This window comes from Cyrtonyx montezumae, unplaced genomic scaffold, assembly GCF_038088225.1.
Source record: "Cyrtonyx montezumae isolate F1298 unplaced genomic scaffold, pur_monq_1.0 scaffold_32, whole genome shotgun sequence".
In the NCBI taxonomy this organism is placed as follows: domain Eukaryota; kingdom Metazoa; phylum Chordata; class Aves; order Galliformes; family Odontophoridae; genus Cyrtonyx; species Cyrtonyx montezumae.
The window spans coordinates 4,509,596-4,581,208 of record NW_027072037.1 but is presented as its reverse complement, the minus strand read 5'-3'; the positions used below and the strand labels follow the sequence as shown (position 1 = coordinate 4,581,208).

Here is a 71,613-nt window from a genome sequence, read left to right as displayed (position 1 = left end):
TGGAATCATAGAATTATTAATGTTGGGAAAGACTACTGTGATCACCTAGTCCAACAGTCAACACAACACAGGAGAGGAAAGCTTCTTTTGTCGCTCACTCATCCCTGTATCTGGGCTTCATTTCTGCAAGAGATACTCCCCATCCTTGTTCTTCTCCTCAGTGCTCTTACCAACTGGCTTTATTTGAGAGATGATCTTAGCTGACACAGCATGGGCAGTGGCATCACTGCTTGTCCATTCTGGTTGTAAAACCATAACACTGGTGCTTAGTGTTGCTCCTTGAGCACATCATCACTGCATGGGAGCAATGCAGGTGAGACCTTCCCCAGACCAGTATCAGCCCCCTCAAAGTGACCTTTGGGTACTTGCTCCTGGCACTAAAGAAGAAAGGAAGAATTTTCCCATCTACACACTCAAAAGATAAAGAAATTCTTGCCCCACCAAACCCAGCAATGCTAGAAGTATCACGTTTCTCTTGCAGGTGCCATCCACAAACAATCTCATTCTGCTGTCACTACAGCAAGAGCAGAGGAGATGCAGCTTTCCAGGGACAGGCTGCACTGTGGGGTAGAGATCTGCCCTTAAAGAGACATTTCCCTCAGCTTTCCCTTGTGTTCAGTGGTTTGCAAGAGTGAGTGCAACGACATATGCTGTTGAAGGTTTTATTCTGCTCCAAGTATGTTCTGCAAATCCTTTAGTATCACCAAACAGGATGCCACCAACCTGTCCAGAGCTCAACATGCCTATTTACTATGTGTCTTTACTGCACGAATACCCCATCCAACTCACTCTAACCATAACTCTTACCCTAACCCACTCTAACCCTTAAGATAATCCTAACCCTAACCATACATCCTTCAAAAAACTCCAGCTCCTTTAACAAGCAATTCAATGCACAGACTCTCTTTAAAATCCACCATGGGAAGATGTCAGGAGCTGCGGGCTCAGGCAGCAGAGCAGATGTGCTGTGGGGGAACAAGAGGGGGACAGAGGGGCAGCTCCAGGAGGGTGGCAGCTGCAAGACAGACAGCATCACCGCATCCCAGCACGGGGAGCGGGAGCCCCTTCCAGCGTGCCCACGCTGCCGCCGTTCACACACATCCTCATTAATAACAGCCAGACGAGGTGATGGATAGCACTCGAGGATGAATCGTGGCCAAACCGCCCGGCAAAAGCTGTGGTTAGCCAAAAACTGGGCAGGCTTCTCAACTCTGTCCTGCCAGGTTTGCAAATGTAAGGGATTTCTGTTTGCTTGCTGAGATGAAGTTGCTCATCAGTGCAGGGTGAGGATGGGCACTGAAGAGTGAAGCAGAGGGTGCTGTGTGCAGCTTGTATGAAGCACTGTATGAAGCACTTGCATGCATATAAATATCCCTTAACTGGGAAAATAAAGGGATTTAAACTAAGATGATATTGAAGTTTTCAGGTCTGTGCACTCTGCTTTGGTTTAGCTGGCTGGGCAGAGAAGAAAACCACGCACACACACACACACAGAGAAAGAAAAAAACAGAAACAAAAACAAAAACAAAAAAACCCACCAAAATACACAAACTGGAAGATCATAAAGTCATAGAATGACTTAGGTTGGAAGGGTTCTTAAAGATCTTGGAGCTCCCACCTCCTGTTGTGGGCAGATGAAGGAGTAAACAGAAAATAAAACCTGTGTTATAAGCTTAAAGGCTCACTCGGTCTCACCCAGGGCTGCCATACTGTGGCTGAGCATCAGCCTGGGATGTGTGGTCCAGGGATTTTGGAAGCTCCAAGAGTTTCATGCAGGAACTGAACGTGACACCAACATCAGATCAACTTGAAAAGATCCACTGAAACATTTTCGTTTCCATGAAACAATTCTGAGAAAACATGCAGTAATTTCTTATGTGAGATTACCCTTGGACTCAAGTAAAAATGGTCATGCTAGGAATAAATATATACCAGCCAGTGCATCAAAGCTCCCCTAAAATAGAAATCTGTGCAGGAAACACAACTCCAGTGGTGTGAATGAGCCTCACCCCTCTGCAGTGCTGTGCTGAACACCTGGCTTTAATTTCAATGCTAAGATGTTTTCTACATCTGAGCAGCAGCAGGGGGGCAAAATCCCCTCCCTCTCCCTGCTGGCCGCACTTCTTTTGATGCGGCCCAGGAGACAGTTGGCTTTCTGGACTACAAGGGCACATTTCTGACTCATGCTCAGTTGCCATCCACCAGTGTCCCTGTAGGGTGAATACCCTGAAAGAATAGTACCCACATAAAATAATGAATGTGGACAATATATTTTTTATGGCTTATTCAGATGGTATAAAAACAACCAGTAAATTAGGAAGGGCTTGCTTGGAACTCCACAGGGGAGGGATCTCTAACAAGAGATCCTTCCTTCCCCGCTGGTGGTCAGCCCTTACATGGTGTCTGGGAGAGGTGGACCCAGACTCCACCCCTTCTGGTCACACAGGTGCATTGCCTTCACCTGTACTGCTGGGGCTGACTCAGTGCTCGCTTCAGGTGACCAATCAGTGGTCCAGGCCATGACTCAACAATTCCCATACAGTCCTCAAGTCCTTTTTGGTGGGGCTGTGCTCCATCCTTACACCCCCCAGCTTGTGCTAACAGTGGGCATTGCAGTGGCCCAGATGTAAAACTTTGCACTTGACTTTTGAACCTCATGAGGTTCACCTGGGCCCACTGCTCAGCCTGTCTCATCCCTCTGGATGGCATCCTGTTCGTCAACCACACCACGCAGTGGGTTCACCCATCAGAAACATTTTTTTTTCCCAAAGTCTCAGCAGTTGTCAGCCACTGCTGGGCACTGCTATCCCTGCTGTGAGCTGGACCTTGAAGAATCACACAGGGTTCTGTTTCATGGGAATGTAGGTTAAAAAACACTGAGATCCATATTCAGTTCCTCCATCTGCATCTGATTTCTGAACCTTCAGAGTCATATTTCCAAGCTTTTCCCACAGAGAGCAAAGCAATGAATTTTCTTTAAATATACATTGCACAAAGCAAGTAAGATGATAATCCTCCAAAATTTCAAGACTCTGTGAGATGGGGATTACAAAGAAAGAGAAATGCTGCCCTCCCACCAGCGCCTGGCAGCTCAGACCACACCACCCCATCTGACGAAATGAGGACTCCATGCCATGCAGCTCCCACTCCTACCACCCCATCTAGGGGATAAGTACGATACTGGGTTTGAATGCTGTCCCTAAATCCAAATGCCAGCTTCAAATACCTGCTTTATCCCTTTAGATCAATTCCCTTCTTCCTCCAAACTGACTGTTTTGTGGACCTTCACATCTAAAGCCACCCCCTCGTTGGCAGCATCCTGCACAGAGCGATCTAAAATTAGCAGGGTGGATTGAACGTCATGCAGCTTCCCTCTGCTTTCGAGTGCTCAGCCTCCTGCTATATTTAAACCAAAGACAATCTGACAGAAATAGGCACCGCAGCTATTTTTATCTTGCAGACTACACAATGCATGTCCAAGTTACAACCGGCAGGAATAAATACATCCCAAAGAGGGTCAAAAGCCACTGTAAGTACTGAGCAGTAATGAAACCACTCTGCTCTCTGAATGCCATCAAAACAGCCTTATCTAGTCCCTAATTCCTTCCTTTGAGGCTCATCACACAAAAAGCCTTATAGAAAGCAGATGAACTTGCATGTTGTGCTTTGCACACATTCGCACTCCCCAGGTTTTGTATTTTAGCTTCAATTAAGGAGTGCACTAGAAATATCAAGGCATCTTGAACACAGTGCTGTCACACATGGATGAGATACAAGGCATGAACCAAAGGGCTTTAACTTTCAAGTGACTTTCAGCAGAAACTCTGAGGCTGAAACAGAGAGTGGTGTTCCTGGCACATGTAGGATGGATGTTGTGTCTTCTGCTAACCCTGGGGGTGCTGACATCACAGGACATGGTCATCTGTTGCAGGGATGGACACAGACCCTGTGTGAGAGGCTGCAGAGTACCAACTGCCTGCTCAGGACATCACCCCTCATAGCCTGCCCTTCTTAGAATCCTAGCACCTCTCCATTCCTCTTTCTCAATCCTTGCAAGACGTCAGTGTCATACTATTATCAGATTCAACACTGGCTGTCAGGAGGGCTTATTGGAGCACTGACTGGGTTGGGCCAGACAGTGCCCTGGATGGTGGGTCTCAGACAGCTCCACTGCCTTACCATGTGGATTTGCTGCAAGAGGCCAGGCAGCAAGGAGGTCTTCTCCTCCAGATACCAGTCTATCTCCTTTATCTTTCCAGACCTATCCTGTAGATAAAACCAGGGTAGAGCCACGGTGGCTTCCAGACTTGCTACTCTTTTACATCAGGTAATCAGATCTTTGGGCTTTCACCTCCCAGACTATGAAGCCTCAAATTTCCACTCCACTCCTGGGCCTTGCTGCAGGGTCTGGGGACAAGCAAAGGCAAGTAGGCAAGCATCCCTTAGACCCAGAGGAGTTCGGTCAGTCTGCTCATCTTCAGTATCTGCTGCCATAGGGATGCCCAACATATCCCACCTGGCCTCTACTTCCTTCTGTGGGCAGGTCTGGATCTCTCTGCAGGTATGGTCTGTCTGGGACATCATCAATGCTCAGGGATGAGAGAAGTTCTTGGTGGGGTTGGGAGCTCAGACAGCTAGTACACTCCTTTGTAGACATTTATGTTTGGGTGTTTTCACCTCTAAGTTGAACTCAGGACTAGGTAATGGGTCAGAAAACAGTAATTTTAAAAAGTTATTGCTTCCAACTCAGTGTCAAAGAGCTCTGTCCTGCTCAACAGAGCTGCACAATGTGTTGTCTTGTCCTTTCAACACAGCTGAGGGGGGAAGAAATCACACTAGGAGTGGTTTATTTTCCTGTCCTGAGCATTCAGTCACTGGTGGTGATTATCTGAGATGGAGGTCCCAGCAGACCTGAGGGGACGTGGAGCATAGAAACACAGAATCATTAAGGTTGGAAAGATCACTAAGACCTCAACCCACCACCATCATATGACTAAATAATATCACTAAGTGCAACATCTACCCTTTTTCCAGGGACAGTGACTCCATCACCTCTCTGAGCAGCCTGTTCCAATGCCTCACTATCCCTTCGGAGAAATACAGTCCTGAGAATTCAGGTCCAGAGGGGATCGTCTACACCCAGTGCAAAGTAAGCTGCCTTTCATCCACAGGGACAGTCATAGGGGAGATGGCTTGATAACTCCTATAAACTAAACCTCAAGAGACTGCTGTGGGTCCTAAAAGTTCTCCCAAGCTTAGCAGTCATGTCTTGCAAGACCTGGAGTAGCTCCACAGCCAGCACCTTGATGCTACACCACCATACTGGCTAGAGCTGTCCAGCATGGCTTGGACCTACCTCTGGTCTGGGGTCTGCTACTTGCACAGATGTTTGTCCCTTTTCCAGCCTTGGGGACCAGCCCCATGCCTGTGCAGGCAGGGACAAGGAGACAGGCACACCTGGCAGCAGCTGAGAGCTATGTCACACAGCTGGCACACCAAGCACAGCTCTGAGCTTGGGAAAGCAGAGCCCTGGGTTCAGGGAGTAGCCCTGGCTTCTCCCTTGGCTCTCATTTATTACTCGTACAGGCACAGAGGGGCTTTTTTAATGCAGCAAATCATTAAAGAGCAGGGAAAGGGCACAGCAGAAAGGGTGAGGCGTTATAAAAATGGCCTTGTGTGGGGACAGCTCTGAGAAAGGATGCTCCCCTTGCACCAGCACCAGCGATCACAGGCACAGGTGAGAATGGCTGCAAGGTCTTTTTCACCCTCTCAGAGACTTAGCAAAGTCACTGCCCTGAGAAGAGCCTGCTGGGCTGGCTTTTAAAGCATCCACCTCAGGGATCAGGGTCCACAACTGCCAGCAAGTGTCATTACCCTCTTTCTTCCTCCTTGTGAGCTTTATTTTATATTTTATATTTCTCTGAGTGAAAGCTTCCCTAACTAGTCATTAACCTCAGCCACAGGATACAACCATTAAACATTATTGTGGCTGTAACATGGTACATTGCTTGTCTCGCAGTTGAAAGTATTTCCCCCAGCAAGGCAGAAAGAAGAGAACAGCATTAAGGTCAGGATTCTCCTGCTCATCTCTAAATCAGCATCTGGCACCACAGACCTATTGGAAGGAGCGTGTTTGCACAGAGGGAACATATTATGTGAAGAGTGCATTGTTCTTTGTTAAGTATACGGGCAGGGAAACCAGAGGGAACAGCATGGAGCTGTCAGGGGAGAGTCAGGTGGGGATGGGGGAAAGGCTCTGCCCCAAAGAGCTGTAGGTATGGAATGGGCTGCCCAGGGCAGCACGCACTGCCCTGAGTGCTGGAGCTCACAGGGTGTTGTGACACCACTTTCAGACACAGAGTTGGGTTTGGGAGCCAGAGGTTGGACTTGATGATCCTTATGGGTCCCCTCCAACTCATGATATTTTGATTCTATCATGCCACGCTCTGTGCAAGCTGCTGCAGCAGTCACTTACCTGGGAAATGCTGTCCTACACTATCTGGGGAGCCTCCCTGAGAGGAAGACAAACCTCCCAAGTGCAAGAGATCATTCAGCACATGACCTGAAATGAATTCTCTGCAGAAGAACCCCCAGGCTGACGGGGAGCTGTTGCAACGGGTCATGCCCGTTTTCATCTTTCAGAAGACCTAATGAGACATGACTGATCTAAAAGGAGCTGACAAAAGCTGGAGACCACTTCTCCATCTGGGGATATGCCACCAGGCAAGGGGGGAAAGGCTGCCTTTCCACACACTGGGGCTGTCTCATCCAAAAGCTCCCTTGTGCCAGCACAGGGGTCCTAGAGCCACAGCACCCAGCTCACAGGCTTGGTACAAGCTCCCCTTCCACCTCACTGATTCCAAGAGCACATCCTAAATTGAAAGCGGCACAAGATGAATAGTTCCCCCTGAATAACCAGGCTGGCCTCCCAGCGCAGGCTGAGCATATCTCAGCATTCGTTCGTTGTTCTGCATCGATGTCCGGCAGGGAAGCACAGCCCCGCGGTTGACAGGTTTTAATGAAGACTTTTGATGTTCAAAGGAAGCGATGGCTGTTTGGTAAGGTCGGCTGAGTTAGAAGAAAGGGGCAGGCTGAAGCCAGCCGGGCTAAGTTTATTACGCTAGTGGGGCTCCATCTGGAGCACTTAACTGATGTCTGAAGGGAGCCATGCAGGTGGGAGGTGGGCGTCTATGGGGGTTGGTGTCATGCTAAATGCCTGAGTCACCATCCTCATTGCTCACCTGGTGCTGAGCCATCACCAACAGGGCAAAGCCTGAAGTCTGCACTCAGCTTCACGGCTAAACTCACACTCATTTCACAGCAGAAATGGAAATGTTGGGAGTTAGTCATAAAGGCACTTAAATAAAACAACTATTTCAGAGGATAAACCTGAGAAATGCTTCATTCACCATTCCTTATTCCAGGCTCATTCTCACGGTGAGGGATTCATTTGCTCTTACATGGCCACAATTTCTTTCAGTGGGAAAGAGGAGACACAGGCCTGGTTGTTTTATTTTTTTTCCAGGAGACAAGAAGCTTTCCCTGGAAATGGGAGAGCAGAGGACGAATTCCCTTAAACAGTAGTGGAGTTTGCCTTTGCTCCTTTGTGCATGGAAAGTAAATCCATTTAGATGTTTGATGAGAGAACTGTAGAAACAGCCAACTGAATGTCTATGGAATTTGTCATATTCATGTCTACCACAGTTATTCATCAAAAGCAACAAAAGAAAGTCAACAAAATACAAAATAGTATTTTTGGTCCAGATCTGACAGGGACATCTTTTAAATTTCTCTCCTGCCACAGTGTGTTTCTGCTTGCAATTGCATCCTCTTATCCTTTCTAAGTGTTGTGTTGTTTTTTTTCTTGTGATATAAAAGCAGCTGGTCAAGGCTATGAGGAGAGGGTTTAAAACCAGCTCTAGACTCTGCACACCAGCAACAAGGGTTCTTCTCAGATGCAGCAACATTTGCAAACAGAAGAGGTGTCTCATCAGAAGTTGAGACTTATGGGAAGCAGCTGAGGGAGCTGGGGTTGTTCAGTGTGGAGGAGGCTCAAGGGAGGCATCATAGCTCTCTCCAACTCCCTGAGAGTAGGTTGTGGCGAGGTGGGGGTTGGCCTCTGCTCCCACGTAACAGCGAAAGGACAGGAGGTGATGGCCTCAAGTTGCCCAAGGGGAGATTCAGGTTGGTATTGGAAAATATTTCTTCTCCAAACGAGTGACTGGGCACTGGCACAGGCTGCCCAGGGAGATGGTGGAGCCATCGTCCCTGGAGGTGTTCAAGAACTGTGGGGATGTGGCACTGAAGGATGTAATCAGTGGGCATGGTGGGGATGGGTTGGGGTTGGACTTGGGGATCTCAGTGGTCTTTTCCAACCTTAATGATTCCACAGTTATATTTCTAAGTTGTGGGCATGGCTAGACAAGGAGAGGAACAAAGCTCCACTTCTTTGTTCAATGGCCTTCAGGGAACCCTCCCAGGTTAGAGGCACAAATGCTCTGGAGAAGTTTCAGCTGGAGCTGAGACACGTGATCCTTATTTGCTTGTTCAGGGACGGTGCGTTTGGCTCGTGGTTTGTAGCACTTTGTGTTTGAGCCCTGCAAACTGGTCCCACAGGACCTGCCCTCCTCCCTGCACACTGCTTCACACGTGCTGGTGGCCAAATGATTCATGTCATGAGAGGGGAAACGCAAGAGCGGAGAATAAATGAATCACCCTCCACCGCAGGTCATTTAATTCATTCTCCCTTCAGGGGGCAAGCATTTTTGCACAGTCTAATTAGATAGTTCATCCTAATGGCAGCTACACAATTTTTTTTCCTCTTCTTTGTATCTTTCAGCAAAAAAGCACAAAACCTGATGTATGCATAAAGGACCAGAGATACCCTGCAATAAGGCCTGTGTACCAGGGACCACTTTCCCCTGTGATGGGACAGGACAGTCGTAAAACCCCACAACACATTCACTACATGAGCAGTGAATCTGCACTGCAGTGCTCTTTCTGTCCACTGCCTCCCCTGCCCTAGTTCCCAGACTTAAGGGTATAATTATAGAATACCAGCAACTGAAGCTGTTTTATAAAACATGATCTTTTTTCCATGGGAAAAAAAATCTGATTAAAATAAATAAAAAAGTTTTTTTTCTTGGCAATGTAATTCTGTTGTCTTTTGGGGGGTGGTTTTTTTGACAAAATGAGAACAGAAAATGTTCCATCTCCCCCTTCTCCTGCCCACCTGCTTTTGGAAGAAAGTAGGGGAGAAAAAGAAGGGGAAAACCCTGTGTTTTTAAGATGGTTTTCAAAAGTAATACAACTTTTCTACCCAAGCTGACATTTTCTAAGGAAATTCTCATTTCACCTGTAAAAGTCCCTCTGAGCTCAGGAAAGTACAACTGCTTGTCAGAACAAAAAGAAAAGAGCTGGAAAGGTTCAGTGTTTACAGTTTTGACCACAAGAACAGTGTTTGATAAAGCATTGGAGGAATCTAGATAGGGTCAGGGTCCTCCTGGCCCTTTGCACATCAGTCTGAGAGGTCACAGAACCATCAGAGTCCATCCAGAATCATCCATGGTATATTTGGGTAGAAATGGACTCTTGATATACCTTCACAGCAGGTTCAATACTGCAAGAGAGATTGGTCCCCTTGGACACATGTTTTTTCACTGCCCATCAATGCAGTCATCCCACCACACACACACTGACCAAAGAAACCCATGAACTGCAGTGCCTGGTACATTCCCTGAGAACTACACCCTTCCCTTTCCGTCTGAAGACCAAGCCCTTTTGTTGGTATCATCTCTCATGTAGGCAATCTCAGTACACTGATGAGCTACATTTACTTTTCTACATAAAGCAACAAATTTATTGCACGTGGCAATGAAGAATATAGAGAACTAGAAGCTAAATCTTATATGCATGAGCCATGCTCTTGCATCACAGATCAGTCTTCCCCCATAACTGCAGCTGATAAACAGATGACATGCCTATGCCTAACCCCCCCCCCCCAAACCAAAATCCTGCTGGGAAGCCCCACTGCCTCCATTTCATTCAGAAGATGAGGGCTATGCAGAGAAAACAAGGCTTCTTGCAAATGTTCCACCCAGCAGCTCCCACACTTGGAGCACAATCTCACTTGCAGAGGCCTCATCCATCTGCAAGTCCTGCCCTGCCGATGATGGATTATTTTCATTAACATTCCCCTGCTTTGGCTACCACCACAGCCGTTCTGCCAGTGATGCAGCATGAGTACTAGCAAGGGGTTGGATGACAAGCAATGGAAAATTTTTGGCCAGGCCATGTAAAAGTATGTTTGAATCGTAGAATTATAGAATTCTTCTAGCTTGAACAAACTACTAAGATCATCTAGTCCAACCATCAACCCATTACCACCATAATGGCAGTTTGGGGTTGAACAGCACTGTCCTGCGTCCCCATTTCGTTGTGTAGGGATGTGACTACCCTAGAGCAACGGTAAATAATTGCTATGCATCACCTTCAGCTCCCACAGATGCGTAGCCTTCAACATCTTTTTACTCAATCCTCACAAACTACACCATTCCTACAGTGGCCATCTTCCCTTCCCAAAAGGAGCAATCTGACAGAAGACAAAACCTCATTTTCCTTGGCTCCACAGAAATTTCTCAAGAGCTGCAGTAGCTGTTGTGACTGATGGATGGAGAACAGCTCCCTCACACCACAGGGATGTGTTTGCAAATCCCCTGTGCAAGATTAAGACTCTGCTATCCAGACACGCCTTGTATTTGTAATGTCTTTCTACCCTACATGGAGGATATGCTACTGTCCATGGGTCACTCAGCATTTTGCAGCATTTGCATCACCATTTCATCATAGTCCAAATAATCTTCTTAGAAAATCCATTAAGTAAAAATATTGTATCAAAACATACATTTTCCTCAAGGGACTGCCAAAGAAAGCTTGTATTTATGCAAGAAAAGTTTTTGGCTGAAACATCTGTTAGTCAAAATAATCTTATCAAGAAAGCCCAGGGAAGATAGTTAAGTATTTAGCAAACGAGGCAGAACTCCTGAGCTCCACAATCACATCAGAGACTGCATAACCCAAAAGCAGCCTGTTTTACAATACTTTCTTAAATTACTTAGCACCACTCTCTGACATTCAACACCTGACTGTCAGTCCTCCACTTAATGAGAGGTATGTCTCTCTTAAAGGACCGATTATCTCAAGTAGGTATCAAAGGGCTCTGCTGACACTGGAGCTGACACCAGACCATAGAATCAATATCATCATGAAAGATCGGCAAGATCACCAATTTCAACCCCAGTCCACCCCCACCATGCCCACTGACCATGTCTCCCAGAGCCACATCTCCACAGGTATGGAACATCCTCAGGGATGGTGACTCCCCCACCTCCCTGGGCAGCCTGTGCTGATGCATTAGCACTCTTCCAAAAAAGAATTTTTTCCTAATCTCCATCCTGAATGTTCACTTCTTGATAGACTCAGTACAGGCTCAGCAAGCTTCTCCATGCCAGTATGAGTACATGAGGTTAAAGACACAGTCCCCACAATGGTCCTCTCATGGCTTCATCTTCATTTGTCCCCACGCTCCAGGAATCTTAACATAACAGCAGGAATTCCCTAGTTTTGAGCAAATCCCATACATGTAGGGGGAAGGTGCAACATCTGTGCAACATCTGTCTGAAGGTGCCTGATGCAAGGATAATTATCCCCTGCTGATGCCACTGGCTTTGCAGTTTCCCAACACAGAGCAGTAACAGAACATGAAAGGTTGAAGTTATTCCCTGGGAAACTCTGGGTCCCATTTTATTTTGGAAACTTAAAAAATGTGGCATCAGTTCATGTGAACACCCAGATTTTTTCCATTTCTCTGTTGCAGTGCGCCTTGGCAGCACAGCAAAGAGCCCCCTTGGAAAAGCAAAAGAGGAGAGAGTGGAGCAGAGAAATGGATAGCAACAGGGCAGAAGGGTCTGATATATTTCCATGATCCAGAAAACTTTCTTTTTCCTTATGACCTTGTTTGGAAACTGGAAGCTGCTGTTTAGTGAATGCTGTCAGACAGAGGTGCTAGCAGAAGATGGATGAGCTACGGTGCTGCTCTGCAGAAGGCACCTGGAGGCAGCACGATGTCAAGAGCAGCACTGGTGGGAAAAAAAGCAGCAGAAACAAAGAATTATAGAATCGCCCAGGTTGGAAAAGATCTTCAAGATTGAGTCCAATCACAGCCTAATCATATTACCCTAACCCTAACAAACTTCTGCTAAATCATGGCCCTGAGCACCACATCCAGATACTCAGGTATGATGACTCAACCATCTCCCTGGGGAGCCTATTCCGGTGATTAACAACTCTTTCTGTAAAGAAGTTTTTCCTGATATCCAACTTAAACCTCCCCTGGTGCAACTTGAGGCCATTTCCTCTTGTCCTGTCACCTGTCACCAGTGAGACCAACCCCACCCTCAATGCAATCACCTTTCAGGTATTTGAACAGAGCAATAAGGTCTCCCCTCAGCCTCCTCTTCCCCAGGCTAAACAGCCCCAACTCCTTCAGCCTCTCCTTGTAGGACATATTCTCCAAGCCCTTCACCAGCCTTGTTGCCCTTCTTTGGACCTGCTCCAGCACCTCTATGTTCTTTCTGCACTGAGATGCCCAAAACTGAGCACAGTTTTCAAGGTGGGGCCTCACAGTGCCAACTACAGGGGGAGGATTACTTCCCTAGTCCACACCACACCATTCCTGAGACAAACTAGGATGCCATTGGCCTTCTTGGCCACCTGTGCACAATGCTGGCTCATTTCAGCTGACGGTCCACCAATACACCAAGATTTCTTTCTGTCAGGCAGTTTTCCAACCACTCCTCCTCAAGACAGTAGGGTTGCCTGGGGTCGTCATGACCTCAGAAAGCTGAGGTTGGTCCAAAATGTTAGTAAGCATCAGGATGCAAGTAATGGATTGTCCACCACAGCTACACATTCAAGGAAGTCAGCATTGCTCTGGAGTGTCTTTAGGCTGGGCTAACACAGAAGGACTGTGAGCGGCATAGGACTTGCCTTTGTTGCCTTAGGAGTTTGGTTCCCCTGTGAGGCGTGGATGGGTCATGACTGCAGCCCAAGTCAAGCATTTGGGCTGCTCACCAGTCTGAAGAGAAGTCTAACCCTAAACCTAACCCGACATCTCCCAGCAGGATTTCACCACCTTGCCTCCTGCCAGTACCCCAGACACCAGCACTGACAAGACAAGACTGCAATACAAGGATGCTGAAAGGTTTACTTTGGTTTGTACAGTGCAGCATGAATTGAGAATTTGCTTTGATTTCCCCCCCCCCCTCCCAATGCCAAGGAGCCTTTCCCTCTGCACCATAAGAGAGAAGGGATTCGGATGCAGTCCTGCCATGTGCTTTGATGCAAAGCACAGACTGCTTTATTGCTGCCTATGGACACTCCTGAGACATCCCATCCTGCAACGCTCAGCTCTGTGATGATGCTCTTTTTCACATCCTTTGGTTCTACAGGACATCAGTTCAGAGCTAACCTAGCCCTGCCTTGAGGTCTTTTGAAACCCACAACATAGTTTCCTCATATCTTCTGACTGACTTCTCACTAAGCCAAGAGCAGGGCTCCCAACACAGGGCTTCAGTTTAGGGTAGTCCTGTGTGGAGCTGGACTTGATCCCTGTGTGTCCCTTCCAACCCAGGATATTCTATTCTATGTTTCTGTGATGCAGACCTATAAACAGAGCTCTCTGTCCTCCTCTCCAAGCCCTGGTGGCCTCAGTCATGCTGACTGCTGGGACTGGTCCTGCCCCATGCAGCCCTTGAAGATCCCCCAGGCACCATCTTGGAGAGGATAAAGCAGCACCAAGCAGCATGATGACAATTTAATTGTATGGACCATTGTGAATGGGTGCAGAGCTAGTGCTGGCTTACACTGGTGTTTTGAATGCTGCCTTGATAATTTTGGGATCCCTGTTGACAGCTATCCTCCCATGACAAAGAAGTCTTGAGGGGGGCAAAGCAGAGCCAGAATGAAGCATGGGAGTCCCACCTTGTCACCAGGACTTTTCAGGGTCAAAGCTCATGCGTTTTGATGTTGATTTCCATCTGTTTTCTCTGGGAATTCACAAGGGCCAGGCAAACCCTGGGCAGATGTTTCCAGGAAAAAAACAGATGAAGGAAGTCCAAACACAGACCTGGATGCAACCCATTTGCATAGCTAGCAATGACATGAATTGCAGCATAGCAAAGAATCAGGGACCTTGATGTGTCTCTTCGATCAGATGCAGACAGTAGCCTGTCTGGTTACAGAGAGCACTTTCTTTGATTAAAAGCTAATAAATATTCATTCCTCTCCTCCCCTGCCATTCCTCCCAAATCCCCAGAGACTAAACTTAGACAAGCAAAACTGGTTCATTTGTGATGTATTCTGGTGCTTTGCTCCAAAACACTTGGAAACACTCCAGGTAACAACACGGGGCTGTGATGGTTGTGGATCATCAAGAAAAGAGCCAATACTTTGCATTCACTTAAAACAAGAATCAGGTCATACAGGACATGCTCATTATTAATGGTCAGTGCAGGGAAGTAAAGTATGAAGTGTACACAGATCCTTATCCCTAGCTAATTCTTCAATAAATTGGCAAAGATACATCACTGCCTGCAGACTGGGAGACAGAGAGAAATTAGGTGTGGAGGACAGCTTAGTTTCCCAGGAATACAGATGTACCATCAGTTGATGAAAACTGCAGCGAGGAGCAAAGGAAAGCAGATATATCAGTGGTGAAGGCTGCCTCCTTTTAAGGCAAGGAAAACTAAACTCTCACCAGGAGAGAACAGGTTTGAACAGATGGAGAGACCACAGCCAGTGTAATAGCATAGGGACTGCTGAGACCATTCTCACGAAACATCACTGTCCCCTAAGAGAAGATCAGAGGAGTCAAGGACATGTTCTGCAAAGAAATTTTACTGGAGAAAATCAGTCCTAGTGCCTGTGATTTTGGAGAAATATGGAAGAGATGCACTAATGTGATGTCACAACACAAGCCAAAAACTCAACCTTACAGTCAAAGTCCCTCTGAGGGCATCAGACCACAGATCCTTCCCATCTCTGGATGTGAACCTCTTCCACATCTATCTCTACAGCTACAACAACCCTGTGTTTTCCCACCTTTTGGCTTTAAATCTGAGCACAATGGAATTATTTCTTGCAGAAGAACAATCTTCATTCTGAACTGATAGGGGGATCAGAGGTAGTCTATCCATCCCAAGAGTAGCAATAGCAATAGCAATAGCAATAGTAATAGTAATAGTAATAGTAATAGTAAAGGCATTAGCAATAATAATAGTAATGATAAAAAGAATGAGAACAAGAATTAAAATAGGAATATTATTATCATAATTCAAGTTGTATATTATGAAAAATTTCTTCTTTGAAGGAGTGGTGAAGTATTGCTGCCCAGGGAGGTGGTAGACTCACATTCAAGAACCAAGAAGATGTGGCACTGAGGGACGTGGGTAGGGTGGGTTGGGATTGGACTTGATCTTAGTGGTCTTTCCAACCTCAGTGATTCTGTATTTCTAATTCAATAATAATAATAATAGTTCCTTATTACTATTTCAGCCACATCCAAGCACGTATATGTCAGGAACGTGGTGCTGGGGCTTGAGACTGGGGCTGTGCAAAGGGCCAGGAGCAGCAGTGTGTTATCCATGTCTCACATCCCACCAGCCCCAGTGCTCTGTGGGGTCACCACTGACAGGATCAAGAGTTCTCAGCAGCCAGAACTGAAATCTTCATCCCGTGATCTCCACTCTGTGTAAGCACAAAGGAGCTTGTGTCTGCTGCCTGGCCCCATAAAAACCAAGCATTTCTATCTCTCCTCAGATGTTAAAGCCTTAAGTTTGAGACTGACGGCAGAAACAAGTAGAAGATGAAGCATTGCATTTTTTCAGCTTTTCTAATGGCATCTTCCAGCTTTGCAGAGGCTGTTGGGTAAACAAGGAGCAAGCAACTTCATGGCAGCACTTCAGCTGGCAGGAGCACCATGCAGCCCATGTTGCAGGCCAGACTCTCTGCTGAGCTGAGATTTGCTTGGCACGGTGGCACAGCTGGTCCCGAGGGAGCCTGCAGCTACTCTCTGATCCTCCAACAGGGTTAAAGCCAACCCCACAGCATTAGCAGCTGTCCTACTATGGGGTATGTCTGGACAGGGCACTCTAGCCAAGCTTCATCCCAGTGGATCAATCTGCCTACCCCAGGTAATCACACTTACTCCATTCAGGACTCTCTGTGTTGAGGTAGAAGAAAGCCTGCTAACAACTTCAAAAGAAAACCCTAAAAAGGCTCCTATAGGGCTGCCAAAACGGTACAGTTAAACTCATGCTTGATTTCATCTTCATGGTCCTCCAGCCATGGAAGCTCAGCAGGAGATAATGAGGAAAATACTTGAGTAAATCTGGCTGGGAAAAGTACAGTTTTAGATGCAGTATCTCCTAAATAACATCTTTTTTTCTTTTTGTAGTTTCTATGTGTACATATACAGGTGTGTATGTACATAAACATCTTACAACACATTCCAGTCTGTTGGGCAGGTCCGATTTCTTCACATGATTAATTTGCACAGCTCTCCTTAGCAGAAAATATTATTCTACAGCACAGGGGAAAAAAATGTAGCTTTTCATGAGGAAAAATTAATCTTGGATCTAGAGACTTTGCTGAAAAATTCCTTAATGCTCCCAGATGAATTTTTGCATTTATTTGTTGTTTCGCAAGAGCCCAGCAATGGTCCTTTTGTGTTTTGTGTTCAGAATGGGTAGGCTTCACAAATAGCGTGGTTTAATGCACTGTCTTTAATTAAATTGTTCAGGATTTATATCAGGTATCAGAATCCAGCCCACAGCAGCTGTATGTAAACACATTCTTAAAAATATTGTGTGGAAAGTGACCTTCTCCCCCTAATGCCCAAGTAATGAAGAAATGAGGACTTTGCTACCAGAAGACCCCCTTGGAGCACATTTTCAGAGACATTAAGTCAAGGAGTCACTCCAGCACAGCCTCCAAAGGGAAGACAGATCATTAAAAATGACATTTCTGTGCCATGTGATGAATGGTGATTGAGCTGACAGTTCTCATCAAGACTGAGGATTTATCCCACCAGAGCACTAATATCAAGGGAAGCAATCCCTTTTATTTAGAGTTCAGACCAGCTCCCAAACATGAGAATATACTGCAAGTGCTTGGTTTCCAGTGTGTTCTAAGCTCTGTCACAATACCTCCTCAAAATCCTTCTACAAAGGCACATCTTGGCTTAACTCCTTTGTGTCTCTTTTCACTGCTCCAGGAGCAAGTGTGTTACAGTCAGTCACATATCCCAAAAAATCAACATCATCAGTTTTACAGCCTGGGAACCATGAATAACATCCCTTTGAACCTGAACCAGTGCTATTCTTGAAGGTGGGTCAGGACATCCTTCCCAAAATCTCTACGTGCCTAATGCTAGTCCTGATGTATCCAGAATCACAGAATCATAGAATATCCCAAGCTGGAAGGGACTCGTAAGGATAATCAAGTCCAACTCCTGGCTCCACACAGGACCACCAAAAAAAATCAGACCTTATGTCTGAGAGCGCTGTCTCAACGATTCTCAAACTCCAGCAGCTCTGAAGAGATGACTGCATCTGGACATCCCACAATGTCCCAATCTATCACTCTGTTGTATGATTCCATGATTCTACCCCACACCTAACCAGAGTAGTGCAAGATAAGGCTCTGAGATCTGGAGGTGCTTGTCCTGTTTCAGAGACCTATTTTGGAGCACCAAACACAACACAGTAGCTGGTTCTTGTGTTTCACCATAGATAGGGCCCACCAAGCTTGATTTCATCCCATCAGTCCTGATTTGTGAGCACAATGCCAGTCAGCATCTGGCTGAAAAACAGCACAGAGCTGCTGTTAGACACTCCAGACACTAAATCCTCAGATGCTCTTGTCATTTGTCATACACAGGGCTGTCTCATCTACCCAAAGAGGAAAATATGTAAAAGCTTTTATAAGAGAGAAGTGGAAAGCCAGCTGTTATAAATCAGAACTGCCTGCTAAAAAGCCTGAACCTGATGCAACCAAATTATTTAAAAAACTCTTAGCAAGTTATTTGACTTCTGCTTCTCTTCCATTGCAGCCAGAGGTCCCGGATCCCATCACATTTGATGGCATGCAGAGCAGGTCTGCACTGTCCAAGGAAATCTCTCTATAGTCAGTAAATTGCAGACCCCCTCAGAGCCTCCTGGGGCACTTAACTCAGACAAAGAGAAGTGGTGTATTTAAGAGTTCTGCATTTTCTAAATTGCAAGGCAGCAGGGAAAAGAAATGCCTATAGCCACCAAGGCTCTTGGTTACTCTGAAAGGGAAAGCTTTCCCCCTTTGCACAATCTCTGAAATATGGCATGTGGCCTAATTATATAATTACACAATAGATCGGAATTGCTTCAAAGGAACTGTTGTGTTCCATCAGGTACATAATAAGTTTATAGTATCAACTAATTATGCTGTTATATAAGGGCCCAGAATGACTTTTAAAACCAACAGTCAGATCTCCCAGGCTATCAAACACATATTGTTTTGTTTGGAGATTTTTTTTTAATACCTCATTATGAAGACAACCTGTGCTTCCCTCAGCCTTTCTAGGGGGGATATAAATGTTAATACTATGCAGAAAATGCTGGATCTAATACTGAGTTGGTCTACATCGTCTCTACTAACCTCAGTGGATTATTTTAAATGTTGGCAAAATACACGTAGTCAGTGGCTCAGTCCATATTAACTGAGACAGTGGGGACACAAAGACATTCAAATGGCTGTACTTTAAGTAGCTACTGCTGACAGCCATCCATTTCAGGTCTTGCTGGTTTGAGCTCCACATTCAAACTCACTCGTGGGACAGCACAGGAGCACATAGTGATGAGTGCCCAGGGAGGTGTTGGAGTGACCATCCCTGGAGGCATTCAAGAGTCATGGAGATGTGGCACTGAGGGACATGGTTAGTGGGCACGATGTGGGTGGTTTGGGATTGGACTATGTGATATCGGGCATCTTTTGCAACCTTAATGATCTATGATTCTATGATTGTAAGGGGACACGTAGTTCATTACAGCAGCTCTGTTATATCCAGATGTGCCTTTACCTCCTCTATACACAAAAGATACAGTAATGAAGGTGAGTTTTGCCAAGCTGATCCTCTAACCCACAGCATGCAACATGCACATGCTTTTTCTATCTATTCAGCCTTCTGACAGTAGCAAGAATTCCCCAGTTGCAATTGAAGGTCCCTGGAACTACAACTTTGTAAACTTTAAAGGCTCAGCTCAGCCTTTCAGGAAGATATTTCTAATTTTATCCAGGCCATTCATCCACCCATAATTTGCAATGAACAAAAAAAAAAAAAAAAGAAAAGAAAAGAAAAGAAACTGTTGCAGGGTTATTATTAACTATTGGCCAAGAGAGAATGAACTCCAAGCTTGGCTGACTCCGTCTTCACTGGAGAGCAAGTGCACACAGTCAGAAGACACATTGCTGTTTTGCTTCCCAACCATTTCTACTTCTCTAAGGATGTCTGATAGCCAAAGCAACAGGAGAGCCTTTAGTTCACAAGTGTAGCTGCATTGTCCAAGCTGCAGCCAAGCCAGCTGTGCTCTGAGACCTCTGACCACCTGCCGGACTTAGCTTTGTGCCCTTTCCACCTGCTCAAAACTGCAGGATTTCTCAGTGACAAATTCTTGCTTTGCTAAAATTAATGGCCGAAGTCCTGATCTCCGTCAGACGTGGAGATGGACACAGCAAGATGTGTTTCACCATTAAGGGTAACTGTGGCTTTCAGTGCCATGGTTTAGTGGGTATGGTGGTGATGTGCTGGTTGATTGTTGGACTTCATGATCTTCATGGTCTTTTCCAACCTTAATGACTCTATGATTCCTCGATCAGCTGGTGGAGTTTGCATTCCTGCATTTCTAACGCTATGACATCATGCAACAGAGAGACACAGTCAAATTATCCCCTCAAGCATCTGGGATGAACCTGGTACTTGGTACAAGGCCAAGAAAACAATCTGTTAGCCTGGCCCAGCACGGGAACCCAGGACAGAGATGTGCATGCCCTAAACTGAAAACCTACAGCCCTCCAGCCATACCCAGCTACACAATGACCATCAGTCAGACTGCCAATGGGGCGTGGTTGTAAGAACTGATTAATGACAAATCTTCATCTTTGAGAAGTCTTCATAATACAACAGGTAAACAAACAAATAAAGAAGGAAGTGGCAAGAAATAGGCTTTCTCAGTGGGACCAAAACCCCAAGGACTTAAATAGAAGTTACCATTTTGCCTGTCATTGAAGCATTTTCCATTTGCTCAGTACTACTTTTTCCCAAATTTAGCTAGGGAAAAGCATTGTTGCCAACCCAGCAGGTACCTCATTGCTCCACCTGCTTGTGCTTGCATTGAGAAAAGATCTATTTTTGTAACTCCAAACAGCCCTTCATTTTGGACAAAAAAGAATCAGTTTGCACTCAACATCTACCCAAAGACCTTATCCCAGAATCTCCCACCAATTCCCAGCCAAAAGAGAGAGGAGAAGGGAGACAAACCAGGTCCCAGAAAAATATTTCCCACACAAGTGAGTGTGTAAATCTGCAAGGCACAGGGACTTCCATGGTAACTCTGAGTATAAACAGCACCAAACAGCTTGAAGTAGCTGCTTTCCTTGCAAGGCTGATGAACAAAGTATCTCTGTAGCATGGCCAAGGCAGCAAGCTCCAGCCAAATGTAAATAGCCCGCAGGGCTTTTTGGCACTTTGCACTCTGTTTTGCATACAGCTGGTAATGTTTTAAAGGCCAGACCCAGCCAAGGGTAATGCTTCCAAGAACAGAGCAGGAAACACTTCGTGTACAGAAGAGGGTCTCAGGAGAAATCAGTGAAATCTTGAGACCTTTAGTGCTTCTTTCTCCATCCCCAAATCAGAATGCTTCATTCTTACACTAAGAATTTCCGGCGACCCAGGTAGGCTGCTGAGATGTTAGCAGCCTGTTTTGGACTCAAAGCACACTCAAAGAAAGGTATGAACTTGGAACCTGCTAATATATAAACAGTTCCTGTGTGTGAGTCCTGCTGAGCACATCCGTTACGTATTTCAGTGGAGAATTTGCTGAAGCCATCAAACGTGTGCAGCACATCAGAGATGACATCAGACAAGGATCAGAATTGTATCAGAGCACTTAGTGATACCCTTTGGATCCTCCACAACTGTTACACCAAGGAAATACTGCGATACTTCTGAATGTCAGGATATTGTTCAACTTCAGAGTAGACTTCAGTAGGGGTCTTGTGTTGTGTTGGAGGGAGACAGTCTCTATCTCAAACACCACTAAACCCATTCCCTCCAAGAGTTTGGTCTCGCTGATGGGCCAGGATTTGCCTCTTGATAGGAAGATGAGAGACTGGGAATCCTCTGTTTTCTTCAGCTAACTGTCTTAGCACTAGCATTTAGGATTAAAAAAAAAAAAAGGCAAAATCTGGCTCTCTAGCATCCTCTCCCACCCTTGACTGGTGGAATTGAAGGCTTGGGGAAGGGAAGCCAACAGGCTGAGCAGAGCAGAGCAGAGTCATACTGAGCACACAAGGCTGAGGCAGGCAGTCACATAAGATTAGCCTTGTGGTAGAGACGTTACTTTTTATTATCTTGTGTGTAAAATCGCAGTATACCAGCATGGGCATTTTGCCCACCTGGTCCACTCCCTTCAACTTCATTGTCTGTGTTTGGATGTGTTTGTACATCAGGACCATCGTGTCCTCAAGGGAGATAGTCCTTCTGCTAGCTGTCCCACTCACTTGATTATTCAGGGCTGAAAGACGGGCTCTGGCTGAGTTAGCAGCAGCAGTGGAAGCTGGCAGCAAAGGGGAATATGTGTCAATAACTCAGGAAAGGGGAGCAAAGGTGATGTGGAGAAGAGTTATCACTGCACCCTCATGAAGTGAAATAAAACACTCTGCTTATCACAATTTAGTGTCCCTTATTTTGCATCTTGCAAACATCCATCTTTTTGCAGGTAATTCATTGCAGAATGTGAAAAGCTAAATTGTTTCCCCCCAGACAGGGCTGCAGAGGACTGCTGGGACAGAGCAGGGACTGCATGTTGCTGTCTGACATCACAAGGGGCTGCACCCTCCTGTCTTTTTATTGTTTCTGCATACCATGGGCCAGCCAGAGAGCAGAGAAATGAGGAGAAAGTAGAGTCAGGATCTTTAGTGAAAACTATGTATTTGACCTTTCCAGCTAGGGATCCAGCCTGAATCTCACTGTTCACTTTAAAGGCAACTGAATCCATTTCTCTCTGCTCAAGGCTTCATCTTTTTTTCCTCTGACCGGATGCTTGTGTGTTGGACGTTACATGAAATGCCAAAATTCTGCTGTGGCCAGATACGGAGGAATCAAACTATCTTTGGCCAAGGATACGTGATGATACAGGTTGCAACTTAATTGGCTTTACAGGATCGTAGTTTTAGCCTTGTTTCTGAAAAGTCGGTGCAGATTACAAGGATATCTACAAGGATATATTTAATGGCTTTAAGCTGCACCAGGGGAGGTTCAGGTTGGATTTTAAGAAAAATTCCTTCTCTGAAAGTGTGACAGTGCATTGGAACATACTGCCCAGGGAGGTGGTGAAGTCACTGTCCCTGGAGGTATTCAAGGAGGGGGTGGATGTCACACAGGGGGACAAGTTCTAGAGTGGTCACAGGCATGGGATGACAGCTGGACTAGATAATCTTAGCATTCCTTCCATCATTACTGATTTTATAATTCTGTGATCCTAAAAAGGTAAAGAAAGTTCTTTCTTACGCTGAAAAGAAAAATACTGTTCTGTCTTAGTCCTAGCAAGTGATGTACACATGCCAATGTATCTACTTATGTTCTTGTGCAGAGTAACTCCTGAACCTGTTAGCTAGCCACAGGGGAGGATATTTCATAGACAGTTATATTAAATGAGCAAAGACATAGGAGGAATTAATTTCTTGGAATCAGTTTGCCCATAATAACTTTGGAACCCAAAGGAGTTGTTTCCTACACTCAAACATCATCACTAGCAAGCCCAGGGAACATGAGAAGAGGTGATAGGTTTATTCAGGGCAAGTGGAAGCTCTTAATGCAGGCAATTATAAACACAAAATATAAAATTAAAAAAAGAAACCATGAGATACTAATCCACAAGAAAAGCAGGGGTTTGTTTTTACCTTCTTGTCATATGTAGTCACATGTTCAAGTTGACTCAGCTTACACAGCCACCCTACATGAAGAGTTAGTTACCTGCTGTGTACAAAGCTTCCCCAGCACTGCACCACTCATTGCATCAAGATCTTCGTAGTCAGCTCTCTGAGCAGGATGTGTCCCAAAATGCTGAGAGAAGTAGGGCTTAAGTCCACCAAGAGCCTCCAGATGGTTTGAACCTGGAGGAAGCCAATGGATAGGTAGGCTTGGCCTTCAGCAAAGCCAAAAAAGACTTTCTTCTAGAAGTCTCCACGGAGATGGAATGAGGTCTCTGCTGCCCAGCTATGATATCATAAGCTAGCCCTTCCCACTCCAGGGGAAAGAGGCAGGATGGCCTTGCAAGACAAGCGAGCACAAATGGCTAACAAAGCAAGATAAATATGCGACATAAATATGTGATGGTGCAGGAGGCGGTACCATAAACTTATTTTATTGCCACTTGTCTGCAAAGGCCAGCATAACTCACTCCCTTCGCCTCGCTCTGTCATTCGTGAATAATGAGATTGCCCAAGCACATGCCAATAAAATTCTCCTCATGCCCTGCACCAGGATGTGTCAACACTATCTCGGGTAAGAAAATAAAGAGATGGGGATTTTTAATGGCAATCGAGTTTCTGCTCTCCACACCCTGAATATCTGATGTAGTGTTTACTGATTACCAATACAATCTGATATTTCATGTTAGTTCCTCCAGAGCTGCTCTCTGATTTAGCCCCTGTCCTACAGCGTGAGATGAACACAGCTGCCCACAGTTCCTGCAGGCAGAGAAGGTAACCCTTAGTGCCCTTACAGCATGCATCAGCTTCTCACCTGCCCCACAGGGCTGTGAACTTGGGCGCTTTCTTCCTCATCCCCTGCCTTGAACATCTACATTTGTCTAACTATTCAGTCCATGTAGCAGGTGAAACAGGGAATGTGGCAAAGGGAGCCAAAGCCCTTTTTTTGAGCTTCTTTTTGTAGTTCATGGGAGTAGTTTTCTACAGACCTGTGCATAACACATCAGTAGGATGTGGTTGCACATTGGGTGATACACAGTTCTGGTCCCCAGGACTGATCTTTATTCCTCCTGTTTCAGATTGGCACTTCTGTGTCACCATGGTCACAGGGGAAAAGGAGAGCAGATGGTTCTTGTTGCCTTCCCATTACTGGGTGACACAGCAGCAGTTCCCCAGGTTGTGCAGCCTACATCAACCAATACCACTGCAACGCTGCTCCATCTGGGCTGAGCTAGAAGCCATAAATCAAGGTGTCCACTGCAAGTCATAAGGGGATAAAGCATCCACAGTAAAATTTCTCTGACAAGTAGTCACAGCTGAGATACCACTTGATGGATGGCAGCAGAATCCCCATTGTAAGTCGATGGTTTCTCTGTAGCTATGAGCAGGCTGAACTCTGTTGTGATTGTCATGGCTTTAAGACCTCTGCTTCTTCATCAGGCACTTCAGAGGATGTACCCAGTCCAATCCCTACACCACACTTCAGGAGCAGCTCAGGTCGCTTCCTCTTTCAGCTGCCTCCAGCTAAGAACAGCAGACTTAGTCAGAGCCCCCAGTATAAGAAGAACAGAGACTTGTTGGAGTAGGTTCAAAGGAGGCTCACGAGGATACTCAGAGTGCTGGAGCATGTTTCATATGAAGAAAGGCTGAGAGAGCTGGGGTTGTTCAGCCTGGAGAAGGCTACAAAGAGGCCTTACAGTGGCATTCCAGTACCTAACAGGGTCTACAGGAAAGCTGGGGAGGGACTCTTTGTCAGGGAGTGCGGGGTTAGGACAAAGAGGAATGGTTTTAAACTAAAAGATGGTGGATGTAGACTAGATACTAGGAAGACGTTCTTCACAGTGAGGGGAGTGAGACACTGGCACAGGCTGCCCGGAGAGCTGTGGGTGCCCTGACCCTGGTGGTGGTCAAGGCCAGGTTGGATAGGCAGCTTGATCTGGTGAGACATGTCCCAGCCCACAGCAGGGGTTGGAACTGGATGGGTTTTGATGTCTGTGACAACCCTAACCATTCTATGATTCCAGTATTCTACAACTAAGTCACCAAGCACAGAGGCATCAACTTCAGACACTTTGGTCTTCTTCAGCTCCCACTCCATATAGGTAGAAAAATCTAGGTCATTGCCTCATCTACCTGAGTTGATTTTTCCCTTGCAAGATTCCACAATCTGTGCCAGCAGAAAAGAGGTCTCAAAGCAGTTTAATCACTCTGGATTGGTACGTAACAAATTATGAGAAATATTACAAAGTGATTATACATAGACCATGCATCTATACCGAACTGCAGCCAATACCAACACTGTGTCACTTCCCCATCTCTCAGGACCAGCTGGTTCCCAGGGGTAGGCTCAACAGATACAGGAGAAAACCCATGCCCCTGTTAAAACCAAATATTCTAAAGGTTATTTTCAGAATGGTGGGAATGTCCTCAATCTCCTGGGAAAATCCCCAGCCAAATCAAGATGTACAATCACCCTTTGATAAATATTCATCCTCATTTATGAGGTGATCATAAATGTTGCAGCAGGAGCTGTAACAGAGAAAATAGTACCAGATATGCCTTGGGAAAAAATGATCACAGCTTTCTGAAAATGAGCACAGCTTTCTGAATTTCTTTTCCTGGAAGTACCAGGAATTTCCTTGAGATACTAGGTACATCTCAAGAAGATCCTGGTACTATACATATCAGTCCTAAGAATTATTTGGGCCATAAGAACTGAGATTCTCATGGGCACTTTCCCAGAACTGAAAAATTGTACCTCATGTCCTAAATCACTTGTTGTATCTCAAAATTAAAATGTACGTGCATAAATATACCAAACTGGAACAGATGCACGGCTGATTTTACTTTTATTTTCTGTTCCCTGCCTCAAAATTTTTTAAATAAAGTATAAATTGTGGTTTTAGTGAAAGGGAATGGTTGGGATTTTGGCAAAGGTTCTTGCTTTTGAGATTCTGCTAGTTCTGTACTGAGTAGGATTTGCTGGCTGATCCCACTGACGGTTCTCTCTGGCAAAAGGGAACAGTACATCACAGGGACCATTGCTCAAGGCACATAGTCTGCTTGGCTATCTCAGCCCACAGGGGGTGAGAAAGAGCAAAAAGCAACCCTTCAAAAACTGCCACAGCTCCAGATGTTGTCAGGTTTATGCACCAATAGTGAGACTTGATAAGCCATAAAATATGCTTTCAGCTAGACTTGTACTGTGGTCCATTCCTTCCTCTCTAGCTTCCTTCTCCATTGCTTCTTCTCCTGCCACACAGAACCCAATGGCTTGATCCTTAATTCTTCATCTAAGGGACACTGGGTCCTGGCAGAGCCTGAACAGATGGGTCCCACTAGCAGACTGTTCTCCTTTTAAGTCCAGTATAATGACCTGGACTTAGTCACATCACAAACCTGCCCGTGTTGCTCTTACTGTATGAGACAGAACTGTCTTACACACTGGAAGAAAGAAGCCTGAGAGGTAAGAGTCCCATATTATCTCAAGACGTCAGTGCTCAGTAGATGTATTTGATGAAAGATGGGAGCATGTACATAAAACAATTGATTCTAACTCAAATAATAATAATAATTTTCTCTCCTCATTTCTTCTTGTAAAAATCTTAGTATTATTTTGTTTTGCACTTTGGATGATGTATAAATGATGTTCTCTACCATTGGAAAATAAATGTGCATTACTGTTCAGGGTTTTCCACCCTTATCTCCCTTTCTGCAGGGCCCAGCTACAGAACAGAAGAGTGCTGCAATATGCAATACAGACACACACCACTTAGAGCTTACACATTCAGAGCTTAATGCTTTAGAAGTAGCCTACACACAGCAGACGGCTATAATGAACACTACTGCAAGGCAAGCTCATCCATTTCAGTGAGACTCTTCTCACAGAGAGCAAAATGAACCCAGAGATGAGGGAAGACAACATTGAATCTGGTTCTATTCTAGATTCTTCTTGCTCCAGACAGCATTTATATTCACCTGTATGTAGATGCAAGACTCGACATGGCACATCCTGAACACATAGCTGTCCAAGTGGCAGTGTGTTTGAAGAAGTCTCAGCTGCATACATTGAAGATTTTGTTGTCAGAGAAGCAACCAGGTGAGGACATTTTGAAGGGTGTAGAAGTGACAATTTGAGTGCCATGAGCTAATGAGCAATACCTATGAGCCTCAGAATGCAGCAGTAAGTTACCAAGCAGCCACGCTAACACCCTCTGGCACTGAAAGTATTCCCTGTTGCAGCTGAATAAGAATTGTCTCATGAGGAGCATGACAGACTCACACCCTTGGCAGAGGGGACAGAGATGGAGCTGTTAGCCAGCACCATGCAGTAGTTTCAGCATCTTGTGACTTCAAACAGTCCTGGTTGAACATAAGGAGAGGGATCAGCTTGAGTGTTCAGGAGGATTTCATATGTACTTTGTAGTGGGAGACGCTAGCTAATTTCTTGGAGACACTGAAGGTCAGGCTGGATGGAGCTCTGAGCAACCTGATCAAGCAGTATGTGTTCATTGCAGGAGAGTTGCCCTTTAAGGGTCCCTTCCAACTCAAAAAGTTCTACGATTTTATGACGATCTGTGATTCTAGGAATGACATCCTCTTGACACATATGGAGGTGGATCTTTAATCCAAAAGCTGTCACTGTTGCAGAAAGCTACATGGGGAAAAAAATAGTAGTGTGGTGATTACCCTTCAGCAGTTTGGCTTTATCTTCACAATAATGTGTCTTCCTTCTGATACAGATTAGATCAACACTGACAAAGTGGCACATGATGGAGTATAACAGAGTCAGACAGCCAGAGAGCTGATCTGATAATGTTGAAGCAACCCAGCCTGATGTTTTGGGGATTCTGTTTATGTTTTAACACAGAAGATAGGGCAGATCCAAGCAAATGGGAATAAGGGAGGTCTGGCCATTCCTAGGCATCTTTACCCATATCTATATTATTTTTTAATTCATGTGTTTCTGTGTGTTTACAGTCTGCAGCCAAAATGGAAAGTTCTTAAAAAGACCTACTACCCTTCAGACCCTTACAAATGGCTTTATTGCCTCCCCCATGATCACACTGGCAACTGGAGCTCTTGTGCTGGGAAAAGCCGCAGAATACTAAAGTACAGTGGATAGCAAAGAGGGAAGATGGTCTTCCCTTTGGGGCAGTAAGCATCTCAGTCTCTCTGGTGAGATCTATGTTGCACCAAGTCAAACCCTCTTATGAAGGGCATTTGCAGCTTTGTAAACTACTGACTGCAGTAGCCAGGCTTGAAGACTCAGAGGTGGCTGCCTCCAAAGTGTCCATGCAGCAGGGTTTGTCCAAGCTGGATTTCCAAAATGCTTCCCTGCTTTGCTTGGATTTTAGCCACTACATTGAAAACCAAGACCTGCAGTATTACAATGTATTTTGTACTGCTATCTGGCTACAGGCTGTTTTTAATAATTCTCTATGAAAAATGTGGTCCAGATCATATACTAGAGTTTTTAGGAGCTGCCCAGTGGAGGAAGGGTTAGGGCTGTCCCTGAAAATCCTTGTTTTTCAAGCCTCTTTACTATTACAGTGTCAGGTAGCCTTGGTAAACTTAGACAACTCTTCTTCTGACCCATCTCATTCATTAGAAAGATTACATGACTCCATCTTTCCAAGACATGTCTTCATTCAATGCTAGGCTTTATTATTGTTGATATTTTTCCCGTGTTGCTGGGTGAAGCACTAAAAGACTACATCTTGGGGCAAGAAGGGGCAAAATGTGAGGGCCCTGTTCTGCTTGGGTTTATAACCCCTTGCATATTCAACAGTTGGTGTAATTGAAATAACGAAGGGGGCTGGAGGAGAATTCCAGCCTAATTACACACTACAATAGTGTTGTGCTGCTTCTGGGAGTGCAGCCAGCCATCTGGAAAGAGGTTCAACTCCCAGTAGGGGAGAGCTGACAGGACAAAGGAGAGAGGGCTGGGGAGTAAATACAACCAGAGGAGGGTGGCCCAGCTTCAACCAAAACACTGCAAGATTGCCAGCACTGACCAGCATGGACATGGCCGCCCTGTGACCAGATCTGGAGGTAAATCTAAGTGCTTAGGTGCCTTGGGCTGCTCCTTAACCTCACTCAGAGCCTTGCACCAGGATCACATGTGATTTATAGTTCAGCTTCTTGTTAGCCATGGGCTATGTGCAAGACTTTTTCAGACAAAGGTTTCACCCTCTAAGCTCCGCTTCCTCTGAGTCACCTTAGAGGCCAGCCATTCAAAAGAGTCAACCCAACACAGTGCCTAAAATCTGTGCCTCCTTCTACATCAATGCGACAGCAAGAGCAGGATTTCTCTGCAGTTAACTCCCTTACAAGATGCTGTTAAAATCATCTCCCATCTCCTCCTCGTTGAACAGATCACTGCTCCTTCCTGCACAAATTCCCAGAACAGAGGTAGAACTGCAGGGCCACCTTCCCCACATTTTTCTCACATGCATGAGGCTTCCCTGACAGAAAGTAGCAGCTGGGAAGAGTTAATAGAGCCTGAACTCACATCCCTTGCAGACACAGGATGGTCTTCTCTGTCTTGGCACACAAAGCCAGCAGACAAGGGTGCCCTGGCAGCTGCTGTTTGAAAACACTGCTTAAGTGACTGTGAAGAGCCAGATGGACTTCAGCCCTGAAGACTCAAGTGCCCTATTTAGCCATGAAGCAAGGACGCAGCAAGCAACAGCAGCCTTTGCGTGTGTGTTGTCTCACTGTTCTCCAGCCCTGGTTTGGAGGACTCCTTCAAGGCTGGATCCCCAGACCACTTCAGACTTGCCAACAAACTGCCGGAACCAACTCTGGGAACTGAGCAACCAAAAGCCAACACATTTCACCAGCCTTCAGATGGTAACAATCTATTCCAGCCCATGCAGGCTGAGAGGGAAAAGGCTCCAGATTTCATTCTTAATCCTTCAAGTTATTCATTCTACCCCCATTCTCCAGCATTAGGAAGGGCAATGTTCCCTTATATGGTCAAGAAAAAGTGGAGAATATCTGCAATACGTTCTCACATCCATGCTCAGCTGAGCCCGGCCAGCATGTCCCTGTGAATGCAGAGGTTGTAACTGCCAAGAGCTGTGGAGTAAATGCCTCCACCCTGCTGTGAAAGGCAGGCAAGGGGGATAAACAGATATGGGTGGAAACATTGCAAAATGGATTGCATTAAGCAATGCTACTCATGGGTTTATGGGATCTGATCCCGTGTATGAAGAGATGTTGCTGACAGCATACTCTGTGTCCTTCCCCCGGTCAGCCCTCCTCTTTCTATTAATGGTTTGCTCCTTCTTGCCAGTTCTGTAGCAGAAGCATCCCTGGTCTCCATGTTTGTGAGCCTCCTTCATGTTGAAACACGAGTGATGGGAGCAGGATGCATAAGAAAGACTGGGCAATGTCTAATTGAGCTCTATTAAGTAACAAGTAAATAGGTATGGCTGCAGTACTAGCTCTTATAGCAGCGCTGAGGGACAAACGATGTCTCTGTTGTAGAGGTGTCCCTTAACTCTGTTCCTCTGCAGACAGCCTGTCTGGAAATAACCTCAGAGGACTCAGAAAGAAGAGAGTGAACCAAGATCCTAAGAGTGAGCCAGCACAGGGAGGGGGTGTTGAGGCTCCTGCACACCGCCCACTGGAGCAGGGAGTACCAAACCTGTCCATTTCCATTTTCAGGCTCCCATCTCCTGCTTTTAGAAGTATTTCCCCTGGATCACCTCTAATTTTGGTATAAATTCATCTGATTTCATGACTCTGTGAGAGAACTCTGGAAATCCTGTAAAGACGGAGCTGCCTCCAGCTAAGCCCTTTGCAAACACACACTGGAGACAAGTTCCCTTTTCTATAGACCTTCACCCAACCTTCTCCAGCTGCTGAGGGAAGAGAGAGACGCCTGCAGAGGAGTGCTCCCAAAAATAAGGTGGACGCGCCCTCTAGTGTCCTCAGAGGAGGCCAGGTGTCTTTGTTAGCTGGAAATTGGTGGTACACACTCTTCTTCAGACCTTTTCCTACAAGTCACTAACTCCATCACTACAGAAATGACACTTATCCCCCATCAGTGCAGGGAAGCTGGACCAGGTTGCCTTTAAGGGTCCCCTTCAACTCAAACGGTTCTATGAAAGGGTAGGAGATGGGAGAACAGGGAGCTTGCTGCTGCTCTGGAGAAGCCCTATGTTTAGTATAAGTGCCGTGGGAAATGAGTGTGACAAGCTTATTTTTGCATGCTCTATCCTTTCCACAGTGGGACACAGTTGAGGGACTGGCTTAGGGCATCTTCCAAACGAGCTTTTACCACGTGAACAAGGACTTCAGGAGAGAGTACAGCATCAACAGCATCCCTCTGTAGGAAAGGGCTCTGACTAAGGTGCCCTGCCCCAGGACACACTCTTTGCAAACAGAACCCTTGAGCTTCCATAGAAGAAAAGTCCCTCGGGCCCTGACCCTTTCATTGGCCCTGAGATGTACGTGACAGAGCAGGTGGTGGGTGCAGAGTTCCAGGCATGGGCAGCAGGCAGCTCTAGGCAAGTGGGACAGGACACCTCCTAAGGAAAAAATAATAATAATAATAATATATGAGCCTGGAACAGACATATTTGGAGAAAAAAAAAAATCCATTTGGAAGTAGTAAATCACCAGTCTCTCAAACCTGCCATCTTCAATGGACTGCATTGTTAGGCAAAGTCTTGGAGTGTTAGGAGGTGCCTGTGGCCATTTCACAGTGGAGTAAAGTCAGAGCAGTGAGTGCTCCATCCCTCAGTGTAAAAGAACTAAAACAGCACAGAAAGAGGAGTAAGTGTATCACAGAAATTGCTTGCAAACAGCTTGACAAATTTAGACACGATGACAAGACAGAGATTGGGGCTGTAAACAAAGAAACTAAGATCGAAATCACAAAGAGGTTACAAACAAAGAGAGGAGGAAACACAGCAGGGCTCCGTGGCTCTGGAGCCAAAGGTTTATTCCCACAGCAATTCTAAGCAAAGGAAACTGTGCAGAGAGCATCACTGTACCCCAGAAGCACCACTTGTGGGCTGTGCTCGCTGCCTCCTCTCCATCATCCACTCTTGCCTGTGGTTTCCAATGGGAATTGCCTTGTCAGAGGCACGTGAAGCTCCTGAGGGCACAGAATGCATCTCGCCTGCCGACACACTTCCAGACATCTCCACGCTGCTGTAGACAGACAGCAGGGATGTCCCCAGAGATGTCCCTGAGGCTCTGCGTGTTCGACAGCTGCCTGGGAATGCAGTGGGATCCGCAGCAACACAGTGCTGTGGGATGCTGCAGGCAGTGTCTGAATCTTTTAATATGCTGTTTGTCACGGATGGAGAACTGGTTGTGCATTTTGAGCAACCTGGAGATGCTGTAGGACCTCCTCCTTCGGGATCTCCAAAAGACACCTGGATGTGGGACCCTGCTCTGGGTGGCCCTGCTGGGTCAGGCAGATGGACCCTCAGCCACTCCAGGATTCAGTGATTCTCTTTACAGGACAAAAGGATTATTTTCCCCTTACTTGGACGTGCTTAGGAGAATAGGTTAATAGGCCAAGGGACATCACACTCACTGGATTTTTATTGTATTGAAAGATTGTTCTTTGCACGGGGAGGGTAAAATGCATCAGTGCAAGGACATGCCTTTCAAACTGCTTTACTCATAGACACAGAGGGGTCCTCTCTTCATTTAGAATCATAGAATCATTAAGGTTGGCAAAGACCTCAAAGATCAACTAGTCCAACCCCAACCCACCCCCCACCATACCCACCAACCGCATCCCTCAGTGCAACATCTCCACACTTCTGGAAAGCCTCCAGGAACAGTGACTTCTCCACCTCTCTGGGAAGCCTGTTTTGTAGCAAGTCCCCTTTCCTCTCAGCCAAAACAAGCTCTGCCTGGAGGAGATCCTCTTCTGAGATGTGTAAAGGCTCTCTAGCTATTGGTATGATGAGGTGAACAAATAGGCTATGCTGGAAGAGATCTCTTGTTTTCCAGACACTGTCTTTCCTGCCTTTCAAAGCCTAACTATAGCAATCTCCAGTTTGTATTAACAATAATAACCCTGAATACATCTCACTCAGATCCCACATTGTAATGCAAATGTTTCCTCCTTATTTGCATATTTGCAGGGGATATTGCAGATACGAAGTCAGATCTGTTTATTTGCAAGCAGGCAATGGGAAGATTTTCAGAATAAATACCATAGGGCTGAGAAATCCATGTTCTCAGTGAGGATTTGTGGGCACTGATGTGTAATAAAATGGAGCCCCAGCCAATCCACCTACAGCCTATAAACCATCACAGTCCACTGGAAAATGGCAAATATCTGCACCATTGAACCTATGGCTCATTCCTGCATCTGACTTTGAAAGTCAAACCAGGCCTGGTAAAACAGCTGAAGTTGGAGACATTGCAAGACCAGTGCAATTCTGGTGCACTCCCAGTTTTCCACCCCAAAACTCTGTCTGATTCCAGACCATGTTCCAGAAGGGAACTCAATGTGGGGACCCCAAAACACACTACAGACTGCGTGCAAAGGTGAATATACCAGGGAGGAGAGGTCAGCTGATGGACTGCTGTTGCCTTTCCCCTTCCTCCAGCATACATTAGAGCAGTGCATGTTCTCCAGTCACAAAAGAAAAGGTGCAAAGCAGAAGCCTTTGTCCCATCTGATGGCTGTGCCCAGCTCTGATGTATGCCTGCAGAGTACAACAACACAGTCTATCCTGACTGAAGTTTGTAGTCACACACACTTACAGAGCCCCACGGCATCTTAGAGGCAGCCAAGAAATATTTCATCCTCACAAGAAATGTACTTTTGCTGGTTTTAATTTTCAGAGCTTCCCAGAGGGGAAAAGAAAAGATAGTTTTCAGTGAGGAACTAAAGGCTGAGCAATCTGTGGTTTCTCGTTTAGCTGGGGAGGGTGAAAAAACATCCACCTCCAAAGGCTTCTGCAAGACAGTCTCAGGTAATCATTCTGTTTTGTAGGGAAGAACCCATGAATGAAGCACACGACCAGCCCAAAGGGATGCTGCAGTTCCAAATGGTGATAATAAGGTGGTTTGTACACAAAAGATTGAAAATACAAAAGATGGAAAAAGAAAAAGCAGTGCACAGGATGAGCCCACATCCTCATCCCCAGAATGGTCATGGGGTCTACACAGCATGGACAGAAACATCTCTGGTGCCAGGAGAGGAAGATTCAGTGTGGGCACTGAGTCCAATTGGGAGATGGAACAAAGAGCCATTTTGGGGCATGAGTCACTCCCTAAAGCAGGGAGTGCACACACTCAGTGCTTTGAGGTAGACCACATAACGCTGTGGGCATTGCAATGAGCCCACAGAGGTACAGGCTTTGAATCACAGAATCACAGAATCATTAACTGTATCTACTGTATCAACTGTAATCTAGACACAGGGGCACTGTCCATCATAAGAGTGGGGCTTTGGGTTTTCATTAACTCCTCTCCACCATGACCACTAACCCACGTCCCTCAGTGTCACATGTCTCCATGGATCGGGAACACCTCCAGGGACGATGACCATCACCTCCCTGGGCAGCCTGTGCCAATGCCTTACATTCTTTCTGAGAGTATTTTTTTTCCTAATATCCAGCTTTTGGCAATGATGGGGATAACTGAAGAATATTTCACGCAAGGAGGACAGCAGTGTCCTGGGGAAGCCATCACCAGACCATTGTCCAAGGTCTTCTCTTCTCCTTGGGGAGACCTGTAGTGGCTGAATGCAATGCCAACACAGGAAACACAGACCCACTGTGATTCCTTGGCTTTCTCCACTGTGTGTCATGAGACATTCAAGTCATTCACACGGTTCTCACTGCACAGATATCAGGGATTTTCTCATCCAAGATAGAGATTGGGATAGGTAAGGAAACATGACCAGAAAGCAATTCGTTAAAGCAAAGGCCATCTCTGGGAAGGGCTCTTTGCAAGAATGATTTCAACTAGAAAACATAGAATCATAGATTGGCTTGGGTTAGAAAGACCTCAGAGATTGTCCAGTTCCAAGACCCCTGCCATGGGCTGATTACCACCCACCAGATCAGGCTGTTCAGGCACCATCCAGCCTGACCTAAAGCACCTCTGAGGATGGGATGTCTTCAAAACACCATGGGACTGGGTCCTCATTCCTCTGCCTGGTACCTACATGATGTTGATCATCTCCATAAACCTGCTGATGGAAGTTCAGGATGTTTTCCACCCACACATCTCATCGGGTCCTACAGGCTATGCTGGTGCTACCCTCAAAACCAGACCCTAAAAGCTTAAAATGGAAGCCAAGGTGGAGATCTTCTCTATTTTTTGAGTATGTTGGCCCCAGTGTTTCATTTTCTAACAGCTCAGGGGGTACTTCATTTTCACACACAATGCAGAGTTGGATGAGCTTACCTGGAGTGACACAGATGTCATAGAGGACCACATCTTCACTAAAATCCAAGGTATGTATGACTCAGTGCATTTGTGGCAAGATTTGAAGCCAAGGAAGAGATGTTCCCACACCCTGAACCCTACAGTTTTATCCGTTCTACATCTCTGCAACCCAACCTCCAGTTGAACCTGAGACTGTGGAGTGTGAAAAACTCCAGAGGACATCCTATCTTTTGAAATGGAAATCACTACATTTCCTTTCACAGTATTTCCAACCCTCACAAAATCCAGCTATTTGCTGAGCTCTCCCGAGAAAAAATGGTCTCTCAGGCTTTCCAACCTGATTCCTAAAATGAATTAATGGGAAAAGCAACCTGGTCATACTTAGGAGGGGGCATTCAAAGGGAGCATGCAGCACTGAGCTTCATCCAGTTGCTCTGGCATTTGTTTCCATCTGGGACATGGGAGGAGCCTGGGGCAAGCACGCATGAGATCTCCCACCCCATCACGTGTCAGTGCCATGGAAGCTCATTAAAATGGACCGAGCAATATGCCAGCTGTAAATGCAAAGACAGGTCTTTTCAAATAAGCCCCATTAGTTCCACATGTGCGTTTGATAGATAATTTTTTGGTTACTTAACATGAAACCAATAATTATGGAAATGACTGCAAGGACCCAGATACTCTCCATAAGAAACAGATGGAGAGTGGAGAGAGAGCGATGTGAGAGACTTTGCAAGGCTTTTTTCCCTCCTCCAGTGCACCCATCCTCAGTAAATTGCTAGTGCACAGCCCTGCCTAGCAGACCAAAGGGAAGGAACCAGCTCTGCCAGCACCAGCTCCCTGCACGGCGCCTTCAGCAACAGAATTAAACAGTCACTGTGCAGCCATTCTCACAACCCTGCTGCAAACAGCTCTCACTGCCCCCCAAAAATGGGAAGAACACAATATTTGTCTCTTTCCTCCACTGCTTTTAGCAGCTAAGAATTCTCTGGCAGGGGATCAAATCCAGAGAAGACACTTTGCAAACAGCATTTTGCAGGAAACTTTTAATGCATCAATCTGTTTACAACTAATAGCAGATTGTTATTCATAACCCACACTGATTTTTTCCTTTTCATGCTCATTCATGCCCTGCACCATCCCCACACCTGGGCATGTGACAAACAGGGCACAAACGTGCATGCAGCAAAGCTACACAACACAGCCAGAACAGGCTGGGCACATGGAGGGGAAGAAAGGAGAGCACACACATTTTTAGTGGGAACACAGTCATCACAACAGCACTATACAACTGCAAAAAGAGAAAAAAAATAAAAAGATAAATAGAGGTAGCTGTGTACAACACAGGCCTTGTCTGATCAGCACAAATCTTGTGTGGGCTTAGGTCAGTTCACTTGACACAGCTAGAAATAATTGTCTGTGTTAACCATTAATAGGTCCCTGTTCAAAGTTCCCTGCTATCTGCTTCCATCCCCTGTCCTTGCCCCCTTTGCTTGCTTCCCATGGCTGCCTGTCTGCTGCTTGCCCATGCCCATGCCCACGCTGTAGAGCTCAGTGGCACCAGTCCACACTTCCAGTCTACATGCTCTGCTCAGCCCCTTCCAGCCAAATGGCAAACAAAACCCAAAAGAAAACCTTGTGGGTTTTTTTAGGGTAGTGATCAGGAAATAACTTCCTGGGAAACTGATTGCTCCTCATAGTGCTCAGAGTGAAACTGCAGGACAAGGGGTCAGTGTCTATGGGGAGAGCTTATCTTTCTACAACTTGGTGAAAGAAAGCTGCAGTGAAGTGGGGGTTGGTCTCTTCTCCCAGGTAACAGCGATATGATGAGAGGTGATGGCCTCAAGTTGTGTCAGGGGAGGTTTAGGTTGGATATTAGGGACAATTTCTTCTCAGAAACAGTGGTAATGTGCTGTCACAGGCTGCCCAGGGAGGTGAGGGGGTCATTGTCCCTGGAGGGGTTCCAGAACTGTGGAGGTATGGCACTGAGGGACATAGGTTAGTGATCATGATGGGATGGGTTGGGGTTGGACTCGGTGATCTTGGTGGTCTTTTCCAACCTTGATGATTCTGAGATTCTATGATTCTAAGTAGAAGTGTCACATCACAGGGTTGCTTAAACTCCTGTAAGCATCTAAAGGACTCTCTAGCTCCCCTCTCATCTTTTGCAGGTAGATCTTCATTGTTTGAGGGCAAAGTGTGTGATTCAGCTCTCTATAATAATAGGAAGAGAAAGAATGACATTTCCAGGAGCTAGACATGATGCTTATGAGTTCCTTCCAACTCAGGATATGCTACGATCTCTCTGCTTTCAGCTCCAGCTACTCTGTGCCTAAAAAGGAGAAACAAATCATCCCCTCTTTTCCTTCAAGGCCAGATGTCCTGTTTTCAGAAGGTATGGGACCCACCTCATCTCAGTTCACAAAAGCTCCCCAGCACGAAGAATGAATTCCTGCCTTCCCAACTGATTCTTGTCAACAGAGCAAACCACAGTGCACAGCTAACGCTGAAGACTAAAATCACTGTGAGCAGAGTAAGGCCTACAGTAGATGAAGAGCCAGCCTTCAGCATTGTGATCCTGGCAAAAACAATTTCAAAATACACTTTATCTAGTGAGTGTGCCTGGGAGCTACACAGAGAATTGCTTCATGCAGCTTTTTTATGGAGAGAGGAACTGAGTAGTCTCTGAAATAACTCACGCATCTTTTAACAGCCTCTATTACTCACTATTGGATGGACAGCAATGTTCATTGTTTCATGCTGTCAGCCCAATCCTTCTACTCTAAATTAAATCACTAAAAAGGAAGTTTCACAGCTTCAGAGCCCTGCTTTGCCCATTCAACCAAAACCCTTCCCTCCTCCAACAGATTTATCTCGTGGTAGCCCAGCAGCTACTAAAGCCACTGATGTTTTCCCACCAAAGAATCATAGAATCACAGCATCATTAAGGTTGGAAAAGACCTCTAAGATCATATAGTCCAACCCCAGCTCACCCCGTCACATCCACTGACCATGTTGCTCACTGCCGTATCTCCACAGTTCTGGAGCACCTCCAGGGACAGTGACTCCACCACCTCCCTGGGCAGCCCTGTGTCAGAGTATTACCACTTTTTTGGAGATTTTTTTCCACTTATATCCAACCTGAAATGGTGCATGTCATCCAGCACAATGCTCCAGTAACCAAATATCAGCTGGTGGGAAATAACCAGCACGTCAGGGAGACTCTGGGGACACAGGAGAAGAGTGAAGGGTTCAAGTCTTGATGCATCTGAGCATGCACAGAGCCAGGGCCGTTGTTTAGGCTGGTCCTTAGGTAGTGAACAGAGAGCATAAGGAATCAGACTCACTAGGAGAGAGAATTAAAACCACTCATGTTCCTTAGGTTTTTATAAGTGCTGGAATAAAAGCTCAATAGAGAGTTTTCCAGTTGTTTTGGTTAGATTTGAATTGGAACTCGTGGAGAATTGCAAGTTATTACTTCATAAGGTAATGACACTTCATAAAGTAATGACAGGTGGTCAGTCCATATATATCCAGAGCTCTGTGTTGCTGCAACGCACCCCTAGTATCAAAGGTTTCTTGCTCAGTTTAGACACTTTGAGGTAAATGATTTTCCAGTTTTGATGGCAAAGGCAGCCCTTCTTGTTCATTATAAACCCACACACCGTTATCTGTTCTTACTCATGCACTGGTTTTGTTACTTGGTCAACGCACCAGCATGCACATAACAAATCCCCAGAAATAACTCTGTGTAAAAAGCCATCCACTGTGAGGTGCCAAAGTAGCTCTGTCTGTGGTCATGATGCTTTTTGAGAAAGGTTATATTTGCTAAATACTGACTTCAGTCATACTTATATGTTAACCTAGTTGGATTCCAACAAATAATCCTAATGTTTCTTGCCCTGACAGTGAAGTATTTCAATTCATTTCATCCAGATCCATCCTCTCTGAAGGCCTGGCCACCTCCTTTTTGCCAGGAGGATCAATGCACACCCAAGAGCTTTAAACAATATGGAGAGTTGCCCTCTTTCATGGCTCAGACAAAACCTCCCCACCAAAGTCACAAGCACTGGGGACCACAAGAGAAACCTCATTGGTTTGGAGGATGAATGTATGGCCTCTGACAGAATCATCCATTTAGAAATACCCAAGTTCATTTCTTCTTCACCATGGACAAGAATTCCAGCAGATTTATCCACAAATTTAAATCTAGTTTTGGATCTGGACAGTTGTTCGTGCCCAAGCTGTGCTCTGAACTTGGTGTTTTTATAGGGATGGATAAGACCTTAATAATTGGCAATATGTTGAGTGGAGCAGGGAGAAGGCTTCATCTCCTCTGCTCTTAAGTGCTAGCTCTCCAATTCACACAGGCCCCAATTGCACATCATCTTTTAATATTTAATTGCAGCTTTGCCAAGGGACTTTGCCTCCTGTCTTGTAAAGGAGGGGGAGATAATGGAGTCAGAAGCGCGGTGCTGAAGAGCCCCAAGGAGACTATCAAATGGCAGATCTCGGCTGGAGGAAAGCACTCTAGCATGTAAGTGATTTTACACATAAACTGTCCCAGATAAGAGTAGATGGAATAAATTAATATCAGAAAAAATCCTGTAAGCCCTTGGTGATTGGGGGATGCTGTGCTGATTGTGGGAACTGTTCATTGTGGGCTGAGAAGAGTATTTCCATCCACTGTGTTTGCTGTATTAAGGAAGAGAGCATTACAAAGGAGAGAACAGGGAACACTTCCCTACTAATAGGGTTATTCGGCCACGATGTGAATCTCTCAGGGGCTTTTCACTGGGATTGTTTAACATTCGCCACAACCACAAGAACAGGAATGATTCCCGGACTGTGGGAAAGGGGTGTCTGTGATCTAATAAAACCATCTCTTTTCTAACATGAAATGACCTGGAATTATGGACGTGGTTTATCTGTGATGGCTGTGATGAGTTAAAGGTTGGAGTAGGTGGTCTCTGAGGCCTTTTCCAACCCTAATCGTTTTGTGATTCTGTGGCCACTCAGATGAGTGAACAAAAGCTCAGGGCACAGCCCAAATTAAAGGCCAGTGCAATAGAAATCATTTATGAAACGCTTTATACAAGCAACATAGCTTTTAAAGCAAATGGTTTCAAAATCTAAGTACAAATATCTCACAATCCCATGGTTTGAATGTCTGCTTCAGTAATTAGAAAGCAATTACGTATAACTAGTTGGTCCCTAGGGCTCTGTCTAAATTTAGAAAATGAGCCCCAGATGACCCAAGTGTATTTCCAAGTGTCAGATCAGTCATTGCAAATCCAGTGCCTGAGATTTCTGCTGTGCATTTCTGAACCCTGGAAAATAAGAACTTTTTAGTCAGAAGAAGGCAAGAGGTTCTTAACTCTCCAGTTACTGTCTGAATTCAGTGGTGGTTCACATTATGCAACTCTGGGAACATATCCATTTATGATGCACATGCATAATTTCCATCAAATTATTTTTAAATGAGTTAAAGCAAATCTTTTTCTGGGTCTTTCCCCCTCTCTGTCAGAGATATGGACAGGGTGATCAAAGAGAATAAGAAAATTGGTAGGCAGCGGTGGAAAAGACCCATTCCCTGCATTAGGAGTAATTTGACTTAAAATCTATCTATCTTCTTTAACCCTATTTTATTATTATGTGATGAGGTTTGCAGATGTTTCAGTGAAGACAGAATTTTTTCATGGCCAATTGTTGCTGCACTGACCCTTAGAGTAGAGACGGATGCACTTAAGTGTTGGCTTGTTTACCACAGGTCTTCACATCCAGCACCATAACCTTTACACTCTTGTTCCAAAGCCAGCAGACAGGGAACATGGAAACAACTGAGAAGCTGCGATCAGCTCAGTCCTTTCCCTTTCTGTGCCATTCTTCAAGGAGCAGCTCAGAGCACAAAGCAGTTCCTCTGAGGAAGTCTGTGTCCGTCTCTGAACTGGTTGCCAGGTGGGTGGCTGATCTACTAGGGCAGGTGACCATAGTCCTGTGGCTTTCCAGGGTGGACGCCCCATTCTCCACCTCCCTAACAAATAAATCTCATTCAGATAAGGACTTTTCCAAGTACAGCATCCCAGAGCTTCACATCTCAAGCTAAAGGCAAGTACTTTCCTGCCACAAGTGCTCTTAGCTGTTATATATCACTGATGCATGATTTAATCTTGGAAACGAAGTCCTGTTTTAAAACCCAGATCCACTCAACCTGGACATCTACCTGTGCAGCCTGGTCTAGGGTGCCTCTGGCAGGGGGTAGGACTAGATGATCTCTAGAGGTCCTTTCCAACCCTTTCAATTCTGTGATTAAGTGATTCAACAAACTTGACCAAATACAATGATATTGAGGAATTTGCCCTTAACCCTAACAATGGGAATATTACCAGGAGGTTAATTAAAGCTCTAAATCTGCAAAATCTCTGAGGTGCCACGGGGGAAAACAGCAGGAGATGGAGAGAAGAACTGGTGAGGAGAAAGGAAGGGTATGGGTATCTCATCCCTTCCTGGTTTCTCTTAACTGCTTCTAACCAAAATGCTCCAGGGAGAGTTGCCTTTCAACACAAGCCCTTTCAGGGCTAATTTCTTTTGGTTACAACCCATAAATGAGATCAGATCACAGCTCTGCCAAGAATGAGACAAACAAGATTAGCAACAGTACCCACAGTGCATATCCCTCAACATACCAGTGACAGAGCTGTTGACAAAACTGTCTCTTGAACTCCCCCCTTGAGACAGTTTAGTTCCAAATATCCTGTAGATATATCTATCTGGTCTTTGAAGAAAGCTGGAAGTGTAGTGAGGAAGAGAAGGAGGGTGGTTTCTTTATCATCATCATGTTTTGTCTGCCCTGCAGGTACCAGAGCATCCTGGACCGTGAAAGCAGCATGTCCAAACAAGAACATCCCAAGGTGAGAGACACAGATAAAGTGGAACAAAGCATGTCCTGAGAAAAGTTGATTCTCACTCACCAGAGAAAGCTGGTTTGCATCTCATTAAAGAAAATGAAATAATAATAATTTTAAAAAAATAACAACATAAAACATAACATGAAATTTTTTATGTTTTCTATCATTTCACAGGAAACTGAGTGTTTACTATGAAATGATAGAGAGGGAGATGGATATAAGACAAAAATCCAGAGGGAAGACAACCAGTGTTCATGTTTGCTACTCTTAATCTTTCTTATATTACCATGGGCATATTAGAGAATGCACTGGAAACAGGCATGACAGAATCTCTTCAGAAAGGGCTAGAGTATGCTTAGATCATGTCCCATATCTTTAGTTCAGGGAACATAGAGCAGAAAGTGTCAGAACACTCTTTCATTCCAAAAAGTTAGAAGGTCAACAAATGTGATGCTTGGAGTAGAGGAGTAAGAAATTAAAAACTCAGTTGATTTACTATTTTGTTGTTTGTTTTAGCTCATGGAGAGAAGATATCTAGCACAGAGTAATGTCAATCCAATGGGAAAAAAGCATACCATATCTCAAAGCCATCTCAGTGATGTGCCCTGGAGCAAGTCCATGGAGGATCTTCCTATCCATAAAACCACCACCATAGAGAAGAATCTCAAAGGACACCTGACCAACTTGGACACCCCTAAAACCACTCCACAGCGTAAGACTTTACCTCTTGCTCCACTCAAGACTCCATATCTCAGTGGCATTTTGAGGAAGAGAGAGGCTGACACCAGGATCATGACGACAATCCAACCCCTCAGCAGGAACACCAAACTCCATGAAGAGTCATCCTTCTCTTCATCTCTTCAGAGCATACAGAGGAAAGCACAGTGGAGTCCGACCATCATCACAAGGAAGGAGTCTACCACTAAGGTTAGTAGGTGCTCTTCTTGGAAAGCTCCTCTGAAATTTATTTTCTTTAGATGACTAGAGCCATCCTTATGAACAATTGGGATTCATGGTGGTGGTTCATCAGCTGGCAGAACCAGCAAGAGATTCCCAAACACTTCCCCCTTAAAAAGGAGGTTCTGCAATGCCAACATTGGGTGATTTAATGTTATAGAGGCAGTGGTCATATGTTCAACAAAATATTTATTTCAGTGATCCTTTCCTCGGAGGGGAGTCACTAGAAATGCACAGTCTACATAGGAGACAAAGCTACATTAAGCAAGCAAAAGAATCTTATGAAGTCATTGTCATACAGAATACTAATTCTGTATGAGATCCTGTCTGAAGTGGTCAGGTCCATCTCACTATAGTATATCACATCAGTGGTTACTGCTCCACAAAAGTCACTAGTCTCTTCCCTGTGGGTACAGCAAAGGACAACACCAATCATTACTGGGTTTCAGAGACCCATGTTGTGGAGATGGGTAAAGGAAACATGAATAAACTTGAACCCAAAGGAGAAGCAACAGCGTCTTCAAAAATGAGGTTGGATGGAGAAAATGCTGCTGCTTAGCTCTGGAAAAGCAGGGAGGCTTTGTCCAAAGAATGGAGAATAACTGTGCTTGGAGGTGACAGAATAAGGACAAGCCTGGATAAGGCCTATAAGAAGAAACTCCAACCATACACAATACATGGATGCAGTGTCAGGACTTTTTTGCAGCCACTTTCCCACACTGAGGCTTTGTGTGGTTCCTCTCCTCTGCTGATGGGAACTTACCTCTTTACCCACTGTTGTTCCTACACAGGAAGGAAAGATCTCCCATGACAGACACACAATCATCTCCTCAGTGACGGATACAGCCAATGACTCAGCCATGGGCAGAAGCGGTGAGTTGGGTTTATTTTGGTCACCAGACATCATCACTGCTCTACTCCCAGCTGTAACTGGGAAGGGAACAACTTGGTCCTCGTGCTGTTGTATTTGCCATTCAATCCTGTGGCAGAGACCAGTAGGTGCTGCCAGAACTGGGCATGCAGGAGTACAGACAAGGACAGGGAGTACAGTGCAGAGGGCAGATGGCCCCATAAATGCATTTGTACCCCTTCCAGCCCCGAATGGTCCTATTGCACAGAGCTGGCACATCCCAGCTAGCTGGGACCCGGGCCAGTGATGAGTCCACAGAGCCATCCTGACTCCTGGTATTTTAAAATAGCTGGGATTAAACACTGGGGCAGAATTACATCCGTGTTTATTTTGGAATGGGTAATATCAGCCTGCACCTCAGCCTCGAGGAAACGAGAAGTCCCTTTGCACTGAGTAAGGAGCCTAGGTCCTGGCAGCAGTGGTGTCATCTTTGGCCAGAGATAGGCTACATAAGTGCCTATCCCTAATGCTGTGGTATCAACAGGACTGCAGCAGGTAAGGGATATTTCAAGGCAAAAGGAATTAGTGAAGAGGGAGAGGAAAAAGGTTGAATTTTACTAAATTTGCTGTCAGGAAGGCTTCATAGGTTTGGTACAGAGGAATACAGCTATCTTGCAATTCTTAGTGGTTGGATTTGAGACCAGGGGACCACCTTGTCTGCTTTGGGTCTGGATCAGGAATCCAGGGATTCCATATCCCATCTGTCTAGGGTTTGTTCTCTTTCCTTTGCACTTTTTCTTTCACACAAGGAAAAATAAATCATGCACTGCCTAGATGTCAGACACTGTATTTAATTACCCAGCTGCATGGGAAAGCAAGTCTGACATGAGCACACAAGCAAAGGAGCTGAACTTTCCACAGTGTTCCTGGGATATATTTTTAATATGAACGCATGTGAAGTCACCATGCTATCCTGATAAATACAATCACAGAATTAGCTGCAGTGTGCCTTTTACAGCGTGAGGAACACCTCTTGTTCTGGTTGGTGCCTGATGATTCATGGTTTATCTTGGAGACTGACACCACTCTCCAGCCTCTGACTCAGAGCCCCACAATAGAAAAGACTTCATGTCCTCTTGGCCACTGCTTCTTTGGAAGGTGTTGGTGTAGGATCCTTCTGGAGAGGTGTTTGCAGCTAGGAAAGGAGCTGGGAATATGAGAGCTACCTCTGATGTAGGCACTGGATTTGCTCAGAGACAGGGCACTGGCTCAGAGATAGCTGTAATGCTTCATAGCAAAGTTCAGGAACCAGCTGTCCCTTATCACGACAAGACTTATCCAGGACACGGCCACTTCCACAGTGGGAAACATCAGCGTTACATGTACCCCAGCAGGAACTTCTTCACCATCACCCAGGGACTGCCCCACAGCCATTTTTTGGGGACTGAAAAGTGGGCACCTGGCTGATGCAGTAACCTGGGATGGGGAAGGCAGAGTGTCCAATGCCTTGAAGCCACACAGTTTATGTGTGGCTTATAAGGTTAAGCAAAGAGCACATTTTGGTTACAACCCATAAATGCTTACATGGTTTGGGGGTTTAGGACACTGTTTAGGCCACTGTGGTACGGTGAACAGCAGCTTGGCCGTGCTCAGGACAGCTCTGCTGTCTGGCATTTGTCTTATCAGCAAACTCATGTGCCTGTAACAGTTCCAAGATGAATAATTACACATGAAGTTAAAGCCCAGTTACTGTACTTCTTCACAGATGCAGGTTAGTCACCTCTGAGACACTGTGGGAGTTCTGAGCATTGCTCAAAGCACAAAGCTGCCTGTGTCTCTTAGGAAAGCCCATTCCCAGGCAGCGAAGCCAGCTGGGCTTCATCCCCAGCCACACTAATACTATCAGATGATCCTGAGGAAGCTGCCACTAAGGACATCACCAAGTCACTGATTAAAGGGGTTCAAAAGGCTGTAATTAGCAGTAATGAGATTAAACTGAGCAGTGGAAGACTTACTTGGTGTAAAAAAATGCTTCCTAAGACAGAAGATAGCAGTCAAGGAAACATTTTCCCAAAGGGAAATGGGTGGAAGCTTGAGTCCTGTAATGTTAAAAAGGAGAAGGCATCAGCTGAATTGCTGAAGGTGGAGTCTCTTGAGTGCTCCAGCTTTAAGAATTTACAATTTGCAGATTAATTCTGGCATCCAGAGTGAGGAAAGTCATAGGCAAGAAAGAGAAGGGCTTGCATGCGGGCATACCACTCCCTCAGCTCATATGCATACATATGCTGGTCCATGTATGTATTAACATAGCTCCACTGTTCAGTGCTTTCCACTGAAGGGTGCATGAGAATGTCAGCTAGGAGCAGAGCAAAGATGAAATCAGAGTCATAGGGGCTGGATGGTACCTCAGGAGGTCATTAATCCAACTCCCACCCCCCCACACATACACCCCCCCATTCAAATAGGTTGCCTGCAGTAGAATCATAGAATCGTTCTGAGTTGGAAAGGACCTTTAAAAGTCATAGAGTGCAACAGCTCTGCAGTGAACAGGGGCATCTGCAACTGGATCAGCAGATTAGGTCGGGCTGCAAGGGTTGCTTGCAGGGGCAGCACTCATGCAGTCTTCTGCAAGGGGGTGCGGTGCCATCTAGCGTCAACAAAACTGGGTTGTCCTTTGGTCCCGAATGTCTGTGCAAGGACACTACTGCACAGAGCCTGCCTGACACCGTGTACTCTGCGGGCTGTCACCCTCAGTGTATCTGTGAGCTGGGGTCCTGCAGCCAACATCTCCTATTTGCAGGATGCCAGAGAAAGCACGTGGGTTTGGGGGATCTGAAAGTACCACAGGGAAGAAATGCTGACTTAAATAAAAGGTTCTGTTTGCGTTAAGGATGGCTCTGAGTTTAGGGCAGCTCTGGTATTTGCCCCGATACAGACTCCTGCAGCCTAAATAATCCCTACAGGCTCAGCTCCCTTTCACCAGCTGCTTTACATGAGTGACGTGGGAGCTGAATGTCAGTGCTCCTTCAAAGTGGCCGATCTGTCTGCCTTCAAGCACACTGTGCCTTTCCCATTAAGCCAGAAAGAAAGCTTGGGTTCAGGTGTGAGCCATCACCTCTCACACCTGGCACAGCTCTGCCCCAGCTCCAACTAAAACGGCAATCAAAACAGATAAAAGAAATCTCTATAGCTGTTTCCTGCAAACCCCAGCTCATGCTTACATAACAGAGACCTCTCACCTGATCTAATCTGCACAGCCTTTCCCCTGCTGCACTACTGCTGTCCTCTTATCTCAGCTCCCAGAGGAGCCACCCCCAGTTAGAGCTCAGGGCTGCCCTCTACTTCAGAGCCCTGCATCCCCCTGCTGCTGAGCCCTGCATGTCCCTGTGCTCTCAGAAAGGCTCAGTGCCCCCTGGATTTGATTTTCCTGCTTTTCCAGACAGGAAGAGAAAAGAGCTTCCCTGGCTCACATGTGCACACCCCACAGAGGCAATAATGGGGTGACATGTAGGAAAACCAGTAGCAGCACTGGGTCCACCACCTCAGGATGGACAGATAGATATCAAAAGCATGAGCAGATGGCCATGCATGCTCACAGGCCAGCAACATACACATTATACGTGGCAGCTAGACAAAGAGACAGGCAAATACATGCTGTACAAACGTGCACTGTGCACTCCTGCCAGGTTCACGCTGAGCACAAGGCACATGCAGGTGTGCATGGTGCTGATCTGCTCTGCCCTTTACCTTCTGCCTGTACATCCCTCCACCCACATAAAATAAATAAGCCTTGCTCTTCCATGCACTCTGTCCCCTGCCTGCTGCTGTATTTGCTGACACCTCTGCCACACGGTTCGTGCTACTGGCTCTCTCCAGGCTTAAAGCCTGGCTGGTGATCAACGACACATCTGTTACCTTCCTGACAATGTCCCCTATTTTCTGGATTAGTCACTTTGGTTTACACCTCTTTAGCTGCTCAGCATTGTTTCCCTCACCTGCGATAGGGTTCCCTACTCTGTGTGCAGCAGTAACAAGGGTGGCTGTAGTTTTTTGCTCCCCCTGCAGATAGTCAAATTTCATACTGAGTTCTTTTCTCTGATTTTCACTTATTAAAGGAAGCTGCAAAGAAAATGGACTCTTGTTTAGAGAGAAGGATGGTGTTCTTAGACACGAGGTTTAATAGAGACAGCAAAGACTGGTAATTCCCAGCCTTGCTGGAAGTTTAAGGTTGGGCTACGGTAGGGAGGAGCAGGGTCTATACAGGAGACTCTTTGAAAGCAATTGGACATATGGAGCTCGATGTGAGTATATCTTCTCATCCCACCTCTACAAGCAGCCTGGATTACATATAGCATTCTGCCCATGTACCTGCAGACACAGAGGGGGCAAGAACCTCCCCCAACTCTCCTGTAAACCTCCTGTAAGTTGTTCAGAGGGAAGGAACAACAACAACAAAAAAAAAACCAGATTCTGAAATTGGAAAATTGGTACCGGAGAGCTGCTTGGCAAATCAGAGCAAAGTGCATGGAGCATGCTGGGGACCAGGATCGTGCTCCACTGACTCAGCAAAACTCTGCTGAGGCCATAAAGTCATAGAATCATTAGGTTTGGAATGACCACTAAGGTCATCTAGTCCAACCATCTACTCATCCCCACCATACCACTAAACCGTGTCAGTCAGCGCAACATCTACCTTTCATGTGAAGTTCACGTGCCTGAAGAACGGGAGCATCACTGTGCTAGGTGCTGTACAAGCACACTACAGAGAGGCAGAAAGAGCATAGAAAGTATCTCCACCCCTCTGTTCATGTTGGAGCTCACGAAAACTAAGCCTGCTTCTATGCAGGCAGTTGAAACTGATGCAATTTTTGCCCCTACAGCACTTGGCTCAGCACAGTTCCACATGTACAGCTCTCTGCCCCAACACTGTAATCCCATGTGTGCTGGCACTGGGTGTGTGGGGCATGTGCATGGCCTGGGACCACTGCCCTAGGCAGCCCGTTCCTCTGGGCCAAACAAACCACAGGACCTCAAGCACTCTTCACATATCTTGCCCTCTTGACTCTGCCAATTTCATAGCCCTCCTTTGGACCTCCAAACGCTGCCCAGAGCAGCTCCCAGCAGTGCAGCACTGTCCACCAAAGAAAGGGCTGGGAGGAGGGAGCACCCATCCCCCTTCGCATGCATGCTTCCTGTCACTTCCCTTTTCCTAAAATATTTTCTTTCTCACTACTAGAATTCTTGAGCTAAGGAAGAAATGAGGAGCTAGAAAATGTAACTAATACCTGTTGCCTTCCCTTAAAACTCTGTCTGTGGGCCAAGGCAAAGGGGGTCAGGCAGTGTAGATCACAGCCTGAGGACACGGCAGTGAATCAGGGAAATGCCTCTTCCCCATGGCACTGCAGTTTGGCAGCGTCCCTTGTCCCGTACAGGATTACACCAGGGGTATTTTGAATGAACAAGTTCTGAAAATAAGCCAGGCCCCCAGACTTCCCCACCTCCCCAACTCATGATTGACTCAGCCGGGTGGAAGAGCAGCTTCACCTTCCCTAAAAATAGACCGAGTGGTTCATCCTCTCAACATAGCCCAGTGCTCAGTGATAAAATCAGCTGCCAGAGGCCACTGGGAGGCAGTGAACAGGACCGAGGTGTGGGGACTGGAGCAGAGCTCCTCTAGGATTCTCTAAGGGCTGCCTGGTGGTGAGTTTCACAGAGGTTTTCCACTGGGACCATCTACTGCTTGACACAGCTATTGGGATTACCAAGACCTTCCTGTAAGTAATTTGGGGTTAGATTTGAGAAGGCTGAGGTGTTGCATGAATATGAAGATGGGGCTGATCTTGAAAATGTAGGACAAATGAGAATGCTCAGGAAAGGGTTGGTGGCAAAGTTGGAGATTTTGTTGGCCCAGAGTTTGGGAAACCTCACCATCTGCACTACTAGTGGTGACTTAAGTGTGGTTCTGCATTGTTGTCTTGGGTGTTTGGACATGTTTATCGTAGAAGCTGAGTGTTGCACGTGCTTTTCCCTTTTCCCAAAACATGGAAGTTCCTAGTTTTGAGGCTTAAATTCATGCATCTACTTGCTACTCTCTACAATCAGTGTCTACTCTCTGCCCACAAAATGCTGCGACATGGGTCAACGCAGGTGAGAATACGTACAGGATTCTGATGAACCTGCTAGGCACTGTAGGGTTGGTTGGAACATATTCTAGGTCTGAATCATGTTCAGGACTGGTTGCAAGACAGTAGACAGCAAAATGTTACCTCAGAAGAAAATGAGCTTCACTTCAGCTTACATACCTGGGGAACAGGAGGTAGAGAAGGATTCGTAAGGATTCTCTCCCTCCCTCTTCTGCTCTTGGCTCCAGGAAGCATTGAGGAATGTGTTCGTGACCCTGCACCAAACAAAGGGCTTCAGGAGGGGGTGTGATAGATTAAGAGCATTAATACAGCCGTACCACACTTATTTGCTCTCAGGTGTGGAAATTAACTCCTGCACCGCTCAGAACTTGAGTGCCTCCCCGAGTCTCATACCTGATAATTCATTTGCTGAAGCTATTCAGCTATTGAATGTCTGCGTGGTGGCCAGAATGAAAAGACTCCATGCCCATGTTTCAGTGCTCAGTCATTGTGTGAAGGGCCTGACCCCAACAGCCTGCATTAAATGCAGTGTCATTCTACACATGCTTTTGGCTATGGTTAATATTTCCTTCTGGGATACACATTCTGCAGATTGCTGCCAGAACAGAAATTCCTTAGCTTCCTCCACTTCCTTCCAGCTCTTCAGTTTTCACCCAAGTCTTTGCTGGAAAATATTCAAAGTAGCTTCAGGACCTTACTAGAAAAAAAAAGAAAAAAAGGTTGGGGTAAGAGAGGTAGAGTTGGTGTCTTGTATACAAAAGTCACTTGATGGGAGGAGGCAAAATATGAGAACCTGTATTCTTGCCCAGGCAAAGGGATCCAGCACGGGTGGAAATTTGTAGGAATTTCCCAAGAAGGCTGTCTTCAGCCTTTGAATAGATGCAGTAATTTGAAAGATATAGAAGCCTCTTTTCTGGGGTAAATCAGGCAACGATGCCTCAACTCTACTGCTGGGGAAGATGGAAATCCTTTTTTATCACCAGCAAAAAACCCAGGTCTGCATCCAAACACAGCAGCAGGAAGCTTCGCATTCAGTACTGTATAATATCCTGATATTTTACTCTTTCAAAGCCAAGCAATTCTCTCCTCCTCTCCTTTTCTCACTGCCAGCTTGCCTCATTCAGAAATGAATGGAAGTGCTAGGGAAACTCAATATCTAGAAGTGGGTTAGGATTTAGGATTTTCTCTTTAAAGGATACTGGGGGAGATTTATTAATTTTATCTGTATTTTTTTGATGTGACACTTTTCCTCCAAAACTGTACTCCGATTTCTTGGCTGTCAGTGATGAAAAGTTGACAGCAGCTTGGAAACTCCACGACAGGAATAGAACACAGAGGCAGCACAGCATGCAGCACAGCATCCCTGCAGTGCCCCCACATCAACTCCATGGCGTGGCCAAAAAAACCCACTTATGGACGCATGCCACAGCCCTGGTCCCAGCCACTAAAGGGACATGTGGGCAGTGATGTTTGTGGCAGACATTCCCAAGGTATCGCTTTGTAGTGGCTGGAAAGGGTTTCCCTTAAAAGGGCTGGTATTTGCGGCATGCCAAGAAGTCCTCTCCTCAGGCATGGGTTATTTTGGTGGGTAGCTCTGTGTTGCTTTCCACAAGGGAAGCTTGTGGGGAGGAAGCCACTATTGCATGTTGTCATCCTGCATGGACGTCTGCACAGGGGGAGATGCTGGTCCATAGGATGTGGAGCCCAGCAGGGGGTATTAGGGCTGAAACCAGTCCTGGTGCAGACAGGTTGGATGAACACTAAGAGCAGCTTTCACTTTACAGCAGGCAGTGGTGGTGGTGATCACCATTTCATAGATTCTTTGAATCTTCAAGGCTGGAAAGGATCGCTAAGATTATCTTGTCCAACCATCAACCCATAGCATCTTAGAATCATTTAGGTTGGAAAAGACCACTAAGATCATCTCTTCTGACCATCACCCCGTGCCTGTGACCTCTGTAGACCATGTCACTCAATGTGACACCTGTCCTTTTCTTGAACACCTCCAGTGGTGGTGACTACCACCTCCCTGACCAAACACCTCAAAAGAGTGGAGGAGCTGAGCCGGGTGAGGTTTAAGACAAGGAACAATGAGCTCCCAGCAGCTGGCCATTGGGCAAGGCTGTGTCCCCAGGCAGCAATGCAACCCGCAGCTGTCTCTGGGCGAAGCTTCTTGGAGTCTTTTGGTGCCAGGAATAGCATCCTGTACATTCCTGAATTTTTTGCAAGGGCCAGAAATAGCCCTGAGCTGCTTTGGGCAGACACTCAGCTCCGCCTGAAGCTAAATTTTCCTGGGAGCTGTTTAGATTACCTGAGGGTTGTGAAGTGCCTCTTGCAAAGGGATGTCCAGCTGACATGGAGGAATCACAAATGTCTGTAGACGTGTCTAAAACGAGAGACCTTTGGTGCTGAAAGACAGTAGTTGTTTTTTCTTCATCCCTTTCCACCTCCCATTTACAATCACAGTTTTATACATATGTACCATATGCACTGTTCGGTTATAACTTAGTACATTATTCCTAAAGTACAAAATACTCTTTTAAATCTTATTTCATCTTCAGCAAACCTGTTCTTTAGTTACATTATTTTATTTCATGTACATTTAGCACCTTCTTCTGATTTTGGCACTTCCCAGCCCATTTTCCCATCCCAAAATTCACATATTAGTTCTTCACACCAGATCTGCTCACGAGACTGCAACATATGGCTTGCAGAGAGTGCAGATTCTTTTTTAATCCCTTTCAGGAGAGAATGGATTGTATTTTTTGATGTGCATTAGTCATTATATGTATTATCTATGCTGGAGATGCCCTCCACCTCCAAATCAGGGATCCATTGCACTAGATGCTGTACCTGCTTATTTGAAAGGAAAAAGTCGACTCATGAAAGCTTGGAATCAGGAAAAAAAAGTGTTACGAATTCATATAGTTTTTGTTAGTTATCTAAATGTGATCAACAGTGTTCTTATCGCTGGTGAGCAAGGGAAAATTTCAGTTCTAACAGTCAACTGCTAGCACGTGCAGTTATAATATAAACAGGTGACCTGAACGAAAACAACCAAAAATCAGATGACTTTAAAAAATAAAAAAAAACATGCTTACAATTGCTTCTCTTTCCCGTAATGAAGCCAATTCACAGTAAAACAAAAAGGCCTGAATTTGAAATCCTCACTGTCCTTTGTAGAACTGAAAACGAGAGAAAACACTGCAGTTTGCAAACAGAGCAAAGCGTGATCCGGAAGCCAGGGTGTACCCGTGAGGGTAAACAGGATGCTTCAGAGCATCATTGGTCCTCGCTTTTTCTGGAGGCTGCCTAAAATCCCATGAATGCTGCCCACTAAAGCTCTGTCCCACGGTTTTTTCACCTTTCTTTTGGGAAAAGCCACACGCAGCAGTTTGTCATGTACTAAAGCCTTATAGCAAGCCATGAAGCCAATGAGAAATGGCAAGAAATGCCCTTTACCCCCCCCAAACCCTCAGCCTCCCCACATCCCCACAGCACCCAGGGCCACTTACCTATAGGCAGCCTCAAAACAGGGCAGTGAGGACACTCTGCTCCCCTCGGTGTGCATCTCCTTCAGCTCAGCATCCCCAGGACCAGGGCCACGAATTCACAGGCTGCGGGCAGAGATATAAACCTGTCTCTGCTGACTGAGCACCACCAATGGGCTGCTGGGCTCCTGGATTAAGCAGCAGCACTGGTTTCTCAGACAGCTTTTATGAGTGCTCACCCAGCCAAGCAAATTACCTCGCTGGGATTTGAGAGGCTCTTTTGTCACAGGATAGATTCTCTGAGAGGCAAAGATGGGAAGAGAGTGGGGTGGGTGTGATTTGGCACTTGCATTTCCCACACGTAGGGATAGAGGTGCTTAGGAATGGGGTTCTCTCCTGCTTCCAGCTCCAGGAGGGGACAGGGAGCTGCTGAGGTCTCACCAACATGTGTACAGGGGATAAGCAGGTGGGAAGGGGGCACACATCCAGCACACAGGAGACCTGTTGGTAATGACCATCCAACTGGGGGGTCCATGCTGGTTCACTTCCATTCTCCTGGAAAATGGAGTCCCTGCTACAGTGAAAGGAGCCATTGCATTCCTGCCCTGCTTTTACAGTGCTCAGAAGCTCTGGGACATGGGTCCCTTTGCTGCCACTAACCTTCAAGAGTTAGATTTTGGTCTCGTGGTGACCAGGTAGGGGCATGACAGGAACATGGAGACCATATCATGTCCTGTGGTGTAGAGCATGCCAAGTCCATGGAGCACAACTAACACAAAGCAATGAGGATGGAGTTGAAGTTTTTTATGCAGAGCCATAGAATCACTGAATCATTTGAGTTGGAAGAGATGGTTAAAGGCCACCTAGTCCAGCTCCCCTGTAATGAACAGGGACACCTACAGCTCTGTCAGGAGAGAAACGTGAGGCTGCTCCTGACTGTGTGATGGAGGTTGCTTCTTTCAGCTGATTTTGGGACAGGATGCTTTCTGGAGCATCACTCTCTTGGGCAAGCAAATGGGGGATCACAACAGTCCAAAGCTTGCACCACGAGCCCTTCTCTCTGCTCACAGCTCCTGCAAGCTCCCTGCAAGCTGAGCCGAGCTAGGTCCCATTACACAACCCCACAGGATGTCAGGAGTGGGCCTGCACAAAGGGCTTTGCTTAGCAGCTGTGTTTGCTCAGGATGGCTGATTTTGGGAGCAAAGCCGATGACATGTGGTTGGCCAGGCAGCCCAGGGGATTCAGTGCTGAGCTTGCAGCTTCCTTTTTTAATAGGTGACTCAGGCACTCTGTAGCTCACTGGGGTTGGAGGTGGGAGCCAGGCAACAGAGAGTGCCAGCCGTGGCCGTGGCGGACACCAACAGGTGGGTAGCATGCTTTTTTTCTGTAGGATACAGCAGTTGAAATAGGAAGCACAGAGAGCAGAGCTTCTGTGTTACCGGAGGGTTGGGGTTTTCTCAGGGGAAGGAGGGATGAAGCACTTTGTTAGGGGTTTGTTTTCTGCTTGCTGGGAGTTGGCTGTCAGATTTAACAGAGTTTGAAACAAAAGGAGGTGCAGTGTTATCTTCTGCAGGAGACAGAGCTGTTGGTGATTTATGGGCAATAGCCAAAGAGGAAATGACTGAATATTTAGATTAATCTGTGAGTCTTCTTCCCCCATTCTCTTTCCTTTCCCTTTCTTCCTCTTGTGTCTAGGAAAGTCACAACACAGGTCATGTACTGGGTCTCCATGCCCTCAGTCTTCCACACAACAAATCAAACGACAGCACCCTTACCCTGTCTGCACAACACCCTTTAGCATCCTCAGCTCAGAAGCTCTTGAAATGACAGCCCAGTTCTCTTGTTAGTGGGATTGAGTGTTGTTCTCCCTCTGCTATCTATAATTAGCAGTTTGGAGGGTGGCAGCATCCTGTTTCATTGGGCAGAGCCTCCTGGAGCAGCGCAGCTAATTATAGCCATCATTAAGACAGAAGTCCTGCGGCTTTTCATCCATCTGAGCCAAAGGATGAAGGAAGAAGCAGCTCTGAGGCTGTCTTCCACTGTGTGATTGGAGAGCTGCATCTAGCTCCATCACCTGCTCGTGGCTGCAGGGCACATTGCTGTGCTTTTTGCAGCATCCCCCCACCATGGCCCAACACAGATAACATCAGGTCACCGTAATGCTCACGTATCGGCATGCAGGAGACCATTAAACATTACCAACCCAGTTCCAGGATATGGAGAAGTTTGTGCTAAGTTCTCAGTGCTGAAGTGGTTAAGCACAGGGTTCCTGCCTTGATGTGAAGGGCTCTCAGCTCCTTACAGAAGGTCTTTAGGAGCTTTTTCACTGTGACCAAGACTTTGATGAGGGCTTATGCTCACTTTTCCAACTGGAAAGGTCACAAAATTGTGCTTGGTTTTCTTTTTACTTTGAAGCTAGTAAGGCTGTCTCTCCATAGCTCTCTCCATTGCTTATACTGGGAAGCTTCACCAAACCTCAGTGCCTTGCAAGGAGGAAAGCTTCTGGTTTCCCAATGGTTTGGATCCCTTTTGCCTTTTCAGTAGGAAATTCAGAAATGTAGATTCTCTGGCAAGATTTTTCAAAGGGGCAGCTAATTGCCCCATCCCTGTAGACACTCAAGGTCAGGTTGGATGGGGCTCTGAGCACCCTGATCTAGCTGTAGATGTCCCTGTTTGTAGCAAGGGAGTTGGAGCTCAAAGATCCCTTCCAACTCAAAATTGAGTCTATGATTCTATGATAATTCAGCACATGTTTCAGTGCTGTTCTCACAGGGCACGGCCATGGCAAGGAAAGACCATGAAATGCCAGGTACGTTCAGCATCTATTGCTTCATTTTTACTTTTCACAGAGGCAGATGTGTGCCTCAAACCTCCTAGGGAAGGGAGAAGTCTTCTACAGCAGGTAGAAGGGCAGGTGTTTAGAGATATCAGCACCAGCTGCTCTAAAAGTGGGTGTCACAGTGATGCCTTGACCCTCTCCTCCCCGTTTCCCAAATGTTGATCATCTTAAGATGTCAGAGATCCAGTTACATCTTGGTGGAGAAAAAAATGATACAGTCAGAGGCTGAATAATTCATTTTGATTCAGAGTCTGACCCACCAACAGTAGGAATCGGAAAGGAATCCAGTATTGACATGGTGACTTAGTTAGAAGGAGAGGAGTACATTAAAGAAATCTCTTCTGTTTCCTCTCCTCATGCCCTCATGTCCTTTTGGCAGAACTGAGCACCTACACCTGCACTGCTTCCAGCTGCTTCCACCTGGAACCAGCCTCAGCTTTGCATCAAAATGCCTTGGCACCTGCAGGAGCAGCTGGAACCAAGGACAGAAGAAACACTTGCAGGTGTCTGAGCATCTCAGTGGAGTCCTTCTGCTCTTATCTCTGTGTCTGTTCAGTGCTAAGGACTAACATGTCTGTCCCATAGGAACTCGTGTCTCTTTTGAAGCAATAGCTTCCAGGATCCTGTTAGTGCACGATGTTACACCTTGTCACCTCAAAATAAAAGCAAAGCAGATGTCCTTCAGTATTTCAGAGAAAAGCTGGAAAATCTGAACTCAAAACCTGGAAAACAAAGAAAGGAGTCATTAAGTCAGTTATTTACAAAATCTCACGATTTGAGGACTGAGATTTGAGGGCAAAGAATGCCAGAATTGCTGCAGTGTTTTCCATGTGCACATATTAACAAGTACATCAGCCTTTTCCTGGCTGTGCAAAAGCTGGATTTGTTGAGAGAGAGCCCATTGTTCAAACAGAAAGCATTGCAAATACCACACTAAATCCAATTGCATCAGTGCCAGCCTGAAAATAAAAAGAGAACCTTCTCGTGTTTTTGCAGCAGGAACAGGGAAACGACAGTCCCAGTTAACCCAGACAACTGAGGTGAGGCATGTATGTACAGGGGGGAAGCCCCCCCTGTTTAGGGGATGAAGGCCACAGGAAGGAGTACAGTGGGTTGGCATGAGGGTACATGGGCTGAGTATCATCCAACTGTGTGTGTGCACACCAGCAAGAGTTCTCCCTGCATACCTCCCAGGTTGTCTGGCTGATGGATCACCTCTTCCCAAAATAGCCAGCTCCTCCATGAACCAGATAGAGACATCCCCAGCTGGAGTCATCTCTATGGGAAGCATCTGAACAAAAGTAGGAGGAATGCCAGATATCTTGGATATGTCAGGAATGTCATGCTGGGCTCTAGTGGGGCTCTATGGGGGCTAGCTTAGATCATCACCATTCTAAAATAAGAGCTTGTTCCATGCTATGCCCGTGGGCAAGTCTTATAGTCTCATTGTCTCTTGGTTTCCTGAAAGGGAAAGAGGTGAAGATTAATGGATGTAGCTGCTTGCAAGATGCACTGATGGGAGAGTGAAGTCGACAAGGAGAAAAAAGTAGAAGTTGATTCCAGTTTAACATCTGTGGCTTCTTCACAACCTTCACATCACTTCTGTCTTGGTGATGACCTTGGCTGGGGATGCAGGGATGGGTGCAGGATCTGTGACAGGGGAAGGCAGCCCCACGGTAGGACAGTGGCACCAGGTCTGTGCCTGGTGGTTTGCTCTCATCCATTTCAGCCATGAGAGGAAAGCAAATGTCCACATTTTCTCCTTTAACCAATAACTGTATGGTGTTAAATTCAGGGAGAGGGACAAACACCTTGCCTGGGAGTCCAGGAGGAAGGGGCATGCAGAAAGCAGAGCCTTCTTAGAAGTACCCTGCTCGTGCCATGCCATGCTGTCACCCCTGTTTCACACAGCTCACGATGCCAACCTGTCTCTGTTTCAGATGAGAGGACACAGTCGTTTTTAGACGTATCAGGCAGCACTAGGCACTTACTTCATCAAGGACGAGGGAGATCCTCTTCGCTGTCTGTGAAGGAGCTGTCAGCTCGTTATCTCTCCCAGGCAGCAGCTGCTGCTGCTCACAGCAGCACTACACCACCGGTAAGAACCGCAGCATCCAAATGGTGTCCCATCCTTTGCAGAGGCTGTGAGAGGGCAAGGAAAAACACACCTGGCTTCACAGTGCTGGAGGAACATGGCATTTCATTTCCAAGAGTGACCAGGTTTCCTCCTTGTTTGCAAATAACACAGAAATATGTCATCTGAATGTCATATTGATGTATCGTATAAAAATATCACATTATTGTGCAGATATTAATTGCACTGCTGATACAAGTATGATATTTATGCTGTATATACACACACACATCTGCATCCAGTAGCTCATGCATACAGTGTTTTCATAAATATCTAATATCTGCATGTACATATCTGCACAATTACATCCTTTCAGAAGATATTCAGTACACAGCAACACGTACACCCTCTGCTATACCCATTCTCACACACATGAGTGGGTCCCAAATTCACCTCATTAGGGGAAAAAGGAAACGTCAGCAGAGGATGCAGTGATTTAATCATCCAGACCTGGCTGATCACTGAGTCATAGGATCATTCATGTTGTACATGTTACAAGGCACTAAGCTATATTTTTCTCTCTTGCCTGCCTCTGTTGGTCATGCAGGGTTAATAGGAGATGCATTTTCTCTTCTGGACTTCTGCAGGTTCATTTATGCTCCCTTCCACTCTCAGCCATCTGCAGGGTCCTTGACTGGAGATGCAGTCTCTTGAAAATGTATAAGGGTTTTGAACTGGAAGAGCCCACATTGAAGAACTCTCACCTGAAAATAATTAAGTGTAGACCATAACAGGGGAATTACAACTGCAATTAAGCAGGTTAATATTTCTTTAAAGGCTGTTCCAGGATCTGTGCTCATGTTGGACCGAGTCTGTACAAGAACCATGTGTCCTGCCCAGCAGCAAGATGCTGTGGGCCATACAGCTTGGTGAGAAGTACTTATTCACCAGAATCAGTACTATAGAACTTTCTAAGTAATCTGCATTGCTGTAGGGTGTTCAGGTTGAGAAAGAGAAGCCTGAGAAAAATTATCACAGAATCAAACACAATCAGAGAACCCATAGGGGTTAGGAGGGACCTCTGGAGGTCATCTAATCTAACCCTCCAGTAATAAAAATTTCAAAACAGATTTTAAGGGATTTTGATTCATAATGCCATTACAAAATGTAGATGTGTTTTGTCTTAAAAATACTGGAATACCACCAAAACTATAAGACAAAGCAGGCTTTGGATACATCACTGCTGGTTTTGGTTTCCCCCACACACACTGAACAAATGTGTTTGGGTTTCTTTTGCCGACTGAGACTTCTGGAAAAATGTCTGCTCAACTTGAGGTAGGATTGTTTTTTCCCAGCTGAGAATTGTCAGTGATCCCCCCCCCCAAAAAACCCAGAACACCATTGATTTCCAGTTCTCTAGAGTAGACACACACACACATATATATATACAGCTGTCGTATGTGTCTGTCTATGCAGTTTGATGTCATTCCTCCCCATGTCTTTTCCAGAGAACTGTGAAGGACAGCTCCACTCCATCTCTCAACAGCCAGAAAACAAGCAAGGTAAGAAATGTTAGAGATAAGCACTCTTATCTAACCAAATATTTGCAGATAGTGGTGGAGTGTGATTTAAATACCCACGCCAGACAGCGAGGAATGCTTTCACACTGAATATAACTAACAGCTTCTCAGCCCTTCCCCATGTTTAGAAGTCTATAGATTTAAAAAAATAAAAAATAATAATTAATAATTTTTAAAAAACCATTTTAAAAAGTGCATTAGAGGATTCCAAGTATGCCAACTTGTACAAGCAATTTGCATTTTACACTTGCTGCAAAATATGCTGGGTTTGGTTTTCTGGCTTGTTTGGTTTTGTTTTTTTTTCTTGTTTGTGTTTGCTATTTATTTTTTTTTTACTAATTTTGGACACTTATTTTTAGTGAGAACAATCTGTGTGTTAACAGAGTGAAATAACACTGCGCGCCATTGCTTTGAGCAACACCTAATAATATTCCAGGCATAACTCTACAGACGTAACTCCAAAGGCATGCCAAGGATCAGCAGATCTGTTTACTGAAAGGAAAGCCATCAGGATTATGGTCCTTTTTAGATAATGATTATAGGCTTCAAATACCTTCCCTTTGGAAAAACGCCAATCCAGTGCAGGCCGCAGGTATTCAGTTTGGCTGCTCGATGCTCAAAATTCCCAAGAAAAGGAGAAAGGTGCTGGAAGTGAGGCTCAAAGGCAGTCGAAACAACTGATGTCCAGTCTGTCATGACTCCATCTTCTGGTTGCTGCTGTACCTACATGGCTGAGAAATCCAGCTGAATTCAGTTTGAGTGAATCTAAATGTAAACTGGGATAGTTCACAGGCTCATGGGCCAGAATTACCCCCAGAAGAAAGGCTTAAAAGAATGTGAGTTAAAAGCCATTGAACTGTAACGTGTAACAGTGATATACTGGCTTCTGGCTCTGTAGCAAGTGAATTGCTCATTTTTACAGAGCAGGCCAAGTGTGAGCAGGTTTAAGGGAACCTGAGTTAGCCTCGCTCCTGTACAAGTCTTAAGTAATAAAAAAGCTTAATTTAAATCTCTAATCTCTATTCTTATGGAAGTGTTGATGTGGGGTACATGTGAGTCCAACTGAAGGAATCAAACATTCTTTCCATAGACCCCAGTCCTGTGCCATGGGCAATACCAAAAACCTGTCGTGCTAGCTGCCTACCCAAAAATGGGATGTCCTTACCAGCTCACTTTCATACTTTTATTTGATTCCCTCTCACCATTTTTACTCTTGAGATCTCCTCATAAATACCTCATTTACTTTCTCCTGGAGCATATTCTCCTGACCCACATTTGGAATCAGGAGGCAGAAATTAAGTCTTATCTTGCTACTTGGTGATAAGCTTTCTTTATGTCATTCTTGTGGTAGTCTCTCTTGCTGACAGTCCGAATCAGGCCTCTCTGTTACACTACAGCTGGATTGACACATGAGACTGTAGACTAACCACCACACACGCCTGGATTAGAGACCTTGCTTTAGAGCACGTTGCTGTGGAACCAGAGCTAACACCAAATCTGGAGTGTGTGCAGTGATATGATGCTTTGGAGTGCCGTGTGCTACTGAACCAAAGGTATGGAGCTCAGTAGATGCATGGAGTTCCCTTGTTGGGCTGTCTTTTCTTTTGGCATTCACACTACTAACAGCCAAAGGGCTGGGGGGCAAGAGATGATTCTGACCTTCAAAACTGTTTCTCTAAAGATGGCAGAACCTCAGAAATCATCTAAAGTAGCCATCAAGAAAATGGAAGAGGACTTACCTCCCCCTCCCATCCCTGGCTCAGCCCAAGTCATCGCTCCGGGGAGCCAGGATCCCAACCCACTTCCTGTGCCTCCTCCAAAGCAAGCCTTCTCCAAGTTCTACCAGCAGCGACAAGTGAATGAGCTAAAAAGGCTCTACAGACACATGCATCCCGAGCTCAGGAAGAACTTGGAAGAAGCTGTGACTGAGGACCTGGCAGAAATGCTTAATACTGAAGATCCCAATGCACAGGGATCTGTGAACCTGGATAAAGTTCTTCCCGGAGAGGTTCAGTCCATGCGCTGGATCTTTGAGAACTGGGCACTTGACTCTATTGGGGACCATCAAGCCACAAAGAAGTTGATGGAAGAAGAGATAATTCCAGGTGGGGATGTGAAAAGTACTTCTCTGAGGTTTGAAAACCAGTCAGTCAACGGGGACTATCTGTCAACGACAGAGAAAGTATCAGAGACAGACCTTGCCAGAGGGGATGTGCATACTGCCCGGTGGCTCTTTGAAACTCAGCCTTTGGACTCATTAAACAAACTGTACTCAGATGAAACTGAAGTGCAAGAGGCAGTCCTCAAGGAGCCTGTCCAGGGAGGCGATGTGAAAGGTGCCAAAGAACTCTTTGAAGCCCAGTCCTTGGATGCTATAGGACGCTGCTGCTCTGTGGAGGAGAAGAGCATCCTGCAGCTCAAGTCAGAAATCCAGGAGCTAAAAGGTGATGTCAAGAAGACTATCAGGCTCTTCCAAACAGAGCCCCTCTGTGCAATCAGGGACAAAACTGGAAACATTCATGAAATCAAGTCCGTTTGCCGAGAAGAAATTCAGAGCAATGCAGTCAGAACAGCTCGCTGGCTGTTTGAGACTCAGCCACTGGATACCATCAACAAGGACACTTCCAAAGTACAAATCATCCGTGGGATCTCATTGGAAGAAATAGGAAGGCCAGATGTCAGTGGAGCAAGGTGGATATTTGAAACTCAGCCTCTGGATGCCATCAGAGAGATTACTGTTGAAGAACAGGATTTCAAAGCTTCAACAGATTTTGTTACAGGAGCAGATGTCAGTAAACAGCGATTACTCTTTGAGACCCAGGCCCTTGATACTTTGAAAGGAGAAGCTTCAGAGAGTGTTGCAGCCAAAGAACAAGTCATTGGAGGTGATGTGAAATCTACACTCTGGCTATTTGAAACTCAGCCGATGGAAACCCTGAAAGACAATTTTGAGGTGGGTCGTTTGAAAAAAGTAGAACTTTCAGCAGAGGAGAAGGGAGATGTGAAACAAAGAAAACATGTGTTTGAGACCTGTCCCCTTGGCAGTATCTCCAAGGCATTCGAGGAAGAAATTTCAGCTGCCAAGACAGAAGAGGTGGTTAAAGGGGATGTGAAGTCTTTCAAGACCCTATTTGAGACTCTTCCCCTAGATAGTATCAAGGAGGTTGATGCGGAGCCTGTTGCCAAGGAAGAGGAGAAGATTCCACCTGGCAATGTCAAAGCTAATCAAATCCTGTTTGAAACTACACCTCTCTATGCCATCAAGGATAGCTTTGGCAATTTTCATGAAGTCACATCTGTAAGCAGAGAGCAAGTCATTAGTGGTGATGTCAAGAAGTACAAATGGATGTTTGAAACCAGGCCATTGGACCAGTTTGATGAAAGCATCAAGAAAGTGGACATAATACGGGGGATCACAAAACAGGAGGTGGTGGCTGGTGATGTCAGAACAGCCAAGTGGCTCTTTGAAACTCAGCCTATAGATGTCATTCATCATCAAGCCACACAAGGCGAGGAGTACCCCTCAGTGAAGAGGGAAATCTCCCAACGGGGTGATGTGAAGACCTGTAGGTGGCTTTTTGAGACCCAGCCCATGCACACTCTGTATGAGAAGGCTGAAAAGAAGCAAGAAGAGGATATTAGTGTGCCCCAAGCTGATGTGAAGTCATACACATGGATGTTTGAGACTCAACCCCTGGACTCTCTGAAAGGTCAAGAGGAGCAGTATTTGAGAGTCAGTAAAGCATACAGTCAGGATGAATTACAGGGGGTTGATGTCAAAACTGTCCGACACCTATTTGAGACTGAACCATTGGGCAGCAGTGTTTTCAGTGAAGCTGACCAAAAGAAAACCCTGCGGTACTCTAGCCGTGTGGAGATACAGTCTGGGGAAGTGTCCAGAGTGAAGGAATTCTTCGAGGCTAAGCCCTTAGATACAACAACAAAGCCAACAGCAGTCATCAAGGATGATGGGACAATTGAAGCTGGATCAGTGCATAAATTCACTTGGCTCTTTGAGAATTACCCCATGGACACCCTGAAGGACAGCTCTGAAGGCATCCAGGAAATCCCTCCAGCGAAGGATATCAAGGAGGGAGATGTTGGAGGCAAAAGGTTCGTATTTGAGACCTACTCCCTTGACCAAATCCATGACAAAGTAGATGAGACAGAGCTCCACAAGATCCAGAAAGACACCATGAGTAAAGCAAATGTCAAGTCCTGCACAATGCTCTTTGAAAGCCAACCCTTATATGCTATCCAAGACAAAGAGGGGGGATACCATGAGGTCACCTCCGTGCAAAAAGAAGAAATCATGAGAGGTGACATGAAAGGTGCACGGTGGTTATTTGAAACTAAGCCCCTGGATCAGATAAAAAAGGGAGAAGAAGTGTTTGTGATTAGGGCTGTCACCCAAGAGGACATCAAGAAAGGGGACGTCCAGGCTGCCCGGTGGAGGTTTGAAACAGAGCCTCTTGACTCTTTCTCGGGAGGAAAGACTTCTGTGCCCAGAACAGTAGATGATGTGCAGAAGGGAGATGTTCAGTCCAACAAGCAGCTCTTTGAGTCTCAGCAAGTGGGCCAGAAGAAGTATGTGAGAATGGTCAGTGTCAGTGATGTTCAGCGGGGCGATGTGAGGACGTCCACCTGGCTTTTTGAAAATCAGCCCGTGGACTCCCTTTATGGGGATGCAGACAGAAGCTCATCTATCAGCACAGTGCAAAGAGAGGACAGCCAGAAAGGGGATGTCAAACGCTGCACCTGGCTGTTTGAAACCCAGCCCATGGACACTCTTAAGGACCCAGAAGTGACAGTCAGTACTGGGACCCAAGAACCAATCCCTCGTGCAGATGTGAAAAGCACAACATGGCTCTTTGAGAGCACGCCCTTGGATAAATTCAGTGCTTCTGAATACAGCAGGGAAACAGAACTGAAAGAAAGAACTATGAAGGAGACTTTAGAGACACTTTGTGCTTGCCAGGCTATTCAGCACGATGGGATCCTCATTGAAGCCAACGATATGGAGAGCGTAAAGATGGTGAAGTACCAGCTCAGTAGCCCAGGTGCTCCAGAAATCCTGAAAGAAGAGATTGTGAGAGGCCATTTGCAAGGGATCATGCTGCAGCTCCTGCACAGAACCAATGTGGAACCACAGAGTGTGCTGGTGGAGGAGGACAGAGAAGGCAAGATCAAAGTAAGCTCATTGCAGCTACTGGACCAGAGTGAAGCTACTAAAGGCAAAGAGGACTTGAGTGGAAATATGGCTAAGGCTCTCCAGGGCCTCCTTAGTCAAGATGCTTCCATCAAAAAGGGGATGGTCTTACAGGAGACAAAGTCAGAATCAGTGAAGATGACCCTCTACTCCCTCCTGTTCCATTCTGTACAGCAAAAAGTTGTCAAGGGGGATGTGAAGTCAACGATAGGGAACCTGATGGCTTCTTCACAGGAGCAGAGGGCAACAGTAACTGTTAAGCGTGAGGACAATGAGAAGGGGAACGTCCAGCTTTTTGCGAGCTGCATTGAGAAGGGAGATCTGGACTATCTGAAGAACCTCCAGCAGGAGTCAGAGATACAGTCCCTCATCTCTGCCCAAGCAGGGCAAGGGGCAGCTGAAAGTGCCCCACGGGTTTTGCAGGGGACTAATACACATGTCTTAACAAACAAAGAACAAGCAGAGAAAGTAATAGTAGAGGCAAAGCCAGGGGCTCCAGAGGGAGCAAAAAAGGTATTTGTATGTGAAAGCATGGGCAAAAAGGGTGCATTAGAGAGAGAGGTGCATGCAGTGGGTGTGACAGGCCCCACTGTGCAATGTCTTGGGAAGCCCCAGAACCTGCCCACGGGGACAGAAAAGGAAGAAATCATGTCAGGGGGCCTAAAAGTAACCACAAAGTCAATTCAAAGGGTTGTAGATGTCAGCAAGAACACAGAGAAGGAAGAGTCCACATCTGCCTGTTTGAAGGAGCCCAAAGCCATGATGCAAGGTGTAGCCCAAGCCAAAGTGATAGCTGAGAGGAGAGATGTGGCTGGAGAACACAAGAGTTTGATGACTGAGCAAGCCAGCCAGAAGCAGTCAGAAGAGAAGGCCCTTGGGAGTGATCTCCAGGCTGCAATGCAAAGCTTGAGGCTAGCAACAGCAGAAGCGAGAAACATTCAACACCATGTCCAAAACAAGCTACAAAGGAACAGGGAGGAGGTCCACATGGCCTGCAGACAGCAGGTGGCTAGTATGCAGGAGACAAAGGCTGTTCAGTCAACTGTACATCAACAAGAGTCTGCATCTACCATGCGGGAGAACACCAGCACGGCCATCAGGACCACCACCACTAGAGTCCAGGAAGCATCCCAGACCCACACAAGTGTGTCTCAGAAGAGTATAGCATCACATAAAAAGGTCAGTGCTTCAGAGGAAGTACAGGGAAGACAACTATTGAGCCAGGAAAACCAAGTTGTGCCTAGTAGAGATGTTAGCATTAAGGATGGCCTTTATACTGCCACGCCAGTGAAAACCTATATAAACCCTTTCGTTGAGTCTGATTACAAAGAGCAATCAGTGCAAGAAGAAAGAGATGTTATTGTCAGAGGGGATGTACAGACAGCTATCAGAGCACTGCAAAGTGCCACCACAGAACAGCGCCTGGTAGAAAAGGAGGATGTTGTACGAGGTAATTTAAAAGCCACACTTCAGTCACTGGAAAAGTCTAATGTTAATGTCTCCAAAGGGGATTTTAAAGCTGCTATGATATACAGAAATGCAGGGCAGTCCTATTCTGTGTGTAAAAAGAAAAATGAGACTCAAGTCAATAATAACCAGACAGCTGTAGTGGCTTCAGGGTCGCAAGCTGATAATGACTTTCCTCCTCCTCCCCCAGTTGCTGTGATGAAAGCAGAACATTGTCCTCCCTCAACCAAAGCAACAAGAGAAGGTGCCCTTCCATTATTAACCAGCAAAGATGAAGCCCAAGGATGTTTTTCACCACTCCAGACCCCACTTTCTTCCCTCCCTTCTCTGTCCTGCAAACCCAGTGATCAGAATTCTCCAGAGAAGCCCAAGATTCCTCCAAAACCAGAAATTACAGCACCTCTGAGGAAAAAGCCTGTCCCCCCACCAAAACCCGAGCACCTCTTACATGAGGCATGTTCTGCTTCTGCAAATAGCAGCACAGACAGATCAACTAAGTCTATACCTCCACCTGTGCCTCCAAAACCTCCAGGCTTGAGGGAGATCGGCAAGCCAAAGCCTCCCCCAGCAGAGCTGCAGTTAAGTTGCATGGAAGTATGTGAACAATCAGGCCACAGGGAGAGTCAAGAAAAATGCTGCACTGTGGAGTCATCCATGGACAAATCTATCACAGTTCAGGGTCCTGAAAGAAAGCTGCCTAAGTATACTGCCAAAACACCTCTTCAGATGGCAGAGGAAAGGTACAAGGCAAGCAAAGGAGGACAAGGCAAGTTTGAACTGGACAGATCTAAGCCTTCAAAGCCAATGAAAAATGGAGAGGTTGGTTTTGAAGCCAAGCAAGGAATGTTGAGTGGGAAAGCAGCAGCTCCAAAAAGCTGTTCCCTTGAAGTAGTTCAGAAGCATTCTGAGTTGTGTCAGCAAGAGGAGAGATTCTCTTCAATATCACATCCAGCCTGTCCTGGTAGAGCAGAGACACCTGACATGCCAGGACAGACTGAGCCAAACACCTCCTCTGTGGGCCATGTCACTCCTCCAAAGAGAGGAGATGACATTGCTCAAAATGCCTCAACTAAGGTGGAAGGGGAATGTGTATATAATGCTTATGCGTCATGGGAAAGCCAGAGAGTCATGCAGCAAGTGAATGAAAGGAAAGAAACTAGTCATTCTGTGTCCTTCCATCAGCAGCTAAAGAATGCTTCCAAGGAGGAGCAACAGGGAAATAGTGGGCAACCTAAGTGTTCTGATGTGGAGGCAGAGGCACCTGCTCAGGAGAAACCAGTAGTTGTTATGAGAGAAAAACCCAAGAGAGAAACAGAAGATGAACGTCGGAAAAGGCTGTCAGTACACAAAGAGGAGATCATGAAAGGCAATGTCAAGGAGGCTATGGAGATCTTTGAAAATCTCAGGAGACAGGAGGAGCTGCAAGAAATCTTGACTAGGGTGAAGGAATTTGAAGAGGAAACAAGCAAAGTGGATGTGAAGTCACTGAGAAGCCTCTTTGAGAAGGTCCCTGACTGGGTGGTTTGTCAGAAGGCCCTCCAGGCCAAACAACAGGATAGGGCTGAGACACAGGCCAAGGATGACACTGACAGTGTCTCTTCAGTAGAGACAGTTTTTGGGGACCTGGAGAGAGCAAGTGCTGAGATTATCCACCTGAAGGAGCAGACACTTGCCCGACTCTTAGATATTGAGGAGGCTATCAAGAAAGCTCTTTATTCTGTCTCTAGTCTCAAGTCTGAGTCAGACATCACTGGGCTCTCTGGTCTGTTCAAAGAATCTCTGGGGAGCACCCAGAGCTCTACAAGCAGCAGCAATATCCGCAAAATCAGTATTGTCTCTAGCAAAGCCAGGCAAGAGGGAACCACGGTGGAGACAGGGGAGGCAGCAACTGTAGAAAGTGCAAAGGTGGCAGAAAAGACTGAGGTAACCAAGTCAGAGCTGGACATCCCCCGTCAAGATCATCCTCGTGTCAGCTCTCCCTCCTCACCTTCCTATATCACCATTGAGTCTGCTGCCAGGAAACCAGCAGAGTCACCCAGGACAGCACAATCCCCACAGAACATCCCTTCCCCAAACTGTCCGGATACTCCAGGAAAGAAAGGTGCTTTTGCTCAGGAGAGTTCTAACTCCGTTAACCATCCATCAGCTGGCTCACCTGGGCATGACACATCTCCCTTTCAGAAGAGACCAGAGCCCACTCAAACAAATGCTGGGGAGAACTCAATGAAGCAGCACACCCCTGCAAACACCAACCATCGGGTTGATGAGAAAGAGAAGTGCCCTCCAGACACCTCCAAAGGCAGTTGCCAGTGTGGGATGAAAGGGGGCTTGTCAGACTATTGCTCCCTGAACACCCCCAGCCCACAGAACCCACGGAGGCAGAAAAGCATCTTGGAGCTGAAGACAGGGCCTGATGGATCCAAGCTCTATGGAGCCACCCGGACTGTCACAGAGCAGTATGAGGAAATGGACCAGTTTGGAAATAAAATTATCACTTCATCTACCACAGTCACCAAGCAATCTGAGACACAGACTTCCTCCACATGTGGTATGAGCTTGCATCCCCAGTATGAAGTATCTGCATCACCCATGTTTCCAAGATACCTGAAGAGTCCAGGAGAAAACATCCACAGTGGCATTTTCCAGGAGTCAGGAGTGGTCTTTGTCACTTTTGGTAACTCCAGGCTAAAGAAATAGAAGATCCTGAAGAGCAAGAGAGAACTGTATAAAGAAGAAAAAAGATAGTCCGCAATAAAAAATTCTCCTGGTTTATCCAAATCATACACAGGGAAAGATCTACACCCTAAAGACTTGGTGTTCTCATAAAGACAGGACAAAAGCAGTCTGCCTCAGGAGGGGAACAACAGCCCTCACCTGAACAACCCAACAGACATGGTGCTGCACCACAACCCAGAGCCTTGACACTGCCAGAGGCACAAGGGAAACATCCATCCATGGGCATCTTGGGCAGCTTCTTCCCCAACAGTATTATTTGGGGCATGGAAGGGCTACAATTAGGCTTCTCGGAACTAACTGACAAGAAAGGATAGATAGAATCAGTTCAAGAAGCGATAAATTTGGTCACCAGCAAACAAACACTTTGTTATTATCTTCTTTATCTAATTTCAGTACAGAATTGCCAGGGAGGGCAGTGTAAACACACGAATATGCATACGTATGCATACTGACATTGATGGGTGGGTTGGATGGGTTTTTGCTTAGGCAGTACATTAAGAAGTTCCAATGGTGGACACTGTTATTGGTGGGGGAGGTATTGAGCAGAATATGTTTCCTAGAAATACCTGATGCTGTTGAACATGGTTACATCGAACCCCAAAGCTATTATCAGTGCTGTTTCTCCAGAGCAAGATTCAAAGAAAGATGCTCCCGATGAGACAGAATGGTTGTTGCTTTCCTTTATTTTCAGAATTGTAATTTATTATTCGATATATACCAAAAAACACTTATTTTAGATTTTCCACGCTTTCATACCTGTTTACTGTTTAAGTTCATTTTGCAACCTTGTAAAGCAATTTTCTTTTTATTATGACTTTGTTTTGTACATTCTCAATTCATGATTTTAGATTTTTTTGTGGCTTTTTTTTTTTAACTTTTATTGCTGCATTCTGAAGGTAAACATTACCTCTAAAAATACTTTGATCTGGTTGACTTTCTTTCGTTGAGTGCTTGTTTCTTTTTGAAGTCCCTTGAAATGAACTGGTGAAATGAACCAGTCATACCACACAGTGAGGGCATTCTAAACCATTTGAGTGATTCAGTCTATGTCTTCTTTTCAGTGTGGGTGGATTATCAGCTCTGTGGCAAGCTGAGCCCGTACGTCTGAAAACTGAGCTGAGTACAATACAATACACATCACCCCATCCAGGAGCATAAAGTTGAGACTTGGGTAGGATGTACGCCCCAAGAAGTGCTTTCTCACACTTGATGACTCAACAGTTTCAGAGTGTACTACTTCATATCACTCAGTTCATAGTTATGTTTTTAAATAGCAGTTATTATCTCACACCATGCAATATCTTGCTCAAGGTGTCATGGACCAGGTAGGTAGATTAAATCTAAACAACACAGGGCCCCTTCAACCTCCCCTGAGGTTTTTTACTAAGTTGAAAATCATGGAAAACATTGTATGAATAAATAACACCTCTCTGTTTTTGTTTTGGCATTGGTAACTGAAGGAAATAGAGAAGATCCATCATCATTCTCATAGAGTCTGGGTCTAAGAGCAATAAACCTTGAGTGGAAGTAGCTGATGACATATTCCTGACACATTCCTGGTAGTTTTGTCAAAAAATTCTTGGCCCACACAAATGTTTCTGAGAAAAAATAAAGAAAAAAGTTGTAGAATTTCTGCTTTACTCCAAGAATGCAGGCATACAACCCAGAGCATTCTGA

At 45.8% G+C, this 71,613-nt stretch overlaps 1 protein-coding gene and 1 long non-coding RNA gene across 4 annotated transcripts; one reads left to right on the top strand and one right to left on the bottom strand.

Moving 5' to 3' along the window:
* Positions 1–40,152: 40,152 nt before the first annotated feature.
* Positions 40,153–70,007, top strand: XIRP1 (xin actin binding repeat containing 1). 3 transcript variants are annotated; one of them, XM_065744978.1, is made up of 9 exons: positions 40,153–40,219; positions 41,497–41,640; positions 42,539–42,593; positions 43,107–43,517; positions 44,339–44,420; positions 58,811–58,968; positions 60,453–60,506; positions 62,206–67,183; positions 67,391–70,007. In XM_065744978.1, exons 2-9 carry the CDS (start codon positions 41,513–41,515, stop codon positions 69,895–69,897), a joined length of 8,373 nt encoding a protein of 2,790 aa, XP_065601050.1. In that variant the 5' UTR covers positions 40,153–40,219; positions 41,497–41,512; the 3' UTR covers positions 69,898–70,007. The 3 variants fall into 3 exon arrangements, with proteins under 3 accessions (XP_065601050.1, XP_065601051.1, XP_065601052.1); XM_065744979.1 differs by lacking the exons at positions 40,153–40,219; positions 41,497–41,640; positions 42,539–42,593; positions 43,107–43,517; positions 44,339–44,420 and adding an exon at positions 50,108–50,171 and having other exon boundaries at positions 62,206–70,007; XM_065744980.1 differs by lacking the exons at positions 40,153–40,219; positions 41,497–41,640; positions 42,539–42,593; positions 43,107–43,517; positions 44,339–44,420 and adding an exon at positions 55,377–55,395 and having other exon boundaries at positions 62,206–70,007.
* Positions 53,495–56,775, bottom strand: LOC136053982 (uncharacterized). The gene is made up of 3 exons (XR_010622697.1): positions 56,235–56,775; positions 54,056–54,157; positions 53,495–53,725 (listed from the first exon to the last, which is right to left on the bottom strand). It is a non-coding gene; the product is annotated as an uncharacterized LOC136053982 (long non-coding RNA).
* Positions 70,008–71,613: the final 1,606 nt, after the last annotated feature.

Bases quoted from the DNA above. Each gene is read 5' to 3' on its own strand.
- XIRP1 (XM_065744978.1), top strand. From the start codon at position 41,513: ATGGAAACAACTGAGAAGCTGCGATCAGCTCAGTCCTTTCCCTTTCTG. The intron at 44,421-58,810 runs GTGAGTTGGGTT...TCTCTGTTTCAG, and splicing joins CTCAGCCATGGGCAGAAGCG to ATGAGAGGACACAGTCGTTT. The intron at 60,507-62,205 runs GTAAGAAATGTT...GTTTCTCTAAAG, and splicing joins ACAGCCAGAAAACAAGCAAG to ATGGCAGAACCTCAGAAATC.